Genomic DNA, 61,823 nt, shown 5'->3' on the forward strand with positions numbered 1-61,823 from the left:
AATTTCAGCGTGAGGCAAACACTCAGCATGGAAAATTTCACTACAAATTGTTAAACTTTAGCAAAGTTATAAACAACCAAAACCAGGATCTTGTAATGGAAAGTGTCAAACAACCTTAACTACAAATGTTGCTACTTTCACCACCTCCAATGTACATGTGCATTTTTACACAGGTACTACCAGCACTTCTATGGGAATGAATTACTATTAACACTTTAGCCCAACATTTCAGGAGCAACTAATTATATAATGTCATCTTAAAAAATACTAGAGTAACAGGATAAAAGCATGAAGCTGCTGTAACCATACAATCTACTTCTGAGGGAATTTTGTGCCAAAAATTTAAAATTCCACATGCCTCCAAAAATAAAAATTCTGCACACAAAATTTTAAAATTTGGCATATTTTATTTGTCAATAAAGTGGATATCACCCGCAGGCCCCTCCCCGCAGGACACAGACTTAGCAGTGAGGCTGCACCCAACTCTGACACAGTGCATGGGGCCGGTCATTGGCTGGTTTCCTTTCCTTTCATTGTTTGTGGGGTTTGTTTCTTGTAGGTGGATGTACAAGATCTTAGCTCACAAAACTTCATTATTATTTATAGGATATTTTAAAAGATGACTTGTGCATGCAACTTTCTTTCTGTTTTCTATTGAGGTACCTACAGGCCTTGAGGCACTGAAGCCTCAGAATTAATATTTACTTTATTAGCAGTCGTATAGTGCAAAGTAAAATATATATAAAAATAAATAAAATGTTGTTTCTCAACTCTGTTTTTACTTGCCCATCTTAACTGTTTGGGTCAGGTTAAATCTGCCTCCAAACACAATACTGTAAATCTCTCACACTCCATTGACAACACTGGCCTGAATTAGTAGAATACAGACAATTTATAAAGCTTATCTCTTGCTGTGTAGCTGATGAGTTGTTGAATCAGATAATTTATGTAAGATTAATTTTGCTTAAGTATTTACTATATCTACCTCCTGGACCACATTCTGTAGTGGAACATATTGTCAGACTGAACACCACCAGTTATTACAGAGAAATGCAATTCCAATATAAAATTTACTCACAATTATGTTTATTGGTGGCACTAAAGGTATTGAGCCAAAGGAACAAGAGTTCAGCTTTCCATGGACTTCTATCTAAAGGTTTGATGCTGCAATTGTAAGTACATATAGTCCAGGTGATTTTTCAAATGAGAATAAAACAAAATCTTAGAGGTTTGTTAGGTGAATGTTAAAGATGCCTAGGCACTTTTCCAGCAAGAGCAGGATTGATTGTTGGTGGTCTAGCCAACAATATCTTTCTTCATAAAATCAGTTCTACTGCCCACTCACAGTTGCTGTGCTTGTTTTCATAGCTACTCTTAGTAACTAATAGCTATTGAAAATCTAATGAGGTGGCAGCATAATCTAGTGGATAAAGACTGGGAGTTAAGGAATTTAGGCTCTGTCAGTAACTATAATGCATACTTTTTTTTTGGCTCAGAAGAATAAAGAACTGAGTTGCCTCTGCCCTGGCGAAATCTGAATCTCTGGTTCCAGGGAGCCGACATATTACAAGCCGGATGCTTAGTTCACTACACAATCCACAGTGGACATGAACCAAACTGTAAGAATGTGTAGGGCTTTGGTCGTATTTTAATTTGAAAAAAATAAGTCCTTCACACATTTTTGCAATTCATTTCATAGTTATGCAATGGCCTAATGGTCATGATTCAAGCATTAAACTCCCAATCCTGCAATGTGATCTGACAATGCAGATGCCAGCTGCCTACCCAGAATCCAGTAAGTGTCCATGGTAGTGGATTCCATTGCTAGGTCAGGGTCCAAATTTGCAATATCCGCAAAAGCGCTTTTGCATTCTGTATCAAGCAAAGTCATTCAAAGTCATGTAGCCAGTTCCTTTATTATCATGTATAGCCCTGATCCCATGTGTCCAGCATTGTACAGAAATTTGACAGTACTGTTAGTTGTGGCAAAACCCTTATGGATCTAGAGTTTCAGACCATTTTTTTAAAACAGTAGTTTAAAAATTAGTGACTTTTTAAAAACTTTTTTTAATCAACCATGAAACAAGACAATCCCTCCCCTCCCCACTGAAGTCCAGATGACACTTCAAAGCTACGCATAATATACTGGAACATGATGGCGGGGGGGGGAATACTTTGGAATCATGGTTTTTGTTTTTGGTCCCATCTGTTGGGTTTTGAATCCACAGACTGGCAAAAGCAAATGTTAACTTTTAAGTTGCACTGTATCAAATAACCCTTTTGTCTTCTCTAAGGATTATGAAGTGATATAGTATATAGTTGGGCTTCTCGGTAGCCAAGATATGTTCTTGTAGCTATGACCTTTTTGCATGGGCTGTATCTTTAGTTATTAATCATAGTAACCTAGAATACTTGCAGTGTGTTCATAGGAGCTCCTGGACTACCATGTCCTATCTTTCTGATGTCTTAAAGATGGCCACGGCCAGATCACACGACAATGTCATGTTTCAGAGCCCTCAAAGTTAGTGTGATCTTTTATTGAGTTTTCTTGGATTCACAGAAAAGAAGCTGAGGAATTAGTATAAATGGAGCTAACCTAAGGATCTGAACATCTCTTAAATTTAGGGAAATTTGAAACAAATTGTAAATCTGAATTTCATGACTGAGCCTTTCTTTATAATGGACAGAACCTCCAACTATGGGACAGTTCAAACCCAGAAATCAACTTCGGGAACTCTGAGATGCCCTGCTTCTGGGCATGCCGGCTCCAAGCATGCTTGGGGCGGCATTCAGAATGGGGCGGCAGTCCGTGTCCCATGGCAGCAATTCAGCAGCAGCTCCGCTGCTCTTCCAGGCATGGTGGCAATTCGGTGGCAGCTCTGCCACTGTTGCAACAGCGGAAATTCGGTGGTGACTGTTTGGGGTGGCAAAATTGGTAGAGCCGCCCCTGCCCAGAAGACACTGTTGATGGAGTATAGCCCTAATGTGGATCGGGGGTGTAACTGCAAATCTGCTAAACGTGTGTAAGTATCATGTTTGGATGCACTAACATGTTAGCTACAACCAAGTAACTCCATTGAAATATAACTGAGAACTCTCAGATGTAGACATGAGTTAGGGTTAGGCCTGTTTCTCAAGATGGAAAAGACCTGTTAAATCCTCTGCTTCAGTGGTTCTCTAACTATGGGGTGGGCCTCCCAAGAGAGCTGTGAGCTGTGCTTTTTAATTTTTTAAATTTTTTATTTTTATTTTTTTAAGAGCTCTGGCTGTCCACCCTGGGTGGCTGGGGCCAATGCAAAATGGCTGTGCACACCTGGGAGGTAGGGATAAAGGGGACACCTGGAGCACACCACCTGGGCTCAGGCTCTCTTGCCTTCCCCCCCCTCCCCAAATACCTCCCCTGGAGGTGGTGGGACTCTGGCTGTCCATCCCAGGTTGGCAGCAGCGTAGAAGTAAGGATGGCAATGGGGTGCTAAGTCTGCTGTGAAAAGTGATATTGATGAATATCACTTTGTCAGCCTTACTTCTGTGCTGCTGCTGGCATGGCACTGACTTCAGAGCTGGGTGCCTGGCCAGGAGCCTCTGTTCTGCCTTCAGAGCTGGGTGGCAGTACATGTACGGGGGGGAGAGATGAGGCATAAATGACTACAGATACAAAGGGGGGGGGCAATCAAAATAAGTTTAAGAACCACTGATCTAGTTAATCTCCCTGTAAATACCAGATGATTATCCACCATACATTTCTCATAGCAGATTGTTCTACATTTTTATAGTACATATTAAAGAAATGTCACAGAAGGGTCAAGTTAAAGATCACCAACTAAGTTAAAGGAAAACATCACATTTGCGTTCATGCACCCTGAAAAATGCTAACAGTCAGACCCAAACTAAAATCCCAGGTGTAGACTCCCTCAAGCTTTGGGGAAGATTCTCTGGATTTAAATCTAAACTGAATGTCTTGGCCCAATTTCCAGCTAGAGAACAAGTATTTTCTAGTTCATCAATTTTTAGGCTTTGTCTCCCTGGGAGTACTCTGCCAAACCATTCTCTACTGACCATTACACTTGGAAGAATCAAGAATAAAGCCCATCTCTATGAATATTTAAAGATGCAATGATCTCAAACTATGATGTATCATGGACTCATTGCACTTGGCAGAATATATTTTAGATATTTTTAATTTTTACATTAGTCAAGCCAATCTCCCAGGCTGGAAAAAAAATCCTCCAAATTTAGCAAATCAGAGAAAATATATATTTTGTTCCTGTTAGCAAGTTACACAGAAAAGCAATTCCAAAATCATTTTGTTTTAAAAGTGGCTTCATATCAGAAGCTGAAGTGCTTGCAAAATAGAGCTATAATTACATTTTGATATAATCTCCTTGATTTGTCTCTTGATGGATAGCAATAATTTGTCACAGCTCCAGCACTTTAATCTCCTTCATTTTATAAACATGCTCACCTCTCCCTGTTGGGATACTGCCAGGGAGGAAGAAATTGGAGAGGGACCAGACAGGCAGCCCCAACCATGACTCAACAAGTGCTTCTATGGCTGAGACTAGGTGAGAAGGAACCACTCAGCCTCATGTCTCTCAAAGGTGAATTTAGTGGAACCTGACACTATTTCTTTAGAACTGGTAACTGGCCTAACTTTGATTCCTCGCACTGGACTAAAGTGCTAGTTAACATTGACAGGGCTCACATGCACTTGTGTACTTCTTGGCAGCCTCAGTGCTTCATGGCGGCCTTGTGACTATAATCTGTGATCCTGCATGGTTTCTCTCCAACACAGGCTCAGGCATGCTTTTCGGCCCAGTCACTTTAGATCCCCATACAGAGAGAGGTGAAGTTTCTAAAAGTCTATCCTTTGACTTTGAGAAAACTGAGCATAGTTTTTAAGAACTTGCAAATTTGTGAATGAGATTCTGTCCTGCAGCAGAGCTCTGCTTGGCACAGTAGAGGAGGAGTGGAGTTACCTGAGTGGCCCCAAAAGGCCAGAGCTGTGTAAAGAATCTGTTTGAAAATCTCTGGCTGAAAAGATTTGCTGGATTACTGACCTAAAGAAGAATTTTGTACGGGGATCCCCTCTGTGTGGATGGGGAAATGTCAGGTCTCTGATAGCTCTTTAAAAGCCTTTTTATGGGACGGGGAATGTTTGTTTCAGAGGCTTGTGGGTTAGTTCTGAAAAGTGGTGTTGTACATTCCCTATTTTGCAGCTATACCCAACTTGGACTGTGAGTTCATTAGCTTCTTGAAAGCTAAACAGAGGCAAAAATGTATCTGTACTTGGACTGGAGTGCTTCAGATACAACCCAGAAAGCTGAATACAGTCATATTGGTGATTTGATGGGTGGTCCTCTTCTCTCTGAATCAATAGGAAACCAAAAACTACAATTGGTCAAGTTTTTTCCAACAATGTTTGGTGGGGTGGGGTGGAGAACCTGAGATTTAGTCAAAACCAAATTTTTTTGCACACTTTGTCAAATGTTGTTGGAATAAACATTTCTTGACCAGCTCTACCAAAACCACACTGCTTCATCCTTGGATACTATGGAGCTTGAGGTTCTGCCTTTAGGTTGAGATGTAAAACAGAGACCCTGATTATTTGTGGTCATGGAAAGATCCCCTGGCAGTATTAGAGTAGGTATGATGATGCTAATGTCCTGGCCCAGTTCCAGTTTAGGTAGTTTACATTCTGCCTATGTTATTTGCCTCTGCCATGTCAATTCACTTCCCACCATAAAATGTTGTTTAGTTTTTGTCCTCTAGAGACCATGTTTAACACCATAAGGAGGTTCTATTTCAGTAGAAAATAAGGGGATTTCTGTATTTATGATTTGTGATTAACTGAGCTATGTATATGTTAGTATAGTGCATACTAGTATTTATACTAGTCTATCCCAATTAATTGTTTGCTTTTAGGATCAGGGTAAAAGTTCCCTCATTTCAGTTTAAGCAGCAAGATTCAGATACTTTACGATTTAGCTAGAGCTTTCCCATTTAATCTTGCACTGTACAATCAACTTAGCTCCTTTTCATAAGTAAGAACATTTTCTAGCCTGTGAGACTGTAAAAGTACTTTGGTAAATGAGAGAGAATACATAGATATTGCCATTTGTACTTTGTCTACAATTCTAGTAAATGGAGTAAATGAGTTACATGTAATATAAAACATACTCTTAGGATAAAACAGGACACCTCAGGCATAGCAAAGGAAACTGATGTAGGCAGAATAAATAATGCATTTCCTATACAAATGTTTAGAGTTTAAAATTGTGGTGTGTGTGATGATTGGAAGTTTTACACTTTACAAAATCAGCAGAATTCATGGCAGGTTTTTTCCTAACTAGACATGTAAACTGATTTTGGTTCTCAAACATCTCCATTGTTCAAAAGAAATCTGCATATATTCATTAAGCCTTAACAGGTTAGCTAATTCAGTACTGAATGTTACCCATTTCTTTTTTAATTTAGCTGCTAGTGTGATGAAGAAACTTATTTAAACACTAGGTTTTCAATGTCCATTTTTTTTTTACAACCAATCAAAACTGACTATGCAGGAACTAAAAATACAAGTGACTGAATCACTTGAGGAAATGTGGATACCATCAGGGAAACTGCTTCTTTAATGGACTGCTGTTTGTATTATTAATGATATGGCATGCAATCACAACATCACTCTCAAATTCATTCTCTGTCACAATAGCTCATCTGTCAAAAGCAATGTTTATTTATAGCTAACATAGCTATAGTAAAATTGACATATACAGATGAGTTACGCATCACTTAGTGTAAGTATAACAATTTACAAGTTTTGCATTCTGCATCCAACAAACTAAAGTAACACACGGCAACTAAATGTGCCTTCAAGATGTACTCTAAGAAATAAAAGACAATGTAATAAAAACACAATAGCCCTTTCATTATTGTCTCTGTACACTTTTGAGTGTCCGCTTCTCTCAATTGCCATTCATATCGGTCTGTCCCTATCTGTTCCAGCACCCTTTCACTTGTACCTCAGTTTTGTTTTTGTAAGCTATGAATTCTGATGAGTGCTCTGTCATAGTTTGTAGTTTCTACTTCATCTCACCTCTTCAGTACAACAAAGTGTATGCAACCAAATGCTGTGTTTATACTGGAACTTTATAACAGTTTCCCTCCAAAAACAGCACTGTGTTCTGCCATTGTTTACATGCCACTAGCATAAGTAGTGCACTTCACTGACATCAAGGGAAGTTGTGCATACATAACTGAGGGTTTCATTTGGTCCTATAACCAAAATTTGAATTCAGTGAAACCATCCAGGTTTTTTCATTCTACTTCACTATATGTCAAATACTAAAGTTCTTACTCCACGTATTCCTCTGTCCTTACACAGACTTCAATTGAGTTTTTTATCTGAATATCTCTCACAGAATCAGCAATTCATGAAATGGAAAAAAAATCTGCTTGAAGACATAACCCTCTACAAATCTTCATTCCCTCCTGCCCCTGCCTCTCTTTTTAGAATTGTCATGTATTTTAGCAATCAGCCCAAACCAAAATCCTGGGTTCAAACACTCCTGCATTTTGGGAAATTTGAATCTGGATCTGAACTTCGGAGTGAAGATCACCTATTAATTTAAATATAAGGCAATTAAAGTTGCCTTTAGCATGTAGGGCCAGATCGACACCCTGGCTTTGCTCTATACTAGAACACAGCAGCTGAAAAAACCAATTTAAATGGCTACATGGGGTTCCTTCAGTTTAATAAGAAATCCATATGAGGGCTAGGAATGAAAGTGGCTGCATACTGCCTCTCTTCCCAGCTTATAGCTTAGGGTGCCTAGCTGGGAAAAGGAAATGTAACCACGGTGCCTTTGCACTCTAGCAATTCTGTTGCCAGAACAGCTTCTTGGGGCAGTCGGGAATAATTCACAGCAGCCCTGAACCTGCTTCAAGTTATACAGTACAGAGAAATGAATCAATCCCCAGCTAGCCCCAGGATTGGTGAACCACAAAGATAGCTTAAAACAACATGGCCAGACCTGAGAATCTGTCCCTATGGTCTTATTCACTTACTCTTAGCCACAGAATTCACATTCTTAGCCATAGAAACTGCAGGGCTAGAAATGTATAGTGGGGCATTAGGTCCACTCTAACTGAGGTTATGTCCTGATTTCTGTTTTATGGTGGAACTTTTGAAGTCCTCTAAATGCTAAGTCAGATCATTTTGAAATGTGGTGTGCCCCAAGAGGGTGCAGGGCAGGGTTAGTAGACCAAATTTTGGGTCATTTGAGCTGGGTGTTACATAGATATAACCCCCCCACCCCAATAACCATTTTTCAAAAGTTTCCGGGTAGGTGGGGTTTTTTTGTGTGCAGCACTAGGGATCAAACTATTGATATGATATGGGTCAAAATGGTCTCAGTCTGAGTTTTAGCCAAACTAGTGAATGGCTCCCACTAAGCCTTTGGGGAGCTGAACTGGAAAACAGTATTTAAGAATTACACATTTATGCAAATGAAGTGAAGAATCTGGAAGGATTACCGTGCATTTATAGTATTTTTCTTTACTGCTGTGAGATGGTTTTTATGCAGCCACTTTATGGTTGCCTGGATGGTTCAAGAGACTGCCATGCCTATGCCATTTTCCTGGTGAATACCTGCTTCTAATGTTTCTAGTCTCAATCTTTGTACACCTGTGCAATAAAGATTTAATAACTGTCATTGCTTGCTATGGCACAGGAGCCAGCAAACAGAGCTGGAAACAAGGGAGTTTGAGTGGGAGCTTGGGGGAGGGAGTGTGTGGTGTCCTATTTTTGTTTAGTTTATATGTGAGATTTTTGTCCCTTCTCCCTGCCCCCTGACAGGTGCTTAAGAAGGCAGGCTATGACTGCTACAGAGGCAGCAGTAGTAGTGACCCAGGGGATGGAAGAGACAATGAAGATGACCGGATGTGGAAGCTGCGGCATGTATGCTATCCTGGAGCAGGTACCTGAAAAGTTTCATTTGTATGAAGTGCTGCCTGATAGAGCTGATGGAAGAGAAGGTCTGAGGATGGAAGAAACAGGTAGAAACTATGGTTGAGTTTTCAAGGGGATTCAAGCAGATGATGGAAAGAAGGCAAGAGAAGGCTGAAGAGAAGACTCGTCTTGCAGATGCAAGTGGCCTGAAGAATTGGGAGGGGAGGCTGCTGGGTGAGGGAAGTGGCCAGTGGAAGCATGTGACTAGGAGAACCAGGCAGAGGAAAAGACCAGCTAGTGAAGAAGAAACAGAGCTCAGTAACAGGTCAGCCAAGTAGAGAAATGAAGAAGAGGCACAGCAGGCAGCAACAGGTGGGAGGGCAAGGAAGAAAGCCAGAAAGCCCCAGGAGGATAGAGGATGACTGGCAGAAGACTGCAAGTGAGATCAAAGACTCCCCAACACCAGGAAAAGGCTGGTCTGTGATTGGTGTCTCCCTGCTAAGAACAGACAGACCTGTCAACAGACCTGATCCAGAGAACAGAAGGCTGTGTTGTCTGTTGGGAGCTAAGATACAGGATGTAGACCTGAGGCTGAAGAGGATCCTATTGGGAACAGGAAAGAATCCACTGATTGCCCTTCACATGGGAAACAAATGATAGAGCTAGATTCTCACTGGAACGCATCAAGGGAGATTATGCCAGGCTGGGGAAGATGCTTAAAGAAACAGAAGCTCAGGTGATCTTCAGTGGGATTCTACTTCTCTCTAGAGGGAGGAGAGTGAGACCAGACTATGGTGATCAACAGATGGCTCAGGCTGTGGTGCTATACGGAGGGCTTTGGGATGTCTGACCACTGGGAGGCATTCATGGACAGGACTGTTCTCATGAAATGGACTCCACCTGAGTAGGGAGAGGAACAGATTTCTGGTACACAGCTTGGCACAACTCCTTAAAAGAGCTTTAAACTAGGAGTTCATGGAGACAGCTGAGAGATGCTCATGTAATCTCCATGCCTGTTTCTAACATTGAGCAGAAGAAAAATCAAATTAGATGATACAGCCATGGAGAAAGGAACAGAGTGGGAGAAAGTGTCATTGGTATTGGCACGAATAGTCAAGTAGGTGATACTGGCAGTAGAATGACTGTACCTAATTGGGCAAAGAATCTGGGTGAAGCTGAGAAGAAACTAAGATGTCTGTACACCAATGTGAGGAACCAAGGGTAACAAAATGGAGGAACTAGAACTATTAGTGTAGGAAGTGAAACCAGATATTAAAAGATAACATGATGGAACAGTAATCCTGACTGGAACTCAGGTACTGAAGGGTATGTTTCTTTCAGAAAAGACAAAGATAAAGGTAGTGGAGTAGCATTGTATACGAATGATGAGGTAAACTCTAAAGAAATTAGAAGTGATGGAATGGATAAAACAATCTGGGAAGAAAGAAAACTGAGGCTCCACTGGGCTAGTAGCAGATCCCAAGCACAGATGCCCATGATCTAATCTGGATATGAAAAAAGATCTCTAATGTTTTGAATGAAATAAATACTACTAGCAATTGTGAGCGTATGGCAGACTTTAATTTCCCAGATATAGCTTGGAGAACAAGTGCTACTAATAAAGGTAGGGCCCAGATATTCCTGGATGTGATAGCTGACAGATTTCTTCACCAAATAGTCACTCAACCAACAAGAGGTGATGACATTTTAGATTTAGTATTAGTTAATAGCAAGGACCTCCTAGAAGAACTGGTTCTAGGGGAGAGCCTTGGTTCAAGTGATCGTGAGCAAATTCCATTTAAACTAAATGGCAGGACAAAGAAATAGGTCTGCAACTAGGGTCCATGATTTCAAAAGGGCAAACCTTCAAAAATTAAGGGAATTAGTTAGGGAACTGGGCTAGACTGAGGAACTCAAGGATCTGAATGTGGAGGAGGCTTCTAATTACTTTAAATCAAAGTAGAAGCTATCTGAAGCCTGCATCCAGAGATGACCTGTGCCTGCTGATTGTGCCCCTCCCCACTATGATGGCAGTGACTTCAGCAGATTGTACTGAGCATGCTCAGTACAAACAGCAGCAAAGGGTTGGGGTAGGGGAGGAAGGCACATTGCCTCTGCCTACTTCCCAAGCAAGGGGGGGAAAAAATTGTAGGGAAGGATTGTAGACCAAATTAGATGAGAAAACATCTCAAACACGTTACTAAGAAACAGCAGACAGCCTACAACGAATAAAAGATGGGATGGATAAGCAAGGAAAGTTAGTTCTTGGAGGTCAAAGTGTAGGAAAAAAGTGAGAACTGCCAAAAGCCAAGCTGAGATAGATCTTGCAAAGGGAATCCATACCAAAAGTAAAAGGTTCTATAGCCACATAAATAAAAAGAAAACAAGGAAAGAAGTGGGAGTGCTAAACACTGAGTATGGAGTGGAGATTAAAGATAATCTAGACATGGCCCAACACCTCAGTTTTTAACAAAGCTAATGAAGAGCTCGGGGGTAGTGACGGTGGCTAATGACTGAGGACATGGAAATAGAAATTACCACATCTGAGGTGGAAGTGAAACTGAAACAGTTTAATTGGACTAAACTGGGGGCCCCAGATAATCTCCATCCCTGAATATTAAAGGAACTGGCACATGAAATTGCAAGCCCAATAGCTAGGATTTTTAATGAGTCTATAAAGGAGTCATACCCTATGATTGGAGAATTGCTAATAGTTCCTATTTTTAAGAAAGGGAAAAAGGTGATCTGGTAAAACTATAGGCCTGTTAGTTTGACCTCAGTTGTATCCAAGGTCTTAGAACAAATTTTGAAAGAGAAAGTAGTTAAGCACATAGAGGTGAAACCGAAATTGGGTTAAAATACAACATGGTACAAAAGGTAGATCAAGGCAGATTAACCTGATCTCATTCTTTGAGAAGAGAACAGATTTTTTTTTTTTGACAATGGAAATGCAGTAGATCTAATCTTCCTGGATTTCAGTAAGGCATTTGATACAGTTCCACATGGGAAACTATTAGTTACATTGGAGAAGATGGGGATTAATATGAGAATTAAAAGGTGGATAAGGAACTGGTTAAAGGGGAGACTATAACAGGTCATACTGAAAAGTGAACTGTCAGGCTGGAGGGAGGTTACTAGTGGGGTTCCTCAGGGACTGGTCTTGGGGACCAATCTTATTTAACATTTTTATTAATGACCTTCCCACAAAAAGTGGGAGCATGCTAATAAAATGTGCAAATGTCTCAAAGTTGGGAGGTATTGCCAATACAGAGGAGGACTGGAATATCCTACAAGAAGATCTGGACAACTTTGAAAACTGGAGTAATAGAAATGGGATGAAATTTAATAGTGCAAGATCATGCACATAGCAAAAATTCTTGTTTTTAGTCTCTAATCTGGAGACTTATCAATTGGAAGAGACAGAGGAGAAAGACCTGGGTGTATTGGTTGATCAAGGATGACTGAGCCGCCAACATGATGTGGTTGTGGAAAAAGGCCAATGCAGTCCTAGGATGCATCAGGTGAAGTATTTCCAGTAGAGACAGAAGTATTAATACTATTATACAAGGCACTGGTGAGACTTTATCTGGAATACTGTGTGCAGTTCTGGTCTCCCATGTTTAAGAAAGAGATGAACTCAAACTGAAACAGGTGCAGAGAAGGGCTACTAGGATAAGGATAGAAAACCTACATTATGAGAGGAAACTCAGAGATTGGCTTGTTTAGCCTAGCCAAAAGAAGGCTGATACATACCAGGGAGGGAGAGGAGTTATTTAACTTAAGCACTAATGTGGACACAAGAACAAATGGATATAAACTGGCCAACAAGTTTAATCTTGAAATTAAGTGAAAGTATCTAACCATCGGAGGAGTGAAGTTCTGGAACAGCCTTCCAAGGGGAGTGGGGGGGTGAACCTACCTGGCTTCAAGACTGATCTTGATAAATTTATGGAGGGGACGGTATGATTGCCTACAATGGCATATAACTGATCTGCAACTGCTAGCAGCAAATATCTCCAATGGCTGGTGATGGGACCTAGATGAGGAAGGTGGAGTTACAACAGAGATCTTTCCCAGATATCTGGCTGCTGGGTCTTTCCCACATGCTCAGGATCTAACTGATCACCATATTTGGGGTTGGGAAAGAATTTTCCTCCAGGTCAGATTAGCAGAGACCCTGTTTGTGTGGGTTCCCCACCCCCCGCAGCATGGGGCACAGGTCATTTGTGAGTTTAAATGGTGGATTCTCTGTAACTTGAAGTCTTTAAATCATGATATGAGGACTTCAGTAACTTACCCAGAGATTAGGGATCTATTAGAGGACAGGGTGGGTGAGGTTCTATGGCCTGCAATGTGCAGGAGGCCAGACTAAGGCCACAAGGGACCATCGTGATTATCTAAAGTTTAGTAAGTTGTCATAATTTTTATTTTAGGGATATATTTATTGTGAACACAGCAGAATAGCCAGTAGCTGGTCTAACCAACATTTTTGTTAGATGGGATGGCGAGGAGCTGGAAACAGAAGATGATGAAAAGGTCCTCAGTGATGAAAAGATCCTGGCTGCCAGGGAGAACTGATTCATCGCTTGCCTGCTGTGCATTCTCCTCCTCTTCCTCATCCACAAAATCCTTCTCTGTGTTGTGTGTCTCCCCCTCCTTGCAGGTGTCCACAGACAGTGGTGAGGTAGTGGTAGAGTCCCCCCCCAGAATGCCATGCAGCTGATCATAGAAGCAGCATGTCTGGGGCTCTGACCCAGAGCGACCGTTTGCCTCCTTTGTCTTTTGGTAAGCTTGCCTGAGCTCCTTGACTTTCACATGGCACTGCTGTTGTAGCCTCTGTTCTCATGCCCTGTGTGATTTTTGGCATGCATATATATATTCTTTTTGATCAGAGTTCTGCCTGCACAGATTCTTCTCCCCATACAGCAGTCAGATCCAGTGTCTCCTGTTTGCTCCATGCTGGAGCTCGTTTGCAATTCTTGGGAGACTGCATGGTCACCTGTGCTGCTGAGCATGCCACGCTGACCAAAGAGGAAATGAAATTCAAAAGTTCCCAGGGCTTTTCCTGTATACCTGGATAGTGCATCAGAGTTGAAAGTGCTGTCCAGAGCAGTCACATTGGAGCACTCTGGGATAGCTCCTGGAGGCCAATAACGTCAATTTGCATCCGTGCTACCCCAAATTTGACCCAGCACTCCCCTCACTGGGGAGGAGTACAGAAGTCTATTTTAAGAGCCCTTTAGGTCAATGGAATGGGGTTGCTTGTGTAGATGCATTCACTATAAAATCAGCCTAACACTGCTAAATTTGACCTCACCCTGTAGTGTAGGCCAGGGCTTGGGTTATCTGCTTTAACTCTTTTGGTCCAACAGGCCTACCTCATGGGTATATGTGGGGTAGGGAGAAGACTGGCAAGCTTGGTAAGCAAATTGAGGGACATGAGATATATATACACAACTCCCTAAATGACTACTAATTCTTACCAGCAACATATCTTTTCATGTTAAAAAAAACTAGTAACTTCAATGGCAAAAACTACATTAACACAGAGTTGTTGCTGGGTAGTTTGTCATCCCCTTGCAGGACACTGAGAGGAGCAAAACTCAAACTTCACGCAACCAGAAAATGCACAGTTAACATTGCAAAGACAACCTTCATTTTGTTCTCTTGTAGCAGTGCACCAATATGCAGCAGTACCCCAATATTAACACATACCTTTAATCTTGCTAACCCCACGGTTGCCAAAATGGACAGTCTTGTTATCTCCTATTACAGCCCCTTCACTCTCACCCACTGGATTCTATCTACCCCTCTAAAAGGCAAAAAGAAAAAAGGGCAACCTTCCCTTTATCATCTTTGAGCATTGAAATGGGCTACATTTTGCTCTGTTACACCTGTGTAAATCCAGAATACCTCCCCTGATTTTGGCCTCTGGCTGATTCCTGATTTGCTTTGCCCTAGTATGGCAACCAGCCTCTGATTATATTCAAGCAGCCTTGATGACTGAAAATCCTGTTTGGTACAAAGGGGGATCAGGAGTGCAACCAAGAAGGGAGCTATGGCTGGAATTCTTTGGAATAGACAGATAGCAAACAGCTGAAGGAGGAACTAGTGGGGATTTTAGAATGAAGCTGCAGGTCTGGGAAGAGAGATATTCCAGCATGTGATAGAGGCTCTGTGCAACCACACAATTTGCATAGGCTGAAGGCTGTCACTGTGTTAAATATTCATTTGCAATTACTGATCTCTGTTTATAAAATGATTTACAATTGGGATCTATACTGGTATATAAGCTGCCTTTTTATGTGCACCAGTAAAGAGAATGCAACCTCCTCCCCCCCCCCCCCCCAAGGGCCCAATTAATTGACCTTTGTTAGGCCTGAAATAGGCAAGCTCTTTTTCCCTACTTGAAGAATTTATGATCTAAACCTCAGGATGACAGAGAGCACATTCTTCATAATCATATATGAGTGAAATGAAGATGTTATTCAGCAAGTCAGAGGGCCACTGCATCAATATTGAAGTCCTTGCATGAGGCTACTGACATAAGCACAGATGTCAGCAAAGCCAAAAGTGGAACAAAACAGAATGTTACAAAGGACAAGTAAAGAAGTTTTTTAAAAAAAGCTAACATCTGGATGCAGTTGCTGTAAAAATTCATTGCAGAACAAGCTCTCCGTCTGCTGAGCTCTGTCTATTATTAGTGACAAGAAACAGGAAGATGTAATGCGTGCAACACACTCAGACACGACAGTGATGGGTGAAATAGGAACATCAACAGAAGCATTACTGCCGTGGCTGAACACAAGGCAGTAGTTTGGATGGAAAAAAATAAAGTGAATTACAGCATATGAAACATTATTTTGAGCATGTTAGTCAGGTAGTTAGCTTACCAATTTCTTCATATCTGTCCTGCTTGCTTATCTGTTCATACAACTGATTGGTCCTACAAAACTAGAAGATGGTTTGAAGTCCCATTGAAAATAGGTCTGCTTCTCTACTTTTGTTTTGAGAAGATAGTCGTCCAACTTCACTGACATTAGTGGGAGTTTTGCTTAAGGACTAAAAGAATGCAGAATAGGTCCAGTCATTTGTAGAAAAAGAAACTGCATTATTTATTATGTCTGACAGTAAACCTTAGTATTACACACTATTTGCAGAGGAAAACATATTTCAAGTTTCCATAATACTGCTACCTATAGTAGGTAGCCTTTGCTTTCAAGCTGACTTTATTTTTTTGAAATTATTTTAAATGAAATCATTACTCAAACCAAATTGAATTTTTCCACAGGAGTTTTGCTTCAAATGGAGATTTGAAAATAGGATTATGTGATGCCTTTTTATTGGTTTGAAGGGACTGATTCAGTCCATAGTTGGAGGGTATGTAATTGGTTCAAAGTTATGGTGAGAGGGAAGTTCTATAGCGGTGAAAAAGAGAATGCACATTACTGTACCTGGCAGATTTATTTTCCCAAGTTCATATACATTCTCCAATTTTGAAAGTTAAAAAGGTAGGCAAAGCCTTTCTGAATGTACTACTAAATGTTCCATGAAAAAAACATTTATATCCAAGTGTGTGTTTGAATGTGGTCTCCACTGTATATAACTGAAAGTCAAATCTGTACAACAAACATAAGGAATGCTTCCTGCTGCAGTATCAGACAGGCATTTATTATATGCTATCCAGTATCATTAATCTTTGAGGCAAAATGCAGTTCTAAGCATTTGCACTATAAACATGTTATCCAGAGATGAAATGATGGGGAAACAGCAGGAGTTGTGAAGTTACAGTATATCTAAAAAGGAAAGTAAGCCATAAAGTGAGCTGCAATATACACACATGCTATCTACTACTGCTTGACCACGAGTTCAGAATTTGAGGGCCAAATCCTGGTTTAGTTGAAGTCCATAGGAATTTTTACAACCAAGTTCACCTGGATCAGGATTTTACCCTTAACTTCAGCTTGCCCCTGAAAGGAAGGTGAATCTTAGCCCAAGATTGTCAAAAACAAGAATCTAAATTTAAACTTCCAAATCCATATGTATGGAACCTAAATAAGTGGCTTGATTTCTAATGGTGCTGATCAACCAGCTGTTTCCAATAGACACAAATCAGAAGTCATATGAAACTTAGAAGAACCAAGAATTACAAGGGCCTTTTTAGAAGCTGGGTGTCTATTACTGTACCCAGCAACCAAAAGTAGGGTCAACAAGTTATAAGAGTACAAGTACATAAGTGAAAATGTGCCAGAATTCTTCTCTCAGTTACAATGTCAGTGGAGTTATACTTCTGTGTAACCAAGAGCAGAATATGGCTGATAAAGTTGAGGACAGTGAACAATGTGCTACAGTCATAATGCATTAATCTAAATGTGTACTTGAATATACATTAGGGTTTAAAACAAAAACCTAATATGCTCACAGATATTTCAGAAGAAAAAAGCCATGAAAGGGGAAAAGTTCAACTAGATCTCTGAGCTAGTATGACAAGAGTGGCAAAGCATACTCATCATGCTTATAAAGTTTCTATTTTTAATAAGTACATAAATGAATCAAGAGCCTCTTTAAATCACATACCCTACAGCACTCTCTTCCAGCAGTTTTGATACATTTGTACATCAGTATTTGAACCAAAAAGATTAGTTCCAAAATATTTGCTTTAAAGAGAAAAAAAACGGGAAAGATTTGCTTTGCAACTGTTTGCTTTACTTGCTATCAGAATGCTGAACAAACTGTGCTACATATAAGTTGCTGGATGGAATATTACTTCCATATTGGGGCTTCTCTGATTGTCCACTAATAAAAAGTCCCATTTAAATGCACACAGATAATAGCACAGTGCATACATGATGTCAAAAAAGCGAAATATTAACATTTGAATGCCAAAAATGGGAATCTTTAATACTTAGAAAGAAACAATAGTACGACTTGCCGAAGTAAATCATCCATTTCATGGAAGTTCTGTCAGAACATTCTTTAGCTTTCTAAGACAGTGAACAGATGGGCTCTTCTCATAATAAAAGTGACCTAGGGTCACCAAAACTGATAATGTAACATGATCTATTTCCTTCAGCCCATATTAGAATACTGGGATTGATATAATAATGCAAATATAGGCCATCCTCCTCCTACTTCTTAAATTTCCCACATTTTGAGTGCACAATTCATTTGAGCACAGGTGCCTGCTTCCAATTGGGGGGTGGGTGGGTGGGTGTGTGCGTGCGTCCCAGTCCAGCTCTAGTGTAAGACATCCGGATAGATTGACAGTCACCAGTCACTACCCTGGCAATCACAAGAAATTAACTGAGGATAATTTTTGAAATCTAAAAATTCACTGCAAGATACAGAGAACTGTTTATTTTTAACTTACATACTGTATTGATTTATTGCATGAATAATGAATATTTATCATGGTATCTGGTCACATATATCAGTTTAAAAAAATACTAACAAAAACAATGACCAGAAGATTTGGCCACAAAATTGAAGTGTTCTCCATCCTTTCCTGCTAACAGCAGATCCTTTGCCAACTAAACACAGAGAAAACAGCTTTCTCTTGGACTATGTCCTGGAGTTGCAAAAATCAAGTTTGGGCAGACCACAAGTGAGAGCAAATTCCAGGGTATTCATGTGGACAAACTTAGTTGTATATTCATCATTATGTATATAAATATGTACTTGCCACAGAGAGTTTGACAGGAGGCCTATCTGAACTCAAGTTGTTCATTCCAATGAACAGTTGTACTACTGAATCCCTATAAAAGCTTGTAGAGGGCAGAGTTAGGCCCTGATCCCACTCCCATTAAAGTCAATGGCAAGATTCCTACTGCCTGCAGTGGGAGTTGGATTAGACTCATGGTCAATACTTCCAGGCTATGCAAAAGTTTTAAACAAAGTTGTGGATAGTACAGAAAATATGGCAGAAATATACATTATGAAATTGGCAGCTTAACCTGTGATATGTACATGCAACGAGGACATGTTCAGTTTTTTTTGCTTCAAACTTCTCATTACAAGCACATTACTGGGTTGATGTGTTTGACGGAGCTTGATATAGTCTTTCTGTCAAAGTAGATGACTGACAGGTGGTCTTCACTTGCAGATTTTACCAAGGCATTGGGGACTGATTAATACAGTACTTAAATACAGTTTTGCAATGACATGAGAGCTTGCAAGACAAAATATCTTACTGACAAGATCATTTTTAATGCTCTTAACATGAAGTTCCAGAATCACACTGGATAGGCAATACTTCCCACCTCACAACCACTGAGTCCAAAGGTTTAAAACCAAGACAGCTCTAAGGGAGTGGTGGGGAGAGAAAAAGGTGACACAAAATAAACATGGGAAAAGCCAGCAATGAATAAAATCAGAAATATTAGGTGAGTCTCCCACACCACCCAGATTGTCTCAGCAACAGTCTTAACCTCAGTCCTGCTCTCTTGGTTGTGAGCGGCTCAAAAGGCAATGTGTTCTAGTGTTAGCCGCTTCCCTGCTTCCCACTCACAGTCTGTTATGCAGGGTTGACAGAATCCAAAATTTGGGCAAATCCATGTCCAGCCTCTAAGGGAAGTACTGCCTCATCTGCTTGAAGGGCTCTACCACCAGCCCCAGTTGAAGTGATTATAACTTTCATGCTGGGTAGGGCAGGCCTCACCAGAGTTCCTTCAGCGAGGCTGCTGTTCTCTGCAGCTTCAGTCCTCACCATCTTAGTGCTGCCTCCATCCTGTCTGTGACCTCAAAGTCACATCTGTACCATCCACCACCTCAAAGCTGCCTCACCTCTGTGCTAAATCTTCAGAGAGGAATTAATGACGTGCAAATCCTCTAACAGAGCCCTTGCCACTAGAAAGGCACTCCTAGCAGAAGGTAAAAACCCCTCTCGCCTTATCTAGGTTCTCTTATCCAAATGTGTCAGACTGTGGTTTGGTCAAGGTGACCCCTCAACCCAGGCACATTTAGTGTAGTTCACTGGTCATTTAGTTTCCCAACAGAAATAATAAAGTTTCATCACCCCTAAATGTAAAATTGAACTCAAATTTTACCAAAATATCTCAAATTGTCACAAAACAGAAAAATCTGATATTTTCCATTGTTGTATGCTTGTCACTCTCACCAACAAACATTGGTGCAATAAAAGATATTACCTCACCTGCTTTGTCTCACAAAACAGAAATGCAAATGAGGCTTGACCCATTCATTCATTTCCTCTTGCTCTCCAGCAGATGCCTGCAGAGAGCTCCCTACCCTATGGAACTTCTGTCTTAAGACCTCAAGCAGCTCAGGGCCTCTCTTCGCCCCTTTTCAGCAACAGGTGTCAACAGTGAGCTCTCTAGGGGCTTCAGGCTACAGGGCTTGAACAAAGAAATATTAACAAGCCCAGAATGCTGCCCCTTAGTTATTTCCAACTCCCTAAGAGGTACCCCAAAATAATATTTTCTTTAGATAGAGAAATGAAAGGGAGGAAAAAGAAACCTGATTCTCTGTGCATAGAGCTAGTAAATGCTGTACCCTAGAAAATCTTTGTGGCAGTGTTGCTAGAAAGGATGGATGGTTACGTGGCTGAGGCACTGGACTAGGACTCAAGAGATCTGGGAACAATTCCTTACTCTGCATTAGGTTTTCTTTGTGACCTTCAGTGTCACTTAATCTGCTATATTCTTTTTCCCACCATTCTTCCATCTTGTCTATTTTGATTATAAGGTAGGCAGAGGCTATTTTAGATTGTGTTTGTATAGCAACTGCCACAATGGGGGCTGATCTCAGTTGGTCTCTCCAGGCACTACTGTAATACAAGTCAAATATAAATATAATCTATTTCTCTTCTCTAAAATGAGCATTTGAAGCCCTCCATTAACTGTGTGCAACTGAAAGCTTTCTCATTTATAGTGGTTAACTATTGGTTAGCCTAGGGCAGTGGTTCCCAAACTTGTTCTGCCGTTTGTGCAGGGAAAGCCCCTGGCGGGCCGCACCGGTTTGTTTACCTACCGCCTCTGCCAAGGGATGTATTGGCCGCCGCTTCCAGCAGCTCCCATTGGCCTGGAGCAGCGAAACGCCGCCACTGGGAGCCATGATCGGCCGAACCTGCAGACGCGGCAGGTGAACGAACTGGCGCAACCCGCCAGGGGCTTTCCCTGCACAAGCGGCGGAACAAGTTTGGGAACCACTGGCCTAGGGTGACCAGACAGCAAGTGTGAAAAATCAGGATGGGGGAGGGGGGGAAGAGAGTAATATAAGACCAAGCCCAGAATATCAGGACTGTCCCCATAGAATTGGGACATCTGGTCACCCTAAATTAGCTTATTTTTGAGGTCCTCTCAAGAGGACCAATTGTTCCCTGTTGATTCTACACTTAATATAAACTGGATCCAACTGCTAAATTGAGATTGAGCCCTATATATAAAGAAACCTGGATCTTCTTCAAGACTCTATAGAGCACATGGGTGTAGCTCTTGCCTAATGTTAAGGAGTATAGGGAGCAGAATATTTTGTACACCATGCTGATTACAAAGCAGCCAATATTTTATAGCCATTACTATTACTCCAGCACAAACTGTTGTTTTTTCCCAGTTTGCAATAATTTTTTAGTCAAAACCTATCAAGGATAGCAAATGTCATCATGTTTCATCTCTCTGTGAAATTGTTCCTTTACATCCTGTGACAAAATTAAGATGAATACAATTCTTCAACAAAAAAAAATTCAAAACCAGACTTCAGTGAGAAACTGCAGAACTGGAATTAATTTGCAAACTGGACACCATCAAATTAGGCCTGAATAAAGACTGGGAGTGGATGGGTCACTACAAAATGTAATTTTCCCTCTGCTGATACTCACACCTTCTTGTCAACTGTTGGAAATGGGCGATGTCCACCTTGATTTCATTGGCCTCATTAGCCCTACAAAAGTAATCAAATGTTGAGAATAGGCCATTTCCACCTTCATTGAATTGGCCTCGTTAGCACTGACCCCTCACTAGATAAGGCAACTCCCATCTTTTCATATATATACTGCTTACTGTATTTTTCACTCCATGCACCTGATCAAGTGGGTTTTAGCCCACAAAAGCTTATGCCCAAATATATTTGTTAGTCTCTAAGGTGCCACAAGGACTCCTCATAGTCTGTAAAAACAATCTAGTAGTTCTGGCATGAAATATTAATCAGCTCTGAAGCTACCCAGTAAAAGCCTAAAAATATCTAAAAAGGTCACAGTGGCCATACAATTTATTAGGCCATAAACAATGCTTGAAAATCCTAGAATTATATTTTTAAATTCTGGACAGGCAAAATATATATACATTTAAAAATGAAGCTGGAAATGACTATTATATACACAATATCAGACTGGCAAATTATTGTTTATTTCTAGTAGCTGAAATCTAAATAAGCATAATAATCATCTTACTGGAAATCTTTGAAATTGTCATACACAACATCAGTAAGTGCAAAGTCTAGTCCCAGAGGCATTCCGATTAGATTTCTATGCAATTATTTTGATGGTAGCAAGACAGCATTTGAAGAGCCCATTGATAATAGTAATGTTAGGCTAGCAGAGAATAGATAGTTATAAAAGATTTTGGAACAGGCAACTTTCGTCGACCCATACTTTAAATACAACATTGAGTGCATCCTTTCTCTGGGGTGTACACTGAACAGTAGGAAGATAGCCTTGTTACAAAAACTTTGTGACATGCTCCCATTATCTGCAGTAGGGAAAACAAAACTAGTCCTCTGTTAATCGAGCCATCACACTGCCTGAGGTGCTGACAGCCCCTCTCTTTAGCTGCCTCACAAGCCACATCTTTTATACCAGCTGCTACTGATCTGGCACCTTCTCTTCCTAGCTAAAAGGTAAAACATGCAGTTGTCAGACTTAGTATCCTGTAGAGTGTTAATTCATCTGCTAGGTTGCTACTACTCACCCAGTGAAGTGACCCAGGAACACTTTGCTTGTCACTCTGAAATTGGCCCCAGGCAGAGCTTACTGGCCTTTTGGAAGCTGAAGAGAAGACAGTGGCCTCACCTGGTAAAGCTCAGTTTTGTATTCCTGAGCTGCTTACCAGCCATCATAAAGAGTTTCATAACCAGCATTATCATTGTTCCTAAACAAAGACCACAGCTGATGTGGAACAGCTAACATCCCTGAAAATGAACACCGACAGTGTTGAAAGAATTTACTAGGCATTGAATTATTAAAGTCTAGTTCAGAATTTGGAAATCAAAGTAGCCTGTCACCACTGATTTAGGACATAATAAGTATGTTTATCTTTAAAAGTAAATTAGAGTGGAGAGCAACGCCTGAAAGGAGAACAAGGAATAGGAGATAGCTGAGGTCTTGAACAAAACTGGGGAGCTATTTTCCCCCCCATCTACAACTCAGCAACAGCAAAGAATTGGTTCCAAGTATCAACTACAGGGATTATCTTTGGTGGGTATTTACATTAACTAAATAAAAATAAATGTGTTTCTTATTCTGTATAATTTATAATGGCCATATATAATACCTGGATATGCCACTTGAAAGGATCAAGAGGACATATACTTTTTTCCCCCCAACTTGAGGAAAACGTGTGGCAGCACAGGAGAACAGACACAATTGGTGAAAGAAAGAGCTCCTTCCTGGGATTGGTATGTCACTTTTCTAGGCTCTAATGAAAATAGCATAATCACCACATTTTTGGATTCTAGATAGTAGCCTCCCTAATACACATCCTACAACAATGAACTAGGCAGCATCTCCCTCCCATCTTCTTCTATAGCCCTTTCTAATTGGAGACCTTCTTGTATGATTACCCTTAAATAGGCTTATTTTAAAGTAATGAAGTCTCCTGGCCTGATTGAGTCAGCTACTAAAGATCAGGTGTTTTTCCTCAGCCCCAGAAAGGTCTGAGAGGGAATAACTTTTATCTGATTACTCTTCAGGACTCCTGCTGCAAAGGACGCACTGAAGTATTCATCATGACTCCTGATCCAAATTCTAACTTAACAAGGCCAGGTTCGAATAAGGATCAGTATTTACTATGATAATTGTAGTTTTCTTGGAAGCAGTGGTTACTTTAACAGGCTGCTGTCTGTGATCCCTACACTCTCTGACAGAGTATTTTTCTCAGGAGCATTTGTTCATTAGTCTCTGAAGGGCTTCAAAATTGTTATGCTTCCCTTTTGATATGAATTCTGACATTGCCTCTGCCCTCCCTCCTTATCTTTAACTTATTTTCTATTTTGTTTAACAGTGATTATTTTCCTTTTTAAAACTTACTTTGACTTCTCCAGTTACCATTAAGATATCAGTATTTTCCAACAGATACCACAGTTTCCTATCCACCCTATCTACCTATCCAGGTACCTAATCTCCTTAGAATAGGAAATAATTGTGGTGACTGTGTGGTATATGCTATCAGATATTGACCTTTACATGGAAACATTGCATGAATTACAAGTTGAGTAATCAGGCCAATAGTATAGAAGCTCATTCAGTTAGTAATGGCTATACCTTAGCCTAATAAATGTTCCTGTTAACTACTGCTTAAACTGCACTCCATATTAAACACTAAAGGGTCATTTTTCTAAGTAGTACATTGGGTTTTAGGTGTGAAACCTGCCCCTCAAATCAGTGAATAGAGTACATCTAAACACCCACGTACCATTCTGAAAATGTGTATCTAATTATATTTTTCCATTATGGCTATAGGGTTCCCTTTTTTTTACAAATGAAATAAGACAGTAGCTGAGGTGATAATTAAACTTCTACGAAGAATCTGCAAAACCACTGCTGTCCTGGTTGCTTATACTCTGAACTCTCAGCCTATCCAGAGCTCTGGAGTGGGTTATTTTGTTCTCTGGATTACAAAAATAATCTCTAGTATGGATTATAAATTCACTATTATATTACCACTGCATAATAGATTGGTTTCTTCCTATTTTCCAGGACCAAAGGACTATCACCTCTGTATTCAGGCTTGTTGTGTGATTAAGAAGAGGGTGATCATTTTATTCCTGACTCTATACAACATTTATAAATTCTTGTTGCTTTTCTGCTGGTTCTGGCCAATTCTGTTTAATTTTCATTTTGTGTTGCATTACATAGAAACAATACTGAATGCTTCTGTACTTCCCACGTACAAATCTGGCACTTAATGGTAAATCTTTTCAGACATTCAACAAGTATGACTTTAAAAAATGTTTCATGCTATTGTAAAAATGTCATGAAGGGAAAACGGTATTTTTACCACTAATCATGTATTTGAGGCAGGTGAACTGCTCTACATGATAGATTTGTATAAAAATGTGCTGACTATCAAAACTAAGGGACTGCATTCTTGTAGACCAGATTCAGCACTACTTATGCCCAGCTTCAGCACCAGTTCAGCAAATCACTTAAGTATGTGACTTGCTGTGAGTAGGACTACTCGTGTTTAAAGTTAAACAAGTGCTTTGTTTGACTGAAGCTTATGCAGCCTGTTTTGCTGCAGTTTTGTAGTCTAGAGAGGAAACTGGATGTATTTTTAACTTATGTAGAGCCATAGATTTGCGTAGCCCTTTATGTATACAAGGCCTTTGTCCCAAGCAACATGGTGTGGTTCTTCTGTGAAGTGTGTTTTGGGGGAGATAAATGCAAACACTAAATATCAAGGAATATGCCCTCCTTTTGTGTCTCTCCTCTACCATCCCAGTGTCATGTTTCCCTTTGTCTCTCTTTTCCCTAGTTGTTCTATTTATGTTCATTCAATTCTGTTCTCTCTTATTTTATATCTCACTACTATACCTCAAGAATGACGTTCAACTGGACAGAGTACTTCAGTACAGTTAACGAGGAAGTTCTGTAAATGGACTCAGTACAGTTTTTCCTCCTCGCTTATTGACAGAGGGTGTTGACTTCTTCAGAGCTGCTTTGGCACAACATGTAGACACGTCAGTGAGAGAGTGGGCAATATTTTTGGGAGGGATCCTGTATAAAGATTCCATGGTAGACTGTTTTTTCAAATTATTGGAGTTCTTTTACTTACCCGTGGGGCTCATATCCAGCAGGCTCTCACACAATTCCAACATAGAGCCATACAATACAAGGCCAGAAGGGATCACCAGATCATCCAGTCTGACCTTCTGCATATCACAGGCCACTAAACACCACCTAGCAACAACCAGAATTAGACTAAAGTATGACAGTCTTCAGCAGACTAAACTATTTTATGTCAGCATCATTGGTTTTGCTTGAGCTACAGTTGTGAAAGAATTAAGTGTGTTCTAACAGTAAAAGCAGGAACTAATAGTCAGAACTTCTGGTTCTATTCCTGCCTCTGCTATTGGATTACTGTGTGACTTGAGGTAAATCACTTCATTTTCTGTCTCAGTTTTGCTATCTGTAAAATACGGATCATAATACTTACTTATGATGTAATGGACCAATGAGAATTAATTCGTGTTTGTAAGGCACTTTGAAATCCTCAGATGAAAAGGTGAAGTATATAGTAAGTAAGAATTATAATTATTTTCACACTGCTACGTTACATTCAGCAAGTCCACCTCAGAATTGTTTGAGAGAGTAATGTTGTCTAATAGACTGTACAGAGGCCTAAAAGCAAAGAATTGCAGAATTCTAATCCAAATCCCTGACACTGCCTTACGTGCTAGGCAAGTCACTTAAATGAACATTTTCAAATGAGGGTATCTGTGGAGAGGCATTTAAATACATACTTAGCTACCAAAAATAAGTGATCTGATTTTCCAAGATGCTAAGCACCTGCCACTCCTACTAAAGTCAATGGACACCTGTGTATATTCATTACCTCAGAAAATTGGGCCACTTATTTGGCTGCATAACCTTGGTCACCCAAAGTTTTAAAAATTTGGCTTTATTCTCTCTCTATTTCTGCTTTCAAATCTGCAGAAAAGGGATAGTAATATATTTGCCTTTGTCACAAGGGTGTTGTTTGTATGAATTAATGTTTGCACAGCACTTCCTAGAAGTAAAGTGCTATATAAATGCTGTGTATTATTATTATTTTAATCTTATGTCTTTATACACCTGTTAAAATGAGATGTTATGATGCAGCTGCAGATAATTGCTGAGTCTTTTTAATTTACACCTCATGAATTTAGGGCTGGACAGCAGAAAAACTGAGACAACCAACCCAGTCTGAATTAATGGTATTTGAGGGTGTTTACAAGTACTTATGCTAGTAGTATAGTTAGAGTAGATTCTTTTATAACCCACATATCTCTAATTAAAATATTTTACTTACAGTTTTTATGCCATTCCCTGTTGAAAGGAAATTTTTGTGAGAATCTGAAGCCAAATATTTTTGCTGTCAAACTGCACTTCCCAAAGCTGGAAGACATAAAACACACATGAAAAATCTATTAGGGTTTTGATAAATAGTCTTCTAAAATTATGGTTGCAATGACAATATTTTACTTAATGGCCAAAGCAATAAATATTAAATGCTATTTATTTTCATAACTTTTGGTTGCTTGACTACTACAAACTATTGGAAGTAAATTTGTTGGTAAGAAATAATTTTCAAAAATGACTTTTTTTTTATTTGGGTGGTGGTGGCAGGATGTAAAATTCTACTGTCCATTTTAAACCTGTAAGCTTTAAAAGTAGGGAACAACTTGCCCTAGTATGCTTGCTAGAGTGGACAATGATTTACACGGCACCATGTAAACGCAGAACCTCAAGTTTCCAGAAGAGGGGGAATCTGGCCATGAGTTGCCTTCCGCTCTTGTCCCGGGACCAGAGAGGGAGGCAGGTCTAGCCTGTAAATTGCAGAGTTGGCACGGAATACAGGGCCTAAACATCTGCCAGTATTGATTGTGATGAAGAATTAGCCTTGTCACCAGAGTCCCTCAGTTGTTGTCATCTAGGCTCTGTGCCTATTTGGGTTAGTTCCTCCCTAGCCAATTTCTCCCCCAGTTTGAACAGCTTCTTTTTTTCTAGATTTTTGCGGGGTTCTGAGACTATTTAGCTTTGGTTTTTTTCAAGAGTTGCCTACTGGTACTAGTTTATTTAACTTTTTTTTTTTTTGCCTTTGGTACCATATCAATTAATAAATGTCTACATTCTTCCACCCTTACCCACCCTGGGTCATACCTTGCTCCATGCATGGATAGTCACATTTCAGTGGGACTATTTGCTGAGTAAGGCTCTATTCAGTGTGACAAAGGTAGCAGAATCAGGACCAAAATTTAAAAATAAACAAACCAGAACTGCTTGTACTGAGCACTCTTATCCGCCATTGAAGTGAATCACATCCTAAGTTGGTTTCTAGCTTTTATATATTTCCCCAAGATGTGAGGGTGTGTTTTCTGGCATCTTTGCATTGTGCTGCAAAGCAGTCTGTCTCAGTTTTAAAACTAGCCTTGCTGGTGATCTACACACTCCAGATGTCAGCACTTACAATAGGAAATAAAGTAGTGACACAAAGTGGATGGTCTGAGTGCATGAAACAAAAGAGCAATGCTAAAATCATTCCTGTTTTAGGGTTATAACTACAATGTACCTAAATAATAACCTGAGTTTGAGTTGATAACCATAGCCTCAGCTAAATAAAATTCAATGCTGATATCCAAAAAGTTCACTAACCCAAGGTGTGATGATTACCAGTATATTATAACAGAGAGTTAAGATTAAACTTAAATGGGCTCCTCCTCCTCTAATCCCTTTGGTAAAACTAGCTGCTATAAATCCCTTTTCTCTGAATGACTACAGCTTCCAGAAATCCCCGTCTTTATGCCACAACAAAGATAGCTTCCTCAGCCTCTGACAGTTTCCCCACCTTGTCACCAACCTAACCCCAGCCTTCTCAATATCTCCTCCTGCTCTTCCTGACCCTTTTTTATGAATTGTTTGTATGAGTAAGTGCCTAGATGTCCCCGCTGAGATTGTGACCCCTTTCCGCTTGTGTGCTGTACATACGCATAGTAAGGGAGAGTTCCTTTCCCAAAGAGCTTACCATCTAAATAAACAAGACCTACAAAGGGAGAAAGAAAGAGAATATTTCTAAATAAATAAAAATACCCCTATTTTACAGATAGGAAGCTCAGGCACAGGGAGACTGAGCAATTTTTCCTCAGGTCACATAGGAAGTCTGTGATGGAGCAAGGAATTGAACTCAGATCTCATGAATGCCATTCTAAGTTGTCTGAATCACAAGACTTTCCCCTTATTGATTCCCTAGGGGAAGACCCCTCCTGCAGCTAAGAGAAAGTTTGTAATTAAATAGTATTTAACATTGCAATGAATCCACTGAGTGGTAATAGGTCAGCAGGGGCAGTGTGGTGAATCTGCTGCTACTCTTCCGTTCTTGACTGGTGAGTGAGAGGGCATCCAGGAAAGGAAGGTTCCATGGTGTTTGAAGAGTATAAGGGCAGCTGTTCCTGGTGATGGTTCGTGGTGACTGAGCTGGGATTTATCAAGTTGCCTGCGTGCTGTTGGGTTTATCTTTGTTGGGGAGTAACATGGCTCATTTATAGAGTGTAGATAAGACTTTGTACATAGTATAAGCAAACAAATCACATGGTAACCTGACTCAATTTCTCTCCAAGAATAGCAAATTACCTGCTGCAAAGTGCCAAAATTGGCCACAACTCAGCCGAGGTGCAACAGTATCTAGTGCTAGGCAGAGTGAAAGGCTTTAGAGCAGTGGTTTTCAACCTTTCCAGACTCCTGTACCCCTTTCAAAAGTCAGATAGATGTGTCTTGTGTACCCCAACTTTCACCTCACTTAAAAACTACTTGCTTACAAAATCAGACATAAAAATACAAATGTCACAGCACACTATTACTGAAAAATTACTTACTTTCTCATTTTGTCTATTTGAAATGTTAGTTTGTACTGAATTTGCTGGTGCTTTTTATGTAGCCTGTTGTAACACTAGGTAAATATCTAGATGAGTTGATGTATCCCCTGGAAGACCTCTGCGTACCCCAAGGGGTATGCGTACCTCTGGTTGAAAAACCACTGGTGAGAGGGAGTTGGAAGTTAAAGCAGCAAAGTTTGTTTTGGTTGTATGGAGCACAGCACTCCATCACAGCACAGAAAAAAGAGTATACGAATCCCTTTGCTTTGAGTTGATTTTAATGGCCCTCAGATAAAATATAGGTATTTGAATGCTGTATGGTTATTGAGAAATAGTCATAGTTATTAAGTAAATCATAAAGACTCAGCTATTTAGAGTGAAGGGAATTCCATAATTGGGAATTATTTACTTCTAGGTACTTAAACTAAAACAAAATAAAACAAGCCTATTCCCAGGCTTCAGGTGCTCTGCCATCATCAGAAACACAGTTCATAACAATAAAGAAAACCGAAGCAAACCCCACTCACATAAAACAATGAGTCAAGTTGGAAAACACTGCAGAACAAAATCTCTCCATGTCTCAGAATTTCAAAAAAGCCCTGCACTCCCACCTAATCACTTAACCCACCCTAAACGTGCTCAGAAAGTTGGGCTTTTTGATGTACTCTGAAGGTCAAGTGTATGGCTATGGGTCAAGTGCTGGACAGCATTCTTGTATTCTTATTGACTGGACAATTTTTTTCCATTGTAAACTTCCACTGAAATTGTAAGCTCCTTCAAACATGGATAGGATCTTCTCTTATGTCTTGTACAGCACCGACCATCCTATTGGCACTTAGTAGATGGTAATATTTTATAAACAACATATTATTCATGATCTTAAACTTAAAAAATAATCTCCAGAGAGCAAATAATATTTGTTGTACTAGACAAGATATTGGTTGCTGATCTCTCCAAACTGCTTTGGCTTCCTGAGATTTTCCTGGGTCCAAGGCTGTGACTTCAAGATGTGTTATGTGGGAAGTTTGGACATAGCTCTGGATGCCAGTAGTTTGTGGTAGGAACAAGGGGTTAAAAGCAGCTGTATATCACTGATGGCAATCAGCACAAATTAAAACATTTAAATATTTTTAAATAAGAGTTCAGGTTTAAAGATTAAAAGTGAATGAGCTTTTCTGGAAAGCAACCCCAATGGATATATTAAAAATAGACTTAACAAAAAGTCTCCCAAGCAAAGCACAATAAAATCAGCTTGTCACTTAGAAAGTGTTTGGCATTCTGGAGCTTCCTTGTACTGCTCTCTGTGTGGAGCATACATGAAAGTATATCCTTGGGTGCCCAGTATATGCATAAATTGTACTAACTGACATGAAAATAGTGATCCAATTATTTTTATATTTCTATTGCACTTTCATCCTGAAGGATTTCATAGAATCATAGGACTGGAAAGGACCTGGACAGGTCATCTAGTCCAGTCTCCTGCACTTATGGCAGGACTAAGTATTATCTACACCATACCTGACTGGTGTTTGTCTAACTTGCTCTTAAATGATGGAGATTCCACAACCATCTTAGGCAATTTATTCCAGTGCTTAACTACCCTGACAATTAGGAAGTTTTTCCTAATGTCCAACCTAACCCGCCCTTGCTGCAATTAAACCCACTGCTGCTTCTCCTATCCTCAGAGGTTAAGAAGAACAATTTTTCTCCCTCCTCCTTGTAACAACCTTTTATGTACTTGAAAACTTTTATCATGTCCCCTCTCAGGCTTCTCTTCTCCAGACTAAACAAACCCAATTTTTTCAATCTTCCCTCATAGGTCATGTTTTCTAGACCTTTCATCATTTTTGTTGCTCTTCTCTGGACATTCTCCAATTTGTCTACAACTTTCCTGAATTGTGGCTCACAGAATGGGACACAACACTCCAGCTGAGGCCTAATCAGTGTGGAGTAGAGCAGAAGAATTAATTCTTGTGTCTTGCATACAACACTCCTGCTAATACATCCCGGAATACTGTTTGCTTTTTTTTTTTTTTGGCAACAGTATTACATGGTTGATTCATATTTAGCTTGTGATCCTCTATGATCCCCGTCCAAAGAACTCTAATTGACTCTATGCACACTTTGAAGACTATGGGATTCCACAGGGGTTAATGAGAGCAGAATTTAGCCAGTCTTAGGGGACCTGGTCCTGGAAGGTGCTTGTGACGGGTTCCCCATGGGGTGCCGACTGGAACTGGGGTACCACTGAGCCCCCCGTCTCACCAGCCTGGGCTCCCGTTTACACTGTACTGATGTGACAAGCTGACAAGCTCTCTCCCGGCACCAGCATGCACTTTCACCAGAACAAATATAGGTAGGGACACACCCAACAGCAATTACATGCAGATACTCTGACCAGCTTCTGCATGGGAAGGCTCCAGCTAGAGTACTTCCCAGCTACTCAGGCACGTACCCCCTCTGGAGTGTAAATCCAAAATTATACTATCTTGTGCTGCACAGAGAACTGTACAGCCTAAGATCATGAAATTCGCCTCTCCCGCAATTTGGAGAGGAATATATAACAGCTTTCTGCCCCGAGTTATGACTCCCACACACTGGTTGTAGATAAAGCAAAACCAACTTTATTAACTACAAAAGATAGATTTTAAGTGATTATAAGGGATTGCAAACAGATCAAAGCAGATTACCCAGCAAATAAACAAAAAAAATTCAAACTAAGCTTAATATACTACATAGATTGGATATGAATAGCAAATTTTCACCTTAAGTGATGATACAAGCGAGCTGCAGATTATTAAGGGGCAAGCTGCACTTGCTTACAGCTTGGAATCCCCAGGTGTTCCATTCACAGGCTAAATTTCCCTTTAGCCTGGGTCCAGCACTTCCCCCAGTTCAGTCTTTGTTCCTTAGGTGTTTCCAGGAGTCTTCTTGGGTAGGGGAGTCAGTGAAGAACCACAATGATGTCACTCCCCTGCCTTATACAGCTTCTGGATATGGAAGGAACCCTTTGTTTCAAATACATCCCAAGATGGAGTCCAGCACCAGGTGACCCATTCACATGTCTCTGTAGGGTCACAGCAGCCATCACTTGGAGGCCGTCTGTAGCATCCTCAGGAAGGCCCCCCCAGGCTCTCCTAAGGCCTATTTTTCTCTCTAATGGCTCATTAATTTGAATGGGCCCTTCCCAGCTAGCCATCTAGACTGAGAGCCTTTTGTCTAGTGGGTGTTGCCCAGGAATAGCTATATGTAAAATAAATACATAGTCAATATTCATAACTTTGGATACAAAAATGATCCATGCATACAAATAGGATAATCATATTCAGCAAATCATAACCTTTCCAATGACATCTTACATGACTTATCTTGCATAAAATACATCATAACTATGTTATAATCATATCATAATAACATCACCGTGAAGAATACGGGGTGCAGTGTCACAGTGCTGACCACCCTCAACTCTCGTGAGAGTTGAGGTTGCTCAGTTCTGCCAGGATCAGGCTCCATTGAAGCAATACTCACTACTACTGAAGTGTGGCCATCTCTGAAACAGAATGTAGTTTAAATCAAGGTCTGAGAGTGTTTTTAGACATGACAGAACTGATAAATATTATTATAGCCTTCACAGTCAGACCTATTGAAGATGAATAATTTGTGTCATGTGTGGAATGTGTTGAATCATCCCTGAGATTTCAACAGGTGACATAAGGCTGAGGGATCTCTCAGCTGTAAGGAGCTTCAGCCAACCAAACAGACCCCCCCCCCAAAAATTGAACTTAGTTGTAGCAATTGGTAGGCAAGTCAAAGTGAAACCCCATGGATATAAATTACTAGCATTTTTGGTATTTACTGTGCATTTATAGCTATATATATTGCTATGACAAATACTGCAGTGTTGTCAGGGAGCGAAGAGTGAGGAACCATTTTTTACCCCCCCCCCCCCCCTGTTTTTTAATGCAATACAATACACCTAATGTAACCTGTTTAACTTTGTGTGTTTGGCTTAAGGCTGGATTCTGATCTCATTCACTCTGCTGAAGTCAATGAAGTTATTCCGGATTTATAAAAGTATAGCTAATAGCAGAATCTGACCAGTTCTCCCACAACTCAAACTGAAGTCACTGGAAGCTATTGTTGTTTAGGGTTTAGCATCCAAAAAATGGGATAACCAAACTTTTGAAAATTTTATCTGAATGATGGCTGATGATTTTGATGACCAAAAATAAGGGAAACAATATCAACAGAAGTGAGCACAGTTTTGGAGACAGAGTATATAAATTTCTTGAGTTTCCAGCAGTACAAAACGAGTCAGAGTCTTACAAAAAACCAAAAACTAAGTAAAAACACTGGCTTTTAAAAATAACAAATAAACCTATATTGGTAACAAATGAGCAGTGAATTTTTTAGTCATGCAGATATTTATTATACAGGTGATGTTGCCAGTTGCATTCTCCCAACTTTGGCAAAAACTAACTGCCAATGACCTTAAAAACCCCCATAAAGAGTCAAAATATTTATCTTTAGCCATCAAGCTCTGTTAAGCACCAGACACTTTACTCATATATCATAATAAATAATGATACTCGATAACTATATGGCACAACATTATTTTTGTGATTGCAAATATAGAGCTATCCAGAATCTACACTTTCCATTGACAATTTTCAACATATGCAGTATTAACATCAGTAAAACATAAATACTGGGCCAACACACAATGGTCAGGAAGTGGAAAAGTATTATCCAGCACACTCATTTAACCATAACACTAAATTTCCTGTCTCTCTGAGACACTTATCGCTACCTAGATACAATTTTAGTTATAAGAATACACACATTCTTATACTACAACTACTGCAGAGCAAAAAGCTTTTCTATATACAGTCTCTGTTTGGCAACAAAGGATAAATAGGATCACTCTCTCCCACTAATGGTAAGATGATTTTTTTATATATGAAGTAAGTGCCAAATACAACTACTGTTCAGCTACATAAAAAGATCAAGAAATGTGAAAGAGACAGACCTGATCTGGGAACTGACATGATAGCTCTTAAAATGTGTTCTGCCCCAAACCCTCCCCCACAATCTTTCTTTAATATACTTCTATACTACTCTTCATTACTGGGGCACAACACAATTCAGATCTGAGAGAGAATTCCTGGTGTAAAACAGGGAGACAATTCAATAATAAAAATGCTAAGATAACATCCCACAAATTGGGGAGCTAGAGAAGAAGACAGTCTGAATGCCTTTGTTCAATAACAAGATGCTATAGGCCTCAGGCTGATACAGAGAACTCAGTCAGTGAAACCAGTAAGTTTACTCCTGTAAAATCAAGATAAACTTATATCAGGTCTAAGATAGTTTCCAAATATATTACAGACAGCAATAAATGTACGAGGACATTGTCTGCCAGAGTCAGACAGACACAGGGAGTATAACTAGAAGAATTTTTTCCCCTGTATTTTCCCAGCTGGATCAGGTAGCTCAACAGAATTTCAATTTACCTCTGAAATAACATAGGACAATAGCTTCTTTTGAGTTGGTCTGGTCCTTCTGATCATGTGACTTATGCTCAACTAGTCAGGGATACAGGAGAAACAAAAAATATGACTTCCAACATGTGAGCTTTTCCTCAAAAAGAAAAGGAGGACTTGTGGCACCTTCGAGACTAACCAATTTATTTGAGCATAAGCTTTCGTGAGCTACAGCTCACTTCATCGGATGCATGCAGTGGAAAATACAGTGGGGAGACTTATATACACAGAGAACATGAAACAATGGGGGGAGGGGTACCTTTTGATAATCAAGGTGGGCCATTTCCAGCAGTTGACAAGAACGTGTGAGGAACAGTGGGGGGCGGGGAATAAACATGGGGAAATAGCTTTACTTTGTGTAATGTTAGTCTGTATCCGCAAAAAAAAAAGGAGTACTAGTCATTACACAAAGTAAAGCTATTTCCCCATGTTTATCCCCCGCCCCCCACTGTTCCTCACACGTTCTTGTCAACTGCTGGAAAAAGCCCACCTTGATTATCACTACAAAAGGTTTCCTCCCCCTCCCACCCCCACCCCGCTCTCCTGCTGGTAATAGCTCACCTTACCTGACCCCTCTTGTTACAGTGTGTATGGTAACACCCATTGTTTCATGTTCTCTGTGTATATAAATCTCCCCACTGTATTTTCCACTGCATGCATCCGATGAAGTGAGCTGTAGCTCACAAAACCTTATGCTCAAATAAATTTGTTAGTCACTACGGTGCCACAAGTCCTCCTTTTCTTTTTGCGGATACAGACTAACATGGCTGCTACTCTGAAACCTGAGTTTTTCCTGCTAACTTATCACAACAAACCAGGCTCAGACGTGGAATGCATCACAAACAGCAGTCTGACAACATCTGATGATCACTCAATGGAGGGAGGGGAAAAGATAAAGCTTTTCACTTAACCAAAATTTCAGTGATTAACTGCTGGATCATAAATGCAGTTCTATCATTTAAAAAGGGATGATTCTGAGTACTTTTGTGATTTTAGTCAAACAATTCAAACATAACTAGTTTTGATTGTTTCACTTTGAAAACATTTTGGTTTCTTTTGAACTTGGAACTCAAAGTGAAGCTCAGGGACATAAACTACTGTGGGTCAAAAGCAAAGAAAAAGTTTTCACTTTCAACACTTGCAAAACAAAACTTCTGAGTTTCACCCAGCTTTTGTATAACTGTGAAATCCAGAAAGGCAATTTGGCCAGAGAAAATACAAAACCGCTAATTGACAGCAGTCTACCCTTTGCAAAACTTACTCACCTTCAACAATGTTCTTCGTTAAAATTTGCTAAATTCAACTGATCCCCTAAAATATCCCTAATTTCTCTAAATTGAAGGCCTAATACCAAACATGAATGCTCCATGGAAGAAATTAATAAACTGTTAGACTGAGCATTTGGTGACCTAAGGGAAAATTCAATTTATTATTACTATTTTGTAAGCAGCAGTCCATAATGAATGAGTGTTCCACATTTTGAAGGTTGTAGCTCAAAGGGGCACTTGAATGATTAAATCCAGAAAGAGAGATTTGGGGTGACATCTGATGGAAAGGTCAACACTGGGATTCCCTCTTTCACCTAACTCTGTGTCCCACAGTGAATGAGTGTACCAAATTTCAAGACTGTAGTTCAAAATTACATTGGGATTGTTACAAGCCCTTTACAAAAATATCGTGATGACCTTTCAGTGACCAAAGTTCACATATGTAATAGCCCACTCCTGCAACCTGTATTCTGTGGCCCACAGTGAATGAGTGAACTAAATTTCAATATTTTAGCCCAGAGGGAACATGAGAATTAATTATGGCTGTCAGTCACACTGTTACAAACATCTGGCTTACATTATGTAGAAACAGTTGTAAGGGCTCTGTTGGAACAACCAATCAACCAAAACCTCAAGTGATGCTCAATACAGAAAGAACAAGTAAAATCAGTTAACATGTTTTCAGGCTGTAAAGGTAGCGCAGAACTGTCGATAGTTAGTTACGAGTTGTGATTACCTTAAATTCTCAGGGCTGGATTGTGACAGGGCCTTGTTCAGGCACATATGAATTCTCTACTTAATTACAAAGCACTACACTGCAGCCAACTACCTTAGCACTTCCTATGAGAAGGGACTCTTTGTTCTCTCTGGGGAGCAATAGTCTTAGAAGAAGTTGTTTCAGTTAAATAGGAGCTAGTCATGTTCCTGCCTCCCCCTGCTCACCAGCCTGCAGAGTGGGGCTGGTGCACCAGGGAAATAACATGTTCATGCCTAATGGATAGAGTATGCTCCAGCTCTCTGCATTGAGCAGCAGTAAGTGTGACTCTACCCTAAGGCATAATTTCTTCCAGTGTCTCCTGGGGAGTGTGCTATCCTGCACTGGCTCCTACACAGTGTTTAATGTGCTCTGCATAAGCTATCTATATTTCTTAATTTTGCTCAGATGTGCAGATTTGGAATTAATAACAAGCATAGGAGGAAGAGTGATGGCCTCCTTTTGCTCTAATAACCTGTTTAAATCAGAAGATTAAAGATCTCATTCGTGCCCCTCTACCCTGAATTTTTTTCAGAAATTATATCCCTAGTAACTAGAAAGCTTTTGTCTTCCTGGAGAAGTAATGAAAGGAGTAAATTCAAGAAGGAGATAGGGGACATTTTATTTATTTATTTTTATAAATACTCATGCAGATAACACTGCACACAATATATACAAAACTTCACAATCATTGATTAAACATTTCATTCTCAATGTGCTTTTGATTTTAACTACCAGATGAAACGTGAATTTTTCTGGTTTAACTAAAACTGCAGCCACAGTAACATGAAAGTAGCCTCTTCACGGTTAGGCCCTGATCTCGTAAGCAGATCTGCTAGTCACTAGTGCAAGGGTTCATACTAGCAGACCCTACTGCAAGCCTAAGGCCTTAAACTGCAGTTTTCCTTCCGGGAATTGAAATTTACAGAGCATCTCATGTGAATTTCTGAATGTTTTGTAAAGAGTCTTTCTGAGGAATGAGCAGGGTATTCTGCAGAAACAGGGGCCTTTGACTTAAATGGGAATACAGTTTATTTCCTGGAACTTAGTTCTTCTTCTTGAAATTGGAAACAAGCATCCAGGTGCAGAGGAGCTGAAAGCATGTGCCAACCAGGAACTGAAGATTAATCCTGGTCCACTTTGATTCCAGAATGTTTAGTAGTTAGCCAACATGAAAATGTTACATACACACACACACACACACAATTTGCACAGTATTAATATATTATATATAAGTGTTGGGAAGTTATGTTAACTGAATGTATTATGCTTTTCCTACAATTTTGTTCACCCTTTGCTAAGTATCCCATAACACTTTGCAAAGCAAATGGCATCTCTGGCACGGAAAAATATGAAACCTGTCAAAGAAAAGATACATGAATATTCTGCCTCGTACAAGATTGGGAGGTACCCTCATGGGCAACTGGTTTGGAATGTAGTATCCAAAACAGAGATAAGGAAAGGTACACCATGGTACCATAAAAACAAGATAAAAAGCAAACGGGTACATTTTAGTCTTGGGTGACATATTGCATGCTATAAATATGGTTGGTTTTGAATGCATATTTTGGAGCACACCTTCTAAGTAAGGTAAACTGAATGATGTTTGAACTGCTTCCCAGGAGGATTGGTAACATTAACTCTTTTGTTCCTGTATTGTACTGCTTTGTCTTTAGACAATAAATTTAGGTATGCTTGGTTAGTGGAACTCTTAAATATTCTTAACAAACCGCAAATGTAGACAAGCTGTTGGTTATATATATATAGCAATATAGTTAAATTATGATCAACTGAGTTTGCAGAAACTCATGCAAAAGCAAAACGAGAGCATTTTGCAAAAGTATAAGATGAATATTTATGCCTAGCAAATTGGCACTGATAGTTTACAGCTGAAGAGAGTGGTACTAAATTGTACCTTCTACTTTTTGACTTTCCACAGATGTAGCTTCTGCTCAGCCTCAACCTGGTTTAGCTGGGGAGAAATCCTTCCCCTTCCCCACACACTGGAAAACTGGTAGTCTTTCACTTTCACCAGATTTTTACGTTAAAAAAATGAATGATTTCTTTCGCTATTTAAAAATCATTTCCCTCCAATGGAAAGAAGCAAAAAATGAAGGAGTCCTGTGGAAAAAATAGTATGTGATCATGTAGTTAAAGATGATATCTTAATGCACAGGCACAAGGAAGAGGAAGCAAATTAAAGTTTCACGGGCAACATTAATTTTTGCATTTTCTAACTTTTGAGGGCTTGACTTTTCAGCCTTAGGGCTTGTGCAGATGAACAATTAGTGCGCGGCAAACTGGGGGTGTAAATCTACAGCGCTCCAGCATGACAAGCAATAACTGTCCTCATGGACCATGCTGCTGTACACTGAATGTTCCCTAGTGTGCTTTACATACTGCCTATATTTTGCCAGTGGGTTTCACAGGTTTTTGCTGACAGCAAAGGAATTGTTCTATTCCAAGTTTTAAACGGAATGTGCTCTTGTGGTTACAGATCCTTCTGCTCCTGTTCCCCTGAACCCTGACCCCCTCCTGCCCTGGCCCAGCCAGCCTGTCCTCATCCCAGTCCCATTCCCCCTCTTCCTGTCTCCTTGTCCTAGTACTAGTCCCCCCTAGCCACCCAGGCTCCCATCCCAGTCTCCTTCTAGCCCCGAGTCTCCGATCCCTCTCTTCCCCTATAACCCTTAGTTCCGCTTCCAATCTCCTTGTTCCAATCTAATTCCCACTGTTCTCTGCACCCTCAGTTCCTTACCCTTCTGTATTCTACTCTGGCTTTTTCCTACTTGTTCACACTGCCTGGGTCTTGGCAGTAAGAACATTGAGAATAGAGGTTATACAGTCTCCCTCCTTTCAGTTACTGTGCCTGGCTCAACAGCAGTACCAAGAGGAAAAATTGTACAGAAAGTCCTGATCAGTTCCTGTATCAGACTGCAGCATAGTCAGAGCAGAAATCTTTGGAGAATGTAGCTGCCAAACTCTAAACAAGTGTCTAAAAAGAATGTGCAAACTGAGATTTTCAAAAGCTTATAACTCCTGCTAAATTTGGGCAGATTTTCACATGGACAGCAATAGGCACATCCATGACAACCCCTCAGTCAAATTTAAAATACTGTTCCAAAGCATGGAGGTACTAGAGCTTGTCAACTAAATGGTTGCAAGAATTTTTTTAACATGGGGGAACCCCCCCCACAAAACACCACACCACAAAACGCAACCCATATGTTCCCCTAATCTTTTTCTCAGAAAGAGCTGAACTGTTATTGCCTGAATCCCTCTTCCCCTATGCTCCCCCTCCCCCCGCATATAAAATATCCAGCCAAAGGAAGATACCCAAACAGTTAAATTTTGGCAAATTTCTAAGCAACTGAAAACAGGCTCTTCTCAAAATGGGAAATATAGGGCAACCTTAACTCCAGGTGTCATCACCAGCTCTGTTTACTATGAGAACATGAAAAAAACTTTGCTATCTAATAACAAGTAAATTTGTTAGTCTCTAAGGTGCCACAAGTACTCCTGTTCTTTTTGCGGATACAGACTAACACGGCTGCTACTCTGAAATTTGTTATCTAAGATACTGCTTTCCAGTAACAGTGGTTAAAAGTTGATATTTTACATAAATAGTAATACTCCTATCATGCTTTCCATTGGAAGATCTCAAGGTGCTTTACAGTTAAAATATGATCTTCTTTAGCTTCACAACACTCCTGTGAGGCAGGAAGTATTATGATCCCCCATTTTACAGATGGAAAACCTGAGATAAGGCATAGGGGGTCCAGATCCTGAAAGGGGCGCATAGATTTCAGTGGAAGTTAGGACCATAAGTACCTTTGAGGATGAGATTAAGTGACTTGCCAAAGATCATACAGGAAGTCTGTTGTAGAGCTAAAAATATATTTTAGATCTTTTGAGTCCCAGTACAATGTGTTAGTCATAAAACTAACCACCTTGTACAGGCATATTTTAATGTCAGCCACAGTATAGCCTCTCTCTCGGGACAGTGTTTGTTCTAGTTCCAAGTGCCTGTTGTCCATAAATGCATCCGATGAGGTGAGCTGTAGCTCATGAAAGCTTATGCTCAAATAAATTTGTTAGTCTCTAAGGTGCCACAAGTCCTCCTTTTCTTTTATCAAAAAGAAGAAAGATCTATTGCAAGCGATACTCCTATTTTTATGACATTTAGATACTATTAGTCCTTGCAAGAATTTAAAACCAAGTTAAAGATATAGTTTGATATCTTTGCATAATTTGTTCTGATTTGTGAAGTGTTTTGAGATGTCTGTGTGGGATGTTCTACCACAGTATATTGCTTCTTGTCCTAAAAAGGCTAGGAGGTTCTCTTCATTATTGAAACTATTGTTGCACAAAAACTAACATGACAGAAAGTATTAGTAATTTTTGGAGTTTAATACCATGGGAAAAATTTTTAAAATCACATATAAAAGATTTAAGCAAACCACTGAAGGGATATAGTTGCAGTTTGAACTTCAAGCAAGGTTAATTTTGAATAATTTTATGGTTTGAATTGAACAGTTGGATGTGAAAGGATGTTGGATGTGCAGTTGAGACTGTTCCACTTTAAAATAGTTTGGGTCAATTTAGTACTTGAAATTCAAAGTGAAACGTGGGATGTGAACAAAGTTGAATCAAAAACAAAGAAAATGTTTTCATCATCAAATTTCAGGTGCAGAGAACTGGGAAATATTTTTATTATTTTTATGACCATGATGCATACCTCTGTGTGATTGTTGCTGATGGCTTACTTGATATGGAGTTAGCTCAAATAAGCCTGTCAGGGGAATCAAGCAGGAAAAGCAACAGAATGGCAGCTAAGAAGCATCCCAACAAACACTCAAACACAATAGCCAGGTTAATAGCTGTGAAGAGGTGACTCCTCAGCCCCAACCTTGTTTACATAGCTGTTTTGCAAAAGCTGAGAATCTGGAAATCACAAAGACCCTGAACAGTTAAAAGATCTGCCCTGAAGAAAGGAAGGGGGAAAATTATCAGCTGCTGCAGGCTGACACAGACTGAGGGAGAGTCAGGGTCTATTGCAAGTTGGCTATACCTTGACACCAAGAGAGTAAGAGACACCAAAGCTAAATCATGTCTACGTAAGCTCTTGAGGGAATGACAAGCATAGGTAAGACAGTAGGCATACAAGTCTCTGTTGTCTTAAATCCATCTCTCTCAGTGTTGTGTATCTTCTGGCAAATAAATTATGCTTTTTTCTGAAGAAACTGCTTCTTTGCCACTGAGTACTATTACTGTCCACAGCCTCCCAAAGGGAAACCCATGCAAATGCCAAGCTCATTTGGCCTACTAAATACCATGGCTGGCAACCAATGGGGTTTTATCTGGAGACCTAGCTGCAGAGAGGCTGGATTGCAGAGTCCCACCCAAAGAGAAGTGGAGGCACTGGCCTGTCACGTCAAAGAGGTGCACTCCAGGGACTGGAACAGATCTGTAGTAGGGTCCTCAGTGAGCTAGGTAGCTTACTGGTTAGCGTACGCTTAGCCTGGAGGAGGGGAGTGGTAGGGGAGTCTGGGCCCACCCACTCTACCAGGCTCCAACCCAGGGCCCTAGAGGGTCAGCAGCATTGACACCTTGGGAGGGTTGTGGACCCTCTGCATTACCCTCCCTGGGTCACTTCCTACCCCTGCTCTCTCCGCTTCCAGTGCTAGATGAGGAGAAAGAAAATATAAAACGGAAATGGAATCATCAGCCTCAACTGGGCTCAGTAACAGTCTCAGGGAACAGAAAGAGAAGGAGTACATCTCAGACTGCTTTTGCAGGAGCCTGCAGGGTAGGTCTGCACTCCTCCCCAGCCTCCCCCTTCTGAGCTAGGTTGCTGCCTTTTCAATCCTGTCTCCAGTTGGAGCATGCAGTATAGTCTTTTAACTTCCGTCCCAGCACAAGGTCTCAGAAGGAACATCTACAATGACACACTCTTATTCTCAGCCTATATAGGAAAGGCGGACGGAGCACAACTGACGTGAACCAACAAACAAAATAATAAGTAACCTAAATGAGAAGAGCAAATGGCGCTGAAACAAGGGTGGATGGTCTTGGTGTTGAGGCACTGGACTAGAATTTATGGGATTTAGGTACAGTTCCTGGCTTCTAAGAAACTTTATGTGACAATCTCTTGGTCTCAATTCCTAATCTGTAAAATGGAGATAATACGTCCTTTCTCCTTCACGTTGTCTGTTTTGTCTATTTAAGCCTGGTCTACACTCTGTTTTGTACAGATTTAACTATTTTGATTAGGGATGTGATTTTATACCCATACAGTTAAAGTGGACCCCTAACATAGACCCAATTATACTGGTATAAAGGTGCTTGTACTGATACAATTTCTGGAAATTTATGGGAATAAACTATTCAAGTATAAGCATCACTGGTATAACTATGGCCATACAAGGGGTTTGTATTGCTTCAATTTACATAGGTTTCTAAATGGATATCATTATAGAGGTACAAAATCTGTATGTAAACAAGCCCTTGGAGTGTAAATTCTTTGGGACAGGGACTGCCTCTTAGTTACAAATATGTACAGCATATAATATGATTTGGCTCTCACCTTCATTTTGATTAAAGGCTTCTGAATGTGCTTTGATATAAATAGGCTTGGCAGAATTTTTTTTTTAAATAATTTTGACTACTAATACTGATACGGATTTTTTTAAAGCATTTTTTCTATTTTTATTGATCTAAATTTTCACAGTTCCAGGAAATTATGGAGGGGTCAGATAGTAATTATTTAATCACAGTGTGAGATTCAAAAAGTTAAAGCTTTATAATTGTTAAACAACAAATTGTCAACATCCCATGTCAAAACATGCAAAGTAAATATCCTTAAATCCAACTCTAATAAATTCTCAAGCTGCATACTTCTTACTTTGCCTATCAGTAAATTTAGATTATTATTGATGGATATATATATTTTAGGCAGTTTGTGTGTGTACAGTGAAACTGTTTCCTGAAATTTACTGTTAAAAATCTAATCCTCCCAAAACTAAATGTAAATAATAAGGATAATAAAACCAAAATTGAAAACAGGCAAATGAAATATAAGTACTCAATTTATAAAGCTGCTTTTTACACAACTTGATTTCTAGTTCCAAAATTTTCATCTGATTCTTACTGGCATAAAAGGACAACTGTATAGATCAGGAAATTGTATGCAAAACCAACATATTAATTGTGGACTAAATTCTCGTCACAAAATACAAAGATGTATATGCAGAGTAACTCTGTTGATTTAGATAGGTTTAAACCACGGTAAGTGACATCAGAAACTGGTCCAGTGTTTTTAGAAGTCAGATAGTATTTTCAATAGTTTTGCTATTTTTTCAGAATACAGTACCTATTCTGTTACTTTTGTTTTGCAAAAATGCACATGTCCACTGATGAGCTGCCAAAATCTTAACAACGGGTTCCCTCCTCACCACACGAGGGGGTCATTCCCCAACCCCGCCCCCCGGGACTCCTGCCCCATCCAACCCCCCGCGTTCCTTGATGCCCCCCCCAGGACCCCTGCCCCATCCACCCCCTCCCCTGTTCCCTGACTGCCCCCAGAACCGGGCAGGAGGGTCTCGTGGGCCACCGTAGTGGGTGCCCACCACACCCCTAAGAGCCAGAGGGACCTGCTGGGGGGCGAGGTGGGGAGTCCCGGAGATGCTTATCTGGGGCAGCTCCCAGGAAGCGTCTGGCAGGCCCCTCTGGCTCCTAGGGGTGGGGGAGCGTAGCTAGGGGGGGAGCAGGGGGAGCGGCCACTTCCCCCACTGATCACATCAAAAGTGGCACCTTAGGCGCTGACTCCGTGGGTGCTCCGGGGCTGGAGCACCCACGGGGAAAATTTGGTGGGTACAGAGCACCCACCGGCAGCTCCCCACCCCGCGCTTGGCCCCAGATCACCTCACCTCTGCTCCGCCTCCTCTGCTGAACGCGCTGCCCTGCTCTGCTTCTCACCCCCCCTTCCCGCGAATTAGCTCTTCAGCGGGAAACCTGGGAGGGCTGAGCAGCAGGCCGCAGCTTCACACTCAGGCCGAGGGAGGCAGAGGTGAGCTGGAGCGGGGAGCGGTTCCCCTGCGCGGCCCCCCCCCCCCCCGGTTACCTGCTGCAGTGCGGGCAGCCCTCCTCGCCCTCCCCCCACCCCCCACCCCCGCCGTCCCAGCTCACCTCTGCCTCCCTGGGCCTGAGCAGGAAACTGCGGCCTGCTTCTCAGCCTGCCCCAGCTTCCCGCGCGAACAGCTGATTCGCGGGAAGCCTGGGGGGGTGGGGTGGAGAAGTAGAGCGGGGTGGCGCGTTCAGGGGAGGAGGCGGAGGTGGACCGGAGGTGAGCTGGGGCTCGGAGTGGGGGGGGGAGCTGCCGGTGGGGCACCCACCAAATTTTCCCCTTGGGTGCTCCAGAGCTGGAGCACTCACGGAGTCGGCGCCTAAGTCGCCACTTTTGGCTGGTCAAATTTAGAAGCCCTTTTAGAACTGGTTGTCCCTCGTGGAACAACCGGTTCTAAAAGGGCTTCTAAATTTAACAACTGGTTCTAGTGAACTGGTGCGAACCGGCTCCAGCTCACCACTGCACATGTCCAACAAACAGTGCTTAAGAGGATTTTAGTGTTCCATAATTATATTAGACACAGTAGCAAATCAGTTTCTCTGAGTATTTGCACATCTCTCTGGCGCCAGGAAAAAAATTGCCATCAGTAAATTATTATTGGATTATTAAATTTTCTGTCAAAGAAAATGTTTGATTATGTGAAATGTGTACATGTGCTTCATCTTACTTTGACACATTCATTTTTTAATAATCCTCAAAATATGTTTTTTCACTCCATCTTTGTTCTTCATAAGGATTATTTGAAACCAGCATGTGATAAATCTCTGATGATACAGCATTAGAAGTTGAATGAAAAAGTGGACTATAACCTGCATCCTGCCTGTGAATTAAAGCCTTTAGTAAATTTATAATTAGTTGCTCTACCAATTTTCTTGGCTCAATTTCTTCATTAAAGCATATAAATATGCATAGTCTTAATTTTCTATAATATTAGATGGTTTTAATACCAATGGGTAGGAGATGCTTTTTTTGCCTCTGCACAATAAAGTATATCCCAACTCCACCCAAAATCAACACAACCCTGTGTTTCCATCACACATTGTCCACAGGACTTCCAAACAACATCAAGGCCAGTGCCCTGCCTCTAGTACTGGTAAATACCTGGGCCCATATCCTCGCCCGGTGCAAATTAGAGTAGCTTCAATGAACCCAATAGAGCTATGAAGATTTACGTTAGCTGATGATTCAGAGGAAGGTGAAAACATTGAAAATGCACCTGCACTCTTTCTTTGCAGCAAAGGATCTTTTCCTCTCCTTTTGTCTCTGATTCTCTCTTTACACAGTGGGAAGGGTGACAGGGACTTCTTTCTCTTTCACTTGCCTATGAGGACCATGACTGTCTCCCCTTTTTTCTCTAAAGAAGAGACTGGGGTCATTCTCTTTTTGTCTCCATCTGGCACGGGTAAAATGTGTCAAGGAGGGAGCACTTGGAGCAGTAGCTAAAGGGCTCCAGTGTCACTGGATCCCTTTGATCTGATGCTCTTACTTATAGGTCCAGGCACAGCTAGCAGATTGCCAATCACTCCTTCTCATACACATGCTCAGAGTCTGACTTCTAGCAGCACTAATGGGGCCCCTACATAAAAGTGCTGACTGTAGACTATACAGGAGCCAAAATCAGTGAGGTCAGTTCAGGTTTTGTTTTTCTGAATTCCAAAGTCTGGGATGTCTTGAAAAGCAAACTAGTTTGGGCCCAAATTTATTTACAAATTCTGATCTACCACTGACAGTGTTCCACAGCAACCAGAATAAAGAAGGAGAAAAAAATGCCCAATCATAGACCTGCTTTTATATTGTTTGCCTACCTGTGGGGGAGGGAAAATCTGTAGCAGAGGAAACTTTTCCACTGCTGATAGTATGAGGTAACAGCTCTGTATGAAGTATTTGAAAATGCACAGACTCTCTACTAATTATGCCTTGAACAAACATTTAATATAATTTCAAACTTCACTTCATCATACTAATAAGCTACAAGCTACTGTCCTTTGACCTAGAGCTTATAGCTCCCAGCAATTTCCTTTCTACTGAACTCATCATGATGTCTTCAGATGAGATTTTTTTTTATAGCATGATATTATTATTAATTTGGTCTTTATGTAAGAAAATGAAATACAGGAACTGCTACATGGAAGGTAAAACCAAGGATTCTGTTGTAAAAAGGATTTTTAATAAAACAGGGAAAGCAAATCCAAGTGACTTTTGAACACTGAATTTTCATCATAGACATTTTGAGTTCTTTTTATTTCTTCTCAGACTCTCTTGTTTATACAACTATTTCATCAACATCAAAAAGAAGTTAGATCTTGAAATGGGACAGGCATATCCTTAGCTATACCATACTATGTAGACCTTACCTAAAATAGAGGGGTCAAGTTGCAGTGCTCAGCACCTTTTGGGATATCGTCCTAAGTGTTTTTGGCATTTATGCTAATTTCTTTATTTATAAAAGTGCCCATAGGATTTTCTTAAAGGGGATCTAACAATTTCAGGGTTAAAAAACCCTACACAAATTTAAAAATTGTGTTTTTTTGTCATTTTTTAAATGAAACATTTTGATTTTTCCATTCAAAATGACTTTTCATTTTGAAATTCACTTCAATTTTATTGTAATTTTTAAAAAAGTTTTTAAAAGCTTGAAAAGAAGACAAAATATTTCATTTCAGGTTGAACAAAGCATTTAGTTCAAGCTGAAATGATTTTTTTTCTCGATATGACCAGCAAACCAAAAAAAAATTAGTTATTTGCATGGCTCTGTTTAAGAGGGGCAGTCAACAATGTAGCTTTCCCCCTTTTTTTTAGGGGTCCCTACACCCAATCTGACTTCCACCTGCTGCATATGATGTCCTTTCCCTCACATGCACTACATTGTGATGTCACACACACTGCTGCAGGCTGGAACTGTTCATGGTCAGTTCAATGCCATTTTAAAAACAATATTAAACACTATTAGAAAAAATCTCCACACCCTTCAGATGATTGTGTATGAATCCTCCATCTGCATAAATTCTCTGCTTCTGGCATGCCTTTTATACGTTGGGCTGGGAGACAAATGGGATCTTGAGGGTTTTTCTAATCTATTTTCTCCTGTCCAGGGAATAGGAGTTGGTCCTTGCAAGTGTCAGGGGCAAGAGGGCTCTGCTCCTTCTGTGTGATCCTGGGGCTCAAATTGCCCCAAAGTGGATGGGGAGGAGCTATGCCATGAACGTCCCTCCCTCTGCACCAGCTCACAGAGCTGGCTAGCTGTAGAGAGGATAGCATGCTGCACCATCCCTCTGCACTCCCACTGGGCTCCCTAGAGCTCTAGATTAGTAGTTCTCTACCAAGGATCTGGGGCCCCCTGGGAGGCCGCGAGCCGGTTTCAGCAGGTCTAGCAAGCATGGCTGGCATTAGACTCGCTAGGGCCCAGGGCAGAAAGCTGAAGACCACCATGCAGGACTGCAGCCTGGGGCCTTGAGCTCCAGCATCTGGGGCTGAAGCTGAAGACTGAGCAACTTAGTTTCACGGTGCCCCTTGTGGCGTGGGCCCCTGGGCAATTGCCCTGCTTCCTCCCCCTTAATGCCAGCTTTTATATGGAGAAAAACAATTGTTGTGGCACAGGTGGGCCATGAGTTCTGATAGCATGGGGCGGGGCTCAGAAAGAAAAAGGTTGAGAACTCCTGCTGTAGAAAATATTGTACCTCCTTGAAGCAAACTATGTGGTTCCACTGACGGGGTACAGCTCCACACCCTCCCTTAGCACTGTGACTAAATGCCATAAGATAGCCCTAAATGATCACCCAGGGCCTTGGTTTTTAAGAACATATTGCAATATATTAACATGAAATGTTTTGACCATTGCATATTCTTAGTTGTCAAAGTAGCTCACAAATTATTTTACCAGTTTTCTATATTTTCAGTTGAAATTTGAAGACTAAAGGCTGTGAACTAATAACAGCAGATTGCATGACCACAGTTTAAACTACATAGTGGGTAGATATAAACATATATGAATTCCTAATGTAATGCTTCTCCATTTGTAAGCTTTTAAACATACAATGTAGCATCTAGTCTGTCTGGTAGAAGGTTTTAATTTGTAATTGCCTGTGCACGCAGCACTAGCCTTTGAAATATTCTAGAAACTCGCTTTTTAATTCAGCAACTCTTATGCACAGGTCATGATTAGTGTTAGAGATGATAATACACAGCTTCATTTTGGGCTTCAGTCAAAGTGCTCACTAAATAAAAATGGCAATTTTCATACTGACATATAGATCTAATTTATACAGCACAAGTCTGTATACTTGTATAAAATGAAAAATGGTGGTGATGGTGGTAGTAATGTTAACAAAATACTTTGGGAATTTCACCTCAACAGGGTATATGAAGACATAGAACATTCAAGCCCCTTAAAACTTGTATGAAAGAGAAAAAGACTCTCCACAAACTTTGAAAAATGTGTTATTTTTCAAGAAAATCAAAAGAATACAAAACTGTCAAAAACCACCAGTGCTGGACAGAATTCTGTGATGCTGGCAGCAGAAGCCAGGAGCGATTAATTGTACTGTATTGGCAGCTGGATGAGTTTTCTAGACCTAGAGCTTATTCTCTGTCACAGGGGTTACTTTCAGAAATACACAAGCAAGTCCAATTTGGCACATGTCACAGTTGCACTGAACCCAGGAAAGAAAACAGACTTTGAATCTGATTAGAGAACATCATGTTCACCTGCGTCTATCGCCATCAGAGCAAACATGTCCTCTAGCAGTTGGCCTTGTTGCATTGGTTGCTTGAGGAAAAAATACACACAAGACAAGAAACTTCATAAAATAGAAACGCTTTGAGAGAGCAACCTCTTTAAGGGAGGCAGCACTTCAAAAAGGAGATGATGATGTTGCGCAGAACATCTGTGGAAGACTTGATTGCTAAGGATGCAGTTTATCACTCAACATGCCTTTCTTTCTACTTGAGTAAAATCAATCTTATAGCAAAACCATCTAGGTACATTGCAACAATATAGTCACTTCATGACACCGCCTTTTATCAGCTGATTGAAGTGACAGACAATGATCTTATGTACAAGAAAGCTCTTCTCCTCTCCAAGCTACTACAAAGATATAAAGCCCTACTTCCCTCCGGTGTAGAAACTGCATGTTATTCCAGTAGCACATTACAGGCAAGATTAGAAAAACACTATGGTTCTGCAATTTTATTCCATGCACAGCACGGACAATGCAAGTCTACCTTTATTCTGTGCAGGACAATAACATTAGCTGCTGCTAGCCAAGCTGCTAGTAATCTGAAGCAGGAATTTAAGTCATCCAAACGTTTTGTGGATGTTCTTCTGGCAAGTGAGCCTGATGAACCACTTTCAAATGAATAAGTAGTTTTATATAATGCTGCTTCAATCTTTCAGTCAGAAACAGCCAAAATGAAAACCTCAGAATATTATCCAAAGTCAGGTTATTGTAGTTTTCAGAAGTCAGCCCCTACTGGTGCAGGAGTTTGTCCTTTTGTTGATAGATATAGAGGTATATTTTGATGGGACATTTAGCTTTCTCAGCCCAGTCAAGCAAAACATTTGCTGACATGACCAAAAATACCAAATTTAAGTCTGACAAGAGAGAGACAATCAACAGCTATCAGTCCAGAAATTATTTTCTGTAGAATGATGCGGAGATGATGATTCAATGGTAATTGTTCCTTAGTCACCCAATATGACCTCTTCCTATGACCTTCATCCATGCTGATGGAACAATGAGAAGAACAGACAAAACTAAATTAGGACATCAGCTGGAGGCTCAAGATGAAAGAATGCATGAGCTAAGAGCATACAAAAAAGAAACTGTAGTGTACATCAGAGATGCCAAGACTGTCAACACAAATGATTGTTGGAGATAAATTTCACACATTCAGTGAATTGGCTGCTGAGTACTTGAGGCAGGTCCTAAAAAGACTTGACAAAGCTAATCGAAGACTTTGACAGATATCACAACAGTAACTCTGTGAAAACTGCAGAAGCATAATGGCACACAGGATCTACAGTTGGATGCAAGAAATACCCGATGATTTGTGGATAACCTTTGCCTCCACAGAAAAAGTTTCTAAACGTGGCACAATGGGCGGCAGGTGAAGCTTCCCCATTGGAGGCTTGCTCCCTGTGCCTCCTCTTTCGCCCACGGCCCTGCTCACATTCCACCCTGCTCTGCCCCAGTCCCAATCCCTGCTTTGCTCCAGGTCCCGCTTGTCTCCCTCCCTGCTTGTCCTCTCTGCTGCCGCTCACCGCATTCTTCCTTTCTTCCCCTCTCCCCTGTGAGGCTCCTACTGCCTGCTGCTCCCTGTGGCCCTCCTCTCCTCCACCCTCCTCCCCTGTGAGGTCCCCACCGCCTGCCGCTCCCCGTGTCCCTCCTCTCCTTCACTCCCACTCCGCCGTGAGGCCCCTGCTGCTTGTGCTCTCCACATCCCTTCTCTCCTCCACACACACCCTTCCCTTGAAAGGCCCCCACTGCGCACAAGGACGTGGTGAGTGGCAAGCAATGGGGCCTCGTGGGGGAGGGGGGGAAGGAGAGGAGGGATGCGGCGAGTGGTGGGGACCTTGCACAGGATGGGGTGGAGGAAAGGAGAGATGCAGGGCAGTGGAGGCCTCCAGAGATGGGGAATGGAGTGGAGGAGAGGAGGGACACACCAGGCAGCGGCAGGCAGTGTGGGCCTCCGTGAAGGGGTGGAGCAGTGACAGTAAGAGGTGGAGCACAGGCAGGGTCACCACGGCCCAGGCTTTCAGCGGCACGGCGGCCTCCCCTGACCTATTATACCCACTGCCTATGCATGGCATCCAACAAGCAGTAACTTATAAAATTCCTCTGTGAATATATGGTTCAAAATACACCTGAGAGTGTAGGTGCACACCCAACACAAATACTGCTTCTTGCTGCAGGCTTTTCCAATGCTATCATTAGTAGAAGTATGGAAGAAGCCCAAGATTTGTACAGTACTGAAGAAGAGGGTTGCTTCTATATGCTGTGTGTGCCGATAAGGCTTTTGGGTCTCTTGGTGTCAAAGGAACCATAGTAATTATGTCCCCTGTGTGGTAAACCCAGGACAAACAGCTACAAAAGGGAGGTAGTAATTAGTCCAGGGGTTTAAAAGGCCCCTCCCTATCCACTGAGGAGAGAGAATCATGGGGCAATAAGGTTCAGCTGGAAAAGGGGTTGCTAGGGAACTAATTAGGTTCAGCTGACTCCAAGTACTTGGGACCTTTTTAAACCCTCCCCTGCCTGGAAGGAGGGGGAAAGTGAGAGGAGCAGGGAAGTTGCCAGTAGCTTGTTTGCAGTAAGACACCAGGCCTTCCCAGTTGGGAGGCTGCACTCGCTCCCCAGAAGGGAAGGAAAATATGCACAAGGGACTGACTGAGGAGAGGAGTAGCAGGACCCTGTGCCACCTATAAGGATTCGCCTTGCCCCAAACCTGAGTCTCCAAGGCTAAAAGGACTGAGTCTTCTGAGGTGAACAAGGTATTCTGCCAAACCTGATACAGATGTTTTGGTCCTTGTTGTTGGCTTCTTTCCAGTAATGGAACATACAGATAACATGTAGATTGAAACAGGTACCATGACCAGCACAACTGACAAGTGTCACTTCATACCTGTGCATGCAATTTGTGATGCACTTACTCCAGACTTCTGTAGTATACTTTCTGCTGTAACAGCATTAACAGGATATGACAGTGCCATCCTTATTTGGTGTTGAAGAAAAATCTGTGTTTAATGTTGTCAAAACAAAGGGAGTTTACCAATTCAGAGTTACTGGCAAACTGGAAGAAGAGAGTAATGGACAATCTGCAATTTCTGCAGCAAGGAAATTGGTAGTAGTGATGTATGACCAGAGCGAGAAAGAAAAGGAGATCTACATAGACCTGAATTGCTTGTGCCTCAGTCCAGCCATTACAAAGGACAAGTCACTGGCCAAAGCTCCACCACGTGAGGACAGTTTTGGAGAGCATATCAAAAGAGCTTCTTTACAAACAAAGATTTGAATGTCTTCACACATAGGTAAACCAGTTATTGGATCACAATTGCAACATGGATTAAGAAATGTGGATGATGAACTACTTCTTGTATTCTTTAAGGGCCCATGACATCGGAGATTCTACATGACCTTATTTATGCTTGTACCAGTAGCGGTCACTGCATAATCAACTGTGTCTGTAGTCAGCACAATCTTCTCTGCACAGAACTCTGTATGTACCAAGGCAATGAAGACTGTGGTCACTCTGAGGTCACAAAGAAATCCAGTTTTATGTCCTGAAATAATACAAGAGTCATTAAACTAATACATTTCAGAGTGGTCATTTCATATGTTGAGTGTATCAATGTTTATCTCTGTTTCTATGGTAATGGCACCACATGACAGCTCCACCTCATAACTTATTTTAAAGTATACATAATAAGCTTTCAAACTGTGTATGATGTGCATGTGTGTAGAGAGGGTACAGTAAGTCAACCAAATTGGTGGTGTCTGCTGCTTGCCTATTAAGGGCCCAAGCCTGCAACAGTTCTGTGCAGGAAGCTCCCATTGAAATTGGAGCTCTTCAGTGGAACCGTTGCAGGATTAGGATCTCAGCTGTTAATGTGAAGCAGGGTCCCTTGTTATTTAGGGACATTCACTGTAGTCTTAAATTGTTCTGGATTTTATAAAATCTTTGCAGATCAACTTTAATTTGCATTCCATAGTGGAAAAAGAAGTATAACAATGAAACATTTGTCCCAATTACCAGAGTCTCGCAGGGATACACTGTCTGGTAGACACTGTTTCATTAGTTACTTTTAAAATAAGCATAATATGAAACAGTGAAACATTTAAAACCATAATAATATAGGACTGACTAATTTGTGCTTTCAGAATTAATATCTACCTGTTGAGCAGTCCACAAACGGTATAGACGAGGTACACCTTTAAACAGGATTGTTATACCATTGATCCATTAATTAGAGAACTCTAAATGTATCACACTGAATCAGTTCCTTGGCAATTATCTCAGTTGAGTGGATATGCCATTTATCATGTTGATAAGTGAATTCTAATACATTAAAAATTAATTTAAGCATTATCAAAATATTCATTATAAAAATAAACAAAAATCCCCCAAACCCAGGATATGAGTGAAAAACTTAATATTACAGAACATTGTACAGAATTAAGATGCAATATAACTTAGAAGAAAAGTATCACATTGCATAGAATTTAGCATGTTTCATAGATTATATGAATAAAACTGACAAAATGCAATGTGATATTTCAAATTAATTAACTGATGGGAAGGGTTAGAGCAGGGGACTGGTAGATTCCCATTAACCCTACTCAGGGCTTGATCCAAAGCCCATTGTAATCAATGAGATTATTTCTGGTGACTTTAATCTACTTTGGATCAGGCCTTAGTCTAGGTAGGTATCAGTTTACGCACCTGTAGTATTATAATGATCTCATAGGACTAGAATCATAGAATATCAGGGTTGGAAGGGACCTCAGGAGGTCATCTAGTCTAACCCCCTACTCAAAGCAGGACCAATCCCCAATTTTTGCCCCAGATTTCTAAATGGCCCCCTCAAGGATTGAACTCATAACCCTGGGTTTAGCAGGCCAATGCTCAAACCACTGAGCTATCCCTCCCCCTACATGCAATGGGACTACTGTACTCGCATCCTTAAAATTAAGTGTATAATTAAATGCTTTGCTTGAGTGGGGGTTTAAGTAGGGGAACCTGTGAACAACTGAAGGCAGATGAGGAGCCTACACATTTTAAATCTCACCCCCCCGCCCCGCAAATATGTTCTATTTTGCTAAGTACAGAAACAGAGCCCAAATAAATTAATTTGTTAAGAAAAAATCCTGCATGTTAGTCAGTGTCTATATCACCAGTCTACTGGCTATTTAAATTTGGTAATGGAAAAAATTCTTATACATAGAATATCAAAAAGTTGATTACACTCTTCATTGGGTTCTGCTAACTCTATATTTTGTAATGGATTTAGGCATATGGGACGACAGCCCAGAGGCTGAAATAACAGCTTGTCCTTTACAGGGTTTACAGATTGTAAGAACCATTTTGTTAATGTGTCTCCAAACTGACCTTTAGAGAGAGAGAGGAAAATAGGGAAGTATAGATGCTCAGATGAATATGTACTGCACACACAATTATAACTTCTAAAGGAATTGGATTGGGTAAGAATACATTAGCAGATAAAGTTAATTATTTAAGAAAGAACAACAGAATACATTTGCATGCAGATGTTATATAAGGAAAGCAATGACACTGACTGTATGTAGCACCTTAAGCTATCACATTTTTTATGAGCATGCAAAAACGATGAACAAGATGGAGACTTTTGTACAGATGGACTTCCGGCATTAACTCATTAACAGTACAGGTATAAATAACACTTGAAATAAACTGTGCTTTTCATATTAGCTCTCAACTGAGAATATAATGAAATTAAGGATGGGAATTTAAGGTCTTTTATGAAATAAAGTTCATAAGTAAGATTAATACTATTTAAAGCCAAGTGACAAAAATATTTTAACGATGTGTTTTCTTTCCCTTTGTATAATTCCATAATCAGAGGGGCTAGTGAAGGACATTCTACTAGTAGCTTATATACATTATTAAAGAGACAAAAACATTCTTCCCTCACCTATAAAATGCTATAAAACGAGAAAGAGAGTGGGAGAATTTATGACAAAATGTATTTATAATTAAGATTATTCCGTTAAGCGGGGTGACTATACCTTGTCATCTTTTTGATACCACATAGCTCTTAAAGTTTCTTCTTTTTATGATCTTTAAAGTGATCTGTGGCAACCCCTGCAAGGTCACTGGAGTCCAGCCAACTTCAGGATTCATGCAGCAAGACACGGCAGCTATAGGGCATAAAACAGGGTTTTTATTCCTGATTCCTAGAAGTGGTTAGCTCACGGGGATAAAGTACTAACTGTCTCTAGAGTCCAAAGTAAATTCAGATCATCTAACCCTGCATGCACCTCAGGTCTGTAAGCAGAGGCCCCCTCAGTCCATGTAGAATTTGTTCCTATTTGAAACCAAGGACCCTACCCACAAACCAAACGTCCTATGAAAGGCCTCCTGTCTGTTGAGTCCCAGATGTCAGCCCCTCCCTCAAAGACAAAGAATTTATGCACACCCTTTGGGCCAGGTAAGTAGTCTTCCTCAGTTTCAGGGAAGGTCAGTGTGGCGGACCAGGGGTATGTTTGGATATAAACATACACTCCATTTTGTTTGGTGAATACTCTGTTGTATTACAACCTCAATTTTGAATGTAACCTTCAGTGTAGATTAGCTTCCATTTTCTAGCAGATATTTGACACCTGATGAATAGACTATGTTTGAGCAATTGTTACAGAGCACTCAAGGGCCATCAACATTTAATGACTCTTCCCTACTGGAATAATGGGTTTTTGACCGGTTTGATTTTTTTATACTGAAGTACTGGGCAGAGGGAGAAGGGACTGGAGACTGGATTTTCCCTTAGATTATACCACAGAGGGAACAGGGGATTAGAATATGATTTAAAAGGGGTGCCTCTCTAAGCAAGACAGGCCAACAAATGCCAGAAGTCCAGGCCAAGCACACAGAAAGAGCTGCCTGCCCAAAGGACTTGGACCAAACCACAGGGATGGTAAAATCAGATTGAAGGGTATTATGTTCAAGACTTTGTTCTTTTCCCTAGATCTGTAATCCTTTTATGTGTTTTTTTTTTTAAGAGCAAAGTATCTGTGGTTAAAAGATTTCATTGACCAGTTTGTATTCCTTGCATTACTGCTGCATTGTCCCTGAAGGGTGTAACTGGAATATCAGAGCTCCCACAGCCAGGTGTATTTTGGGGAAATGTGTCTAAGCAACATGGGGCTTGGTAGGGCTGTGGCACTGGTTCTGGAGTCTAGGCAGCTGGATTTCAGAGTCCCATTGCCCAAGAAGTATGTCAAACATGGGATCTACACAATGGAATGTGCTTGAGAGACCCAGATCTAGGAACAGTGAACAGTCACTATCCAGGCTCAGAGGACTTAGAAGCACAAGGGATTCAGGGTTGGATCCAATCACAGCAGACTTCATCCAGAGAGCAGGATTGGGCTCTACTGTGACATCCAATAACCCCTTCTGTCCCTTGTTGGCATGAGGTATGGGCACCCAAGTGCAAATTTCATCAGACTTAACAGCCCTAAATTACAAGCTAACAGATATTTTCCCATTTTTAATTCCTTCTGTGGGGTCAACTTGTATTGACCATGCATTAACTTTCAGGTGGGGCTAGAGATGAGATGTTATGAAGAAGCCCTGCTCCCTTCTGGTTGCTCCCTATCTACCTTAAGTACTTACAGCACCCCCATTGCCACAATATATCGTGCCCTCAGATAACACTCTTTGTTTCCTTTAAAAGGCTCATCTACCCATTCTGAAATTAAAAAGAAAGCTGCACTTATTTTGTTCAGCACAGCAATCTGAAAGCCAAAGCTGTGAAATATGTTTCAATTAAATGTTGATATTCTTCCAATATTAATTCAGGTTGGAAACTATATAACTAGTCTCAAACTGAGCTGCAATGTTTTTGGTGTCGTAAAAAATGGTATTTTTCACCAGGCTGGTGCCAAGCAACAGTAGATGCATAGTTACTAACAGCCATAAAAGATCTGGGCCAAATCTGTCAGGCAGTTATATTTGTGCAACCCTTCTGACTTGTAAGCATTAGAGGAGAAAAATTAGGCCTTTAAGTTTAAATGCATTTCACATTTTAAAAATGGTGAGAATTGCTTCTCACCATGTAAATATTCAGAACACTGATCAGTGTTGTTTTCCTTTGAGGTGAATACTCACAGAGTAACAATCAAAGAGAATGGAAAGGAAAAAGCAGTTCATGGAAGTATCATATAGGAAGATGCTTGAATATGACTGTATCCTTACAAGCACAAAATAGTTCTTCAATAGCCCAAAGATATGCTTGGTGATAAACTAAGGGGTATTGTGTGCTATTTTACCTCTCTTGAACTGCCGTTGTTGGATGCATGAATTAAGTCCAAGCCTCCTCAGGCTAACCATGACCTCTTAAGTATAAACAATGATTCAAGTTTCAGTAAAATGTCTTGTACACACAAGTCATCTGGATTTGTTTCTCAAGATGTAATCAACATAGTGGGAAAACACTGCTTTCAAAAAATAAAATAGGCATGAGAAAAAACCTCAACTTATAGTCGTCCCCTTTAATCTTCATAAGAAAGCAAGTCTGGAATCTGAGGAGAGAAATTACTTTGATATGTAACAGCTAGCATGCATGAACACCCTCATTTCCCATATCTGCAGAGGATAAGGCAAACATTGGACAGTTTCTGAAAGGTGCTTTTGTTCAGATGATAGCTGAAGAGATGACTAATTGACCTTAGCTTCCAGATCCAAAGTGGCCCAGCTTAATATCTGCTACCCTCCCAGCATAAGAAATACTGAAGCTCATTCTTGAACTAGTTAGGTACATCCATAACATAAATCCAACATTTGAAAGAAAATTTTCTGAGTCTTGAGCTCTTCAAAAGGCATTGTTATAAATTTAAGCTATTGCAGGTGAGATCTTCAGGAAAACTCTGCATGCTGCCAGAGGTGGTGATGGAGGTTCAGTAAATGTCACTTTCTCTCAGAGCCATCACTGAACCAATATTCCAACATCATGTTATGGAGCACAGTGCTTCTGAAAGGGACATAATTTGAATTAAATATGAAAATGAGAATCTGACCACCTGTGGTCATTAAAAGATCCCCTGGCACTTTTCTTACGTAAAAATGTGCGTGCTGACTTTACCCCAACTTATAGTTTGCTACGTAAATCTCTTCTGTAGTTTCAGTTGTCTTATTCTCCCTTTCCCCTCTTAAAAACAGGTTAGTGATGCTGATACAGAATACTTACAAGCACAGCACATCAGAGATGACTGCATTTCAGCGGTGAAAGAAGTGATGTGAGTCTGTGTATGCTTATCAGTCGTCTTAAAAGAGCTTTGGAGCCTTTAGGAGTAAAGGTACTATTAGTTGGACTGCATCCCTCATGTGACAAAAACCCTCTAGAGCAGGCAAAGGGGGAGGAAAACTCCATAATGATGCCTTCTACTGAGTGGGGCCGGGGGTGGGAGGGAGCTTTGTTCCCCTGTGAAATGAACCAGGGGCTCCACTACTAAACCTGAAAGATATTGGCAGAGTCACAGGAAGACAGAGCTATACAAACAGATGTTCAATGGAGCTGTTCTACCAGGCACTTCTCCTGGCCACAGCTCATCAAGGTTTCGTTTAGAGAGAGATTTCCATCATGCAGGACACTCTGTGGGAAGGTAATAAAGTCCAACTTGTATTTACCTTTTCCATGGCTGGAGAAGGAAGGAAGAACATGCATTTTCTTCTGTCACCAACTCCACACAAGACAAGGTCTCCATTCCCCAACTAACCAAAACCTGTACTCTCCTTTCAGGCAGATCCTGACCTCCTGAAAGGCCTGCTGCAGAGCAATAAAAGGAAGGGAAATTGCAGAGGAAAGATGAGATCTGGAGTGCATTGTATGGCCCTAAATTATTAGGTATTTTTATTGTGTTCTTGCCAAAAAGAGAAATTGTACTCTAATTAGGAGAGTACAGAAGAATAGATATTGTAAAATTTCGTACATTTTTGTCTCAGAGTGACTTTCACGATGGGGGAAATATGAAAACTGAACATCTATATTGTAATGTAGCTGCATAGTCATTTTTGTGATTCCTTTTATGATAATTCATATTCAATATTTGTGTTTCAATAAGTGCACTGTTTTCACAATGCAAGATCAGATTTCCTTATTTTTGATATCACTGTCTGATGCCATGTAAAATTATGCAACATATTTCATCACCAATTTCAGAATGCATGTATACTTCTGGGTGCAGTGCATAACCAGGGATGGAGTCCTAGGACACATCAATTTTAATTAAATTATTATTAATGATAATGTAATGATCACATATTTAAATAAATATCCTGCAAAGCCAGCTGCTACTTTGCCGACTGTGCTCCCTCCAGCAGTACAGCCCTTAAAAGAGCCACCCTCATAAAGGCTGGGTCTCAACAGCAGCCAGGGGGATAAAGGGTGGTTGACCCATCAGTAATACAGGCACAGCAGGGAATGCTCTCCCTGCCTCATCCCCATGCCTTCATGCAGCCCATGGTGCTGTCTAATCAAATCTCCAGTGGAGAGGCATTTTTACAGGGCATCATCAAGGGTCACTGCCACAAGAGACTCATCCTTATGGAATGGGAGCTCCACATGGAGAGATCTGCATAAAACAATCAGACCCATCATCCTTAGAAGTGTGACCATAGGTGCCGTCTTTCTGAGTCGTGGGGGTATTTGACCCCTGCTCTGCCCCAGGCCCCGCCCCCACTCAACCCCTTTCCCCAAGCCCTCACCCCCACACTGCCTCTTCCCTCCCCTGCCCTGTTCTGCCCCCTCACCCTCTCCCTAAGTGCCTCCTGAACGCCACTGAACAGCTGATCCATGGCGGGTGGGAGGTGCTGGGCGGGAGGGGGAGGAGCTGATTGGGGGAGCTGCCAGTGGGTGCAGATCACCCACTACTTTTTTTCTGCAGTTGCTCCAGCCTCGGAGCACCCACAGAGTCAGCGCCTGTGGGTGTGACTACAGAGAAGATGTTAAAATCGAACTGAAAAGTGTATCCTAATCAATGCAAATAGAAAATAAAAAGTGTGCAGTACATATCTGTTTAAATATTTAATTCATTTACAGCTATATTGGAATATTTTTGTAACATTATACAATCCTTTCTTCTTCTTTATCCTCCTACACTCTCAGCTGCCATGTGTGTGCACCAGTTTCCACTATTTATTTCAGTCTTGTGCTGGTCTTTTAAGACTTCTGAGTGTCATGTTGGTGGATTTGGCTTCTTTCTCTCTTGTTCTGAGTAGTGTTTCTCCAGGTCATCTTAATTTTCTCTTTCCAAGTGTTGTCCATATTATCACTTGACGTGGAAGTCGTATTGGTATTCTTAAAGCATGTCCTAAATAGGTCCACTGTCATCTTCTTACCATGTTTGATGCTTTAGGTTGGTTTACTCTACTTAGAATTTATGATGTTGGAAGAAACGCTTTCCAATGGACTCTGAAGATCTTTCACAGACATTTACTTTGGAATTCATTGATCTTGTTATGGAAATCCTACAATAAAAGTGATGACTCTGCTCCATAAAGGAGACAGACATGATACCAGTGCTAAAAAATCTTTTTTTTTTCTGTATCAGTGCCAATCATGCAACTTTTCCAAATTATTTTCAAGTTTATGAAAGTTGTTTGCTGATTTGGGGTATTCGTTTGATATCTAGCATGGTGTCAC

General features: G+C 40.7%; 1 long non-coding RNA gene across 1 annotated transcript; it reads left to right on the forward strand.

Annotated features, from left to right (window-relative positions):
* Positions 1-23,828: 23,828 nt before the first annotated feature.
* Positions 23,829-60,102, forward strand: LOC122464395. The gene is made up of 3 exons (XR_006288360.1): positions 23,829-23,939; positions 59,342-59,418; positions 59,922-60,102. It is a non-coding gene; the product is annotated as an uncharacterized LOC122464395 (long non-coding RNA).
* Positions 60,103-61,823: the final 1,721 nt, after the last annotated feature.

The sequence above is a fragment of the Chelonia mydas genome, chromosome 1, assembly GCF_015237465.2.
Source record: "Chelonia mydas isolate rCheMyd1 chromosome 1, rCheMyd1.pri.v2, whole genome shotgun sequence".
NCBI lineage: Eukaryota > Metazoa > Chordata > Testudines > Cheloniidae > Chelonia > Chelonia mydas.